Source organism: Chenopodium quinoa, unplaced genomic scaffold, assembly GCF_001683475.1.
Source record: "Chenopodium quinoa cultivar QQ74 unplaced genomic scaffold, ASM168347v1, whole genome shotgun sequence".
Taxonomy (NCBI): domain Eukaryota; kingdom Viridiplantae; phylum Streptophyta; class Magnoliopsida; order Caryophyllales; family Amaranthaceae; genus Chenopodium; species Chenopodium quinoa.
In genome coordinates, this window is record NW_018742914.1 from 2,833,747 (window position 1) to 2,905,835 (window position 72,089).

The 72,089-nt window shown below is 38.7% G+C and overlaps 3 protein-coding genes and 1 long non-coding RNA gene across 8 annotated transcripts; 3 read left to right on the top strand and 1 right to left on the bottom strand.

The window, feature by feature from the left end:
- Positions 1 to 484: 484 nt before the first annotated feature.
- On the bottom strand, positions 485 to 2,126 carry LOC110728294 (protein FAM98A-like). Its single transcript, XM_021907967.1, has 3 exons — positions 1,769 to 2,126; positions 1,587 to 1,649; positions 485 to 1,086 (listed from the first exon to the last, which is right to left on the bottom strand). The coding sequence occupies exons 1-3, from the start codon at positions 2,124 to 2,126 to the stop codon at positions 485 to 487; spliced, it is 1,023 nt and encodes a 340-aa protein (XP_021763659.1).
- Positions 2,127 to 7,306: 5,180 nt separating this feature from the next.
- Positions 7,307 to 31,655, top strand: LOC110728296 (cyanidin 3-O-glucoside 5-O-glucosyltransferase (acyl-glucose)-like). The gene is made up of 4 exons (XM_021907968.1): positions 7,307 to 7,549; positions 9,028 to 9,196; positions 10,293 to 10,383; positions 31,517 to 31,655. The coding sequence occupies exons 1-4, from the start codon at positions 7,307 to 7,309 to the stop codon at positions 31,653 to 31,655; spliced, it is 642 nt and encodes a 213-aa protein (XP_021763660.1).
- LOC110727874 lies at positions 17,026 to 20,114 on the top strand. 5 transcript variants are annotated; one of them, XR_002512588.1, is made up of 5 exons: positions 17,026 to 17,242; positions 17,411 to 17,488; positions 18,794 to 18,860; positions 19,117 to 19,579; positions 19,709 to 20,114. It is a non-coding gene; the product is annotated as an uncharacterized LOC110727874 (long non-coding RNA). The 5 variants fall into 5 exon arrangements; XR_002512591.1 differs by having other exon boundaries at positions 17,029 to 17,242; positions 19,117 to 19,194; positions 19,285 to 20,114; XR_002512589.1 differs by having other exon boundaries at positions 17,030 to 17,242; positions 19,117 to 19,194.
- Positions 31,656 to 33,892: 2,237 nt separating the features above from the next.
- On the top strand, positions 33,893 to 36,025 carry LOC110728297. The gene has a single exon (XM_021907969.1). The coding sequence runs from the start codon at positions 33,893 to 33,895 to the stop codon at positions 36,023 to 36,025; it is 2,133 nt and encodes a 710-aa protein (XP_021763661.1).
- The last annotated feature ends 36,064 nt before the right edge of the window (positions 36,026 to 72,089 follow it).

Genomic DNA, 72,089 nt, shown 5'->3' on the forward strand with positions numbered 1-72,089 from the left:
ATCAAACTCAATTGATACAAAATTATCAGAAGTGAATTTACAAACAAAAATTAGGTTTTTGACAATTTGAGGTGTTAAAAGGACATCCCGAAGACCTAAAGGGGGGTTTCGGTATGGTAAAGTTGTGTGACCATAACCTGTAACTGGAATGTGACTACCATTACCAACTAAAATATGATTATTTGTGCTCAAATTAAACAGGGGCATTAGAGTACCTGAGTTGTTGGTCATGTGAGATGTTACACCGGAATCCACATACCAAGAGTTGTCTTGCGGAAGAGTCATAGTGGCAAAAGAATTTCCCAATTCCGAGACGCCCGTAGTTTTGTGGTTGGAAAATCGGGTAGGCTTGGGGTACAAACTGATATTGTCCTTGTTGTTGTGTTGGTCTATTAGAATTAGGCCCAGAAGCCCGTAGCTGCTGCTGTGACTGAACATTGTGTTGAGGAAAAGGAAAAGGTGCAGGAGCCCAATTCGCAACCCACTAAATTGGGCCTTGTTGTTGTTGTGCCCAGCCACTATTATTTGAAGGTGGAGCTTGTTGTTGTTGCGAAGGTTGGCTGTTGCCACGGCCACGCCCCCTTCCGCCACCGTTCTTGCCACCACCAGACTTTCCGCCGCGGCCGCGCCCTCTTCCGCCTCCCCTGCCGCCACCGCCCGGAGCTGGTGGTCGATTTTGTGACGTATTATTAGGGATTGGCGTGGAGTTTGTTTGCTGTGCAACAAACGACGACCCTTGTGACGGTTTTTCGTTATTACAACGAGTCTCCTCGAGTAGTAATTTGGATCGCGCGGTTTCAAAGGACGGAAGAGGTTCCGTCTGAGCCAAGATTGCGACCACCGTATCGAAATCGGTGCTGTGAAGACCACCAATCAATTTGAGGACGAGTTTTCTTTCCGAGATTGGGTGATCGACATTAGCTAGCTGATCCTTCAAGGACTTGAGTTGCTTGCAATACGCCGAAACATCAAGGAAAGCACTGAGGTGAAGATCGTTGAACTGAGATTCCAAGTAGAGAGCCCGTGTAGCCTTGTTATCCTGGAATATGTTCTTGATCTTATCCCAAACCTGTTGCGCGGTGTCCCCTTTGCACAGGATGGTTTCAAGAAGATCCGGTGAAATAGTCCCATATATCCATGTCTTACGATCGCGTCAAGTCTTTTCCACAAATCTGCAGAGATATCCGTATGTTTTGTGATTTTTGGATTGATGTGATCGATTACGTTAAAAGCCTCAGCATGAGTGCAAAACAATTCCTCCCAATTTGAGTATCAAACAGATTCCCTATCAAGAATTAGTGGAACACAATTCTTAATATTAGTGACGGAGAGTGCAAGGTGAAACTCAGTAGATGGAGGTGGGGTATCCTTTATCATTGAAAGATTATGATCGTTGATCATTTCTATTAGCTGTGCGTTCAATATATACAAATACATAGTAGCAATCATCGGCTACAATCATGCTAACAAACCTATAAACTAGGAAAGGATATACACTCAAATATACGCTTAACTAACTAAGATATATACAAGAGTATATTAACATATATTCTAACACTCCCTCGCAGTCGTAGCGGGAGACTCACAGACGCTAAGATTGGCACGAAAGTCATCAAACAAAACTCGTGGAAGTCCCTTCGTAAAAATATCTGCAATATGATACCGAGAGGGAACATGTAAAACTCGTATCTCGACCTTAGCGACTTTCTCATGAACAAAGTGAATATCCATCTCAATATGTTTCGTGCGTTGATGTTGCACCGGTTACCAGAGAGGTAGATGGCACTCACATTGTCACAATAAACAATAGTTGCTTTACGAATAGGTAAGAAAAGCTCAAGCAACAAATTTCTGATCCAACAAGAATCATAAACCACATTAGCAACCCCGCGATACTCGGCCTCCGCACTAGACTTAGACAATGTGGGCTGCCGTTTAGAAGACCAAGAAATCAAATTATCCCCTAAAAATACACAATAACCAGAAGTAGATCGCCTGGTGTCGGGGCATCCCCCCCAATCCGCATCAGTATAAGAAACCAGCCTGTCACGAGAAGACTTATACAGATGCAAACCATAAGACAATGTACCCTGTAAGTAGCGCAGAATATGCTTCAAGGCACCCATATGCGCATTGCGCGGATCATGCATGTGAAGACAAACCTGCTGAACAACATATGAAATATCAGGTCTAGTAAAAGTCAGATACTAAAGAGCACCTGCAAGACTCCTGTACTTAGTGGGATCCTCATATGGAGCATCATGAGTAGAACTAAGTTTAGATTTTGTGTCAACAAGGGTAGGACAAGGACAACAGTTGGACATACCGGCCCTGTCAATGATAGAAGAGGCATACTGTTGCTGAGACAAAAACATACCATTCTCATCACGAGTTACAGCAATGCCCAAAAAGAAACTCAAAGGACCTAAATCCTTCATTGCAAATGCAGAGCTCAAACGAGCCATAATATGCGTCCTCAGACGATCAAAAGATGTTGTAAGAATGATATCATCAACGTATAACAGTATATAAGCAGTATCAGATCCCTGTCTATAAATAAACAGAGAAGTATCAGATTTACTGTTAACAAATCCAATATATGTGACAAAATCTGCAAACCGCTAATACCAGGCCCGAGGAGCCTGTTTTAGACCATAGAGAGATCCTCGCAATAGACACACATGATTAGGGCGATTTTTGTTGCGAAAACCCATGGGCTGATGCATATAAACTGTTTCATTGAGATTATCATGCAGAAAAGAATTCTTGACATCCAACTGATGGATTGGCCAAGAGTTAGAGATAGCAATGCTAAGAATAGTACGAATAGTAGCCGGTTTGACAACCGGACTGAAAATCGATACCCTGTTGCCGAGTCTTTCCATCAGCTACAAGACGAGCCTTATACCGCTCAAAAGAACCATCAGAATTTCATTTATGACGAAATATCCACATATAGCGAATAACATTCACATTAGGAGGTCGAGGAACCAAATCCCATGTATGATTATCAATAAGAGCATTATATTCGTCTAACATCGCATTTTTTCAATTAGGGTCACGTATAGCACTAACAGGTTCCTTTGGTATAGGAGAAATATAGGTAGTAGTCATCGTGTTAAAGTTGGAAAAATATTTGGGGTTAGGCTTAATAATGCCATCTTTGGCACGGGTTGTCACTTGGTGGGTGGCCGGCTGGTCTATGTGGTGGTGGTGGAGGATCGGTGTGTTGTGGCTGTCATCAGGGTGTGGGGTGGGTGGAGATGATGGAGGTCTGTCGTGGACTGGGGTGATGGGCTGACCAGCACCTCGTGAGGAAGTGAATGGTGGGCTGTTCGTAGGTGTTGGCCCGAGCTTAGGTGTGGTCTGGGTTGAGGGGGTGGGCTGGTCCGTGACAGTACCTGATGAGGAGGGAAGAGAATCAGAAGTTGGGCTGGTGTGAGAAGGCCCAGGTGGGGAAGAAGTGGCTCCAGGCCAAATTGGAGTAACGGGCTGGGCTGGAGGGGGAACAGTGGTATGCAAATGGGGTATGTGATTAATTGGATTTTCATCCAAGAAATCGTAATCACTGTAATTCGGCTTGTGAAGTTTAGAAAATGGAAATTCATTTTCAATAAATTTCACATGCCTACATATAATGATTTTACCATTTGATAGGTCATAACACTTTGAACCTCTATGACTCGGCGCAGGGCCAATATAGACACAAGGGGTGGATCGTTCTTGTAACTTGTTAATAGAATTGGTAGGAAAGAGAGGAAAACATAAGCAACCAAAGACACGTAATTTTGAGTAAATAGGATCACGTTGGTACAAAACTTGAGTAGGGGATTTATAACCTAAGACCTTGGTTGGAATAATGTTTAAGAGATAGGTAGCCATTTCTAGAGCATGATGCCAAAAAGAGAGGGGCAAGGAAGCATGAGCAAGAAGAGTCCGAATTATGTTATTAATTGATTTTATGTGGCGTTCAGCTTTTCCATTTTGAGGATATGTGTGAGGACAAGAGAGATGATAAAGCATGCCATGGTTATTAAAGAAGTCTTTAAGTGTGCCATTAACATACTCAGTGCCATTATCGCATTGAAAGGTCTTAATGTTACGTTCAAATTGAGTTTGGACTATCTTATGAAAAGATTGAAACAAGTGTTTGACTTGGGATTTCTTAGAAATTGGATATGTCCATAAAAATTTACTGTAGTCATCAAGCAACAAAAGATAATAACAATGACCCGAAGAATTAGTAATAGGGGAAGTCCAAAGATCACTATGAATAATATCAAATGGAAAAGTAGTGTGCGACATAAAATCATGAAAAGGAAATTTAGATAGTTTGCCAAGAGGACAAGAAGAACAAAAAGAGCTACAAGCCTTATTACAATCAATTACATTTTGACTACTTAAAGATCTAAGAATGGCATCGCCGGGGTGTCCTAGGCGCCTATGCTAAAGATCGGAGGATATAGCAGTGAAATTTGAATGATTGACCGGGGAATTGGCTTGAGTAGTTGGAAAGAGAGGATATAGGTCACCGGTACTGTCACATCTCATTAGTTTGGCTCCCGTCTGTAAATCATGCACAGAAAAGTCATAAGGATCAAAGGAAATGGAAACCATGTTATCGGTGGTAAACTTACGAACTGATATTAGGTTTTTAATTAATTTAGGAGCATGTAAAACATTGTTTAAGGTAAATGGAGGGTATGGGGAGGGCAAATTAGTGCTACCATGACCAACAATTGGAATTAAATCACCACTACCAACAACAATATGACGATTTTTAATGCTCGAATTAATATAGGAGGAGAGAATACCTTGATCCGCTGTCATATGAGTCGTTGCATGTCCATATAATAGTTACTATCTGACTTACCCAAATTCGCAAGCATATGCATGGCTGCCTCAATGTCAGTGAGAGAGGGTTGCATAGCATTGTAGGCCTGAGGGTGTTGGCCCAAAATCCCCGGCCCACCTGGCCGAGAACTGCCAGTAGAAGAAGAAGAAGCAGCGGGTTTGGCCCAGGAAGAAGCTGGGTACGGACAAGGGGGGTTGGGCCATTGAGCCAACCATGGATTTCAGGCGGCCCAAGGTGCAGCGCCTTGAGGGTAGGGCTGCTGTTGTTGGGCTGGGCCTCCAGAATTGCGAGCCTTGCCATAATTCTTTGAATTCGATTTCTTTGGTTTGCTGTTCTTGGAGTTGGACCTTGAAGAAGATCCACCTTCACGAGAATCAGAGACCTGCTGGCCGCCGGTGCCGGAGATCAGTGCCGTCGGAGGTCGGCTGGACCCACCCTCCTTGGCTTAACGGTTTTTGATGGTCCGTTCGGCTAGCTTCAAGTGAGAACGACAGTTCTCAAAAGAAGGTAAAGGTTCTTGATTGTGAATAAAGTCCACCGTTCCGGCATAAGCCTCGGGAAGACCTGCTGTCATTTTCAGAATAAGACGGTTATCGGGAATCGGAGCATCAACATCCGCAAGACGATCGACAAGAGATTTGATGTGATTACAATGTCCGTCAATGGAGGTGCAATTCTCGAAATCAAGGTCGGCAAGTTCTTGTTCGAGATGGGAGGCTCGAGAAGCTTTATTGTCCTGAAACATGGACTCGAGACGAGTCCAAGCGCCTTGAGCGGTGTGATCCTTGAGAAGGATGGCAGTGAGAAGAGCAGGGGAGATGGAATTATAGATCCAATTGAGGACTGCAACATCTAAAAGTTTCAAAAAAGGAAGGTCAGCAGCCTTGGATGCTTCATACGCTGCTCGTTCTTTCTCCTCCGTGGGAGGAATAATGTGATTGTAAAGGTCATGAACCCTAACAAGCACCTTGAAAAGGGCTGCCCAAGAGTAGTACATCCCATGGTCGGCATCAAGAGTGATGGGAATGAGAGATTTGATGTTGTTAACGTTTAAAGAGGGGTGATACTTGGATTCGGCCATGGTGATTTTGCAGCGGAAGAAGAAGAAAAATAGGGGAGAAGGAGGCAGAGAAGGTTGGCCGATTTGTTAGGGAAGAGGATGAAGGATCGAAACCCTATTTGATACCATGAAAGAATATGATCGTTGATCATTTCTATTAGCTGTGCGTTCAATATATACAAATACATAGTAGCAATCATCGGCTACAATCATGCTAACAAACCTATAAACTAGGAAAGGATATATACTCAAATATACACTTAACTAACTAAGATATATACAAGAATATATTAACATATATTCTAACAGTCATGGTGTAGCTGATTAATCAAATATGAACAATATGCCTAAAAATTAATTGATAAAGTAGAAAGTGCAGTAGCAATATCTGAATTTGTGGGAAAATCGTGATAAAGAAAAAAAAAACGAATAAAAAATATTGAGATTAATCAATTTGGAAAGGGAACTATCTAAGGGATTGATTAAATATTAAAGATTGCGGAAGCTAGATCGAAAACCTAGAGCTGTGATACCATGTTGGATTTCGGACAAACTCCTTGAGTTGGAGTGTGTACCATTGATTAATATTTATAGAGGTTTACAAGAGTCGTAATCCTATTATGATAAGGATACGAGGTATAACATAATATATACAAAATTATCCTAATCTGCAACAAATATTATCGTAAATATAATATCTATCAATATATTATATATATATATATATATATATATATATATATATATATATACCTCCTCCGTTTTTCTTTTATTGCACCATAAGGACTTTTATACTATTCTCTTAATCTTCTTTGACCATCATTTGTGATTTATCCATTAGGAAAAACATAGTCATGTGGGATCTAGTTAGATTCATCTCGAAATTTACTTTTCAAATTTCAAATTTTTTGTAATTTTTACAAAAGTAAATTGAAGATATTAATAGCTAAATTAATGCATTGGGAAGTGTGAAATTTCTCATGGTGCAATAAAAAAAGAACGGAGGAAGTGTGTGTGTGTGTGTGTGTATATATATATATATATTCTTTTGATAATATAAATTAACAGTTACCGTTGTAAAAAAAAAAAAAAAGAAAAAAAACCCACAGTTATTAAGTTTTAAACTTGTTTGCCCATGTTAACTTTGTTTGTAAATTCTATATTAATAACAAAATATATTATCGAGTTGCTCACAAGCTTATCGAGTCAAATTAGAGATTGCTCAACTCGTGCTCGTTAACATCTTGAGTCGAATTTAGACCGAGCATTGACCGAGTCAAGTTCGAGTTGCTTGTGAGCTGCTCAACTTATTAAGCACCCCTAATCCATACATTAATGGTAAAACAATGAGTACATAGTTTTGGTTTTGGAAAGGGCTTTTTAAACAATATATGCAAGTAGCCTTACAGCCAAATTGTCATGGTTTGTCTGTCACCAGGTTCATGGATCCCTTTGTATATGGAGATTATCCAGGAACAATGAAAACTATTGTTGGCACCAGGCTTCCTCGTTTTACCAAAAATCAATCAGAAATGGTTAAGGGATCAATCGACTTTATAGGACTGAATTATTACACTATTAATTTTGCCAAAGACACAAAGCTTATCCAGGAGCCAAGGCATTACGTGGGTGATGTGAGAGCAAAATGGATGTGTATGTGTTTCTTAAACTATAATCTCACTTTATGGACTTTGTACTAGTATTATTACTTTTATCTTATAAATAGTCTTCCCTCTAACCCCTCCCCCCCCCCCCCCCCTTTTTTGTTTTTTTGGTGAAAAAAAAGAGAAAAAAAAAAGCATTAAGTTTGCATATCTATTTGTTTTATATCAATAAATGTGAATTTTTGGTGAAAAATCTAAAAAAAAAAATATTTAAAAAAAAAGCAAAGCTTAAAAAGTTCAAGAATTTTTATGAAATTAGATTTTTAAGGTAAAATTAGAATTATTTATTTTATTTGAGTGCATGATTGCTACTATTATTGTTATTAGTAATTATAGGCTTTTTTTTTTTTTTTTTTTAATAGATAATAGGTTTTTTTTTTTTGTTATACACACTTTGTTTAATTCTTTGGCTAACCAATTTACCATCTTTTCTCTTCAACCCCACAATAATTACATTTTTTATACTCCCTCACATATCTTTTTTCTTGCACAAATCCAAATTAGGGGCGGATCTATTCATGTGCATGGTGACTGACTCACCAGCATAAAAAAATTATATTTTTCTTTTTAAAAAAAAAATATTAAAGAGACCGCCTATTTTCAGTTGCTATTGCTGTTGCCCATCTGAGTTAGCACTGTGTCAAATTTTTTATTTAAATATCAAAAAGACCTGTTATTTCTGTTGCTGACATTGAAATATGTGCTTTTCATTAAAGAGACATGTTATATTAAATAACATGCCTCTTAAGTTATTCATTTTTTTTGGTACTCCGTATAATTTTTTTTAATAATTCTTGTTTCTATTTATACTATATTTATGCAACCAATTTTAATATTTTCCCACAAAGCTTATCAATTAAGTAAAAAATCATAAAGTTAATTTAATGCATGTAATAATTTTATAGTACCATTGTTTGTAACATGTTATTTATTTGGATAACGTACTTTTGACTTGTAAGATTGAATTTTTAAGTACTATTGTAGTATGGATATTTATGGATTGAAATCATTTTGGGGATATATATATATATATATATATATATAATATATATATATATATATATATATATATATATATATATTTGGATTGAAACAAGTGATCAATTATTGGCGGTGACTCATTAGTTCGAAAATCCTAAATTTGCCACTGATCCAAATCCATTTATTTGGTACTTAAATTTTCACATACCTTTTTCTTTGGTACAAATACAAATCCATCTTTTTCTACATTTTCTCTCTAACCATTTTATCCTAGGTACTCACATTTTCAATATTATTTTGAATGATGTTGAGTAACCAAATACAAGTAGAACATAAAAGAACAAGGGAAATTTGTGTTTTAATATGCTGATTTAGCTGATATATTTCTCTTTTAATTTGCTGCAGTTTTTTAACAGTAGCAGTGAGTCTCCTGCTGACGTTGTAATTACTAAGAAATTACATTTTAGCGATTAAAGTTGTTCCATTTGCATTTCTCTCTTCTTTCTAATCTAATTACATGTATTTTCAATTTGATCCCTCAGCAAACATACCCTAACTTACCATGGGGTTTACAAGGATTTTTGGAGTACTTCAAGAATGTTTATGGCAATCCTCCTGTTTATATCCATGAAAATGGTACATTCTTCCCTCCTTTGCTGTTTGCTACATGATTACATGAACTATAATTCAAACTGCAATGGCTTATGACCTTTTCTCCCCTCCCTTTATGTTACACTTTCTCGATCCTCTTAGTAACACTATTTTTCATTCAATGTTTGATTTATGCATCTGGGTGCACCTATTTTAAAACGACAATCTCATCAATATTAAACTAGTGCACCTTACCATTAGATATGTTTAATCTACATTCATAAAGATAATATGTCATATAAAAAGAACAGAGTAAAGCAATAACAATAACTATATACTAAACGACAACCAACAATGATACATGTCGAATTCTGGTGTGTCCTTAGTATTTTTTTAAAATATTTAATTTAATTTAAAAAAATTATTTACGAAATTTATTTAAAAATAAAGTTTCTTTTTATCAAACAAATAAATAAGTAATAATATTTACTTTCTTAAGTTGATGCACAACTAAGTACGGATTAATAAGGAAAATCTTTTTAAAGAAGATGTAATTTTGGTGGAATATAATTTTTCTTATTTTTTTTTTGAAAGATGGTGGAATATAATTTATTATACAAAGATATTACCAGTGATTTTTTATTTTGTATGATATAAATTAATTTATAAAAAGAAAATATGGAGTAATTAAAATAACCGTGCATGTCATTAGAACTAACCTAGTGAATATATAATTCAGACTGCAAAAACATAATTATAGTTTATCTAGGTAAATGAGTGACATTAAGTTATTTTCTTTTAGGGCTTGTTCTGATTTATTGACCTGAGTTGAACTGAGCTAAACTGAAATGATTAAAGATGAACTAAAATGAACTAAATATTTTATGAGAGAAGGAAATTAGGATCTGAACTGAACTGAATTGATTGGAGCTGACCTGAACTAAACTGAAATTAAGCTGAAGAGAACAGACCCTTAGTACACATGGAGTGGGAGGCACTCGCACCATAAGCACTATGCACCTAGGTTTAATTTTTGTTCTTTTTTCTCTCCTTATTCGTTGAAGATTTACATGAACAAGTTAGGGTCGTAATCCAAGTACTATTAACAATTTTTTGGCATTTAATTGTAATTTTATACCAGGCCAAGTGATGGAGTATAATTCATCATTGAATTATCTATCAAGAGTAGAGTATTTGCAAGGTCATATTGGGGGTGTGCTTGATGCAGTGAGGTAAGATCTTTTTTTTTTTTTATCATGTTCAGCAAACCAATATTTGAATCGAAATTCGAAAATAGTTGCATAAATTGTGAACCAGATTATGTAAAGAAATCTCTCTCTCTCTCAATTTATGTCCGGTTAAGCTGTTGATAGAGGTCGGCCAAAAAGTTAATGAATGTAAGTATATGTAAAGGTGAACATATACTACACTACACTATTATATGGTAGTAAATTTTTAGGCGTGGTATCCAAGCTATGAGATTAAAAATTCGTCTGTACTATGGAGTAGTATCTTAGGTTGCTCTATGAAGAGAAAGAAATATGGGTTATTGAATCCCAAGACAATTGACATGAATTAACAAAATTTACAATGGTAGTTTATTTTTCGTTTATTTTCGTGTAACTTAGTTATTTGTGTTTATTTTAAGTTAACGTTGATTTATGTGATGAATTTATCTTATTTAAAGGTTATCATTTTTTATATGTTAACTATATACTAAAAAACACACCAGCAATGACACGTGTTATCTCCTGGTATGTCTTTAGTTTTTATTATTATTATTTTTTTGTGAATAAAAATTATAATATTTGAGAAATAAATCTTTACATATATATAATAATGATTATTTATGGAGTATAATAGAAGATTTGATGCATCCTTCCAAAAAAAAAACATTAAAAAAAATTAACATAATTGTGATATATGGAGTTTTTTTTTTTTTTTTTTTCTCCGGAAAAACATGTTATGTACAACGTTTATTACATATCATATACGGAGTATATATATTTTTTTCTTGAAAATAATTATTTTTTAAAAATATGTAGTAGAAGTTATAAATGTTTATAATGAAATGTAAATATTAAATCAACTAGTGATACTTTTGTTATTTACTTAAATAATTTAGGATTAAAATTTAAATCAATCAGTAATAACATAATACTAAAACAGACATTAGGAATGACACGAGTCAATTCCTTGTGTAATTTTTTACCTTAAAAACCCCTTCCTTTTTTTGCTAAAATCTTGTTTGAGAAGTTTTGTATAATATAACTATCACAATATTATTTCAAATATTTTACACATATCTTTTATAGTAATTATATTCCTTTTAGTTCCCATAAAAAAAAAAATATATATTTTTTAGTTATTACTCTCTGTTTTCCATAATTATTACTTTGTATGACAAATACACCATAATTTTTTTCAATTAAAATGATGAATCTATTAAATAATAGATTTATTATTATTATTAAATTGGAATTGTGTTTTTTTAGCACTTTAATTGGTTTATCGCCTAATTCAAATACGAATAGCCTAATAAAAATATGAAGGGAGTTTAATCATGTAAGATAATTTAGGGAAAAAATTGACTAAATATCAAAACGGGGCTATCATTCCTGCCCATTAAGGACATGTTCACATTTACTGAATTGAGCTAAACTGAACTGAACAGAAATGAATATTTTATGAGAGAAGGAAATTAGGAGCTAATCTGGAATGCTTATTTTATGAGAGAAGGAAATTAGGAGCTAAACTGAATTGAACTGATTGGACCTGAACTAAACTGAAATTAAGCAGAAATAAAAAAGGCCCTAAGTGTAACACACAATTTTAAATACTTATTTGAGTAATAAAAAAAAAAGAATTTTTTTACTAATTTATCATTGAATTTTCAAAACACTCATATGGTCTAACATGTAGATGTAGTTTTAATATACTCATTTGTCTAAGTGACTCTTTCGTTATATTTCATGTTTCATTTCTTTATATACACAAAATAAGAATATAATAAATACGTTATAGATGTAATTTATTTATGCTATTTTTTAATACAATTTTTTTTTCTTCTTTTACTGATTAAATTTAGTGAAATAACCGTGCATGGCACAAGACCTAATCTAGTTGCAATATTATTCCAAATCTTTTGTATATATGTATCTTCTACATACCTTTATAATTATTACCCCATTCCTCATATCTTTTAATAATAATAGAATAATAACAAATCATACAAGTTATAAAGAATACATCATATTTTAATCCTTCAAATGATTAATCTATTTTAATTAATGTAATTTTGCAACAATATTTAAATGATGAATCTATTACTATTTTAATTAGTTGTTGTTGTTGTTGGTTCCTCGACTAATTTTAAACGAAGAACATAACAAAATAAAGGGAGTTTAACAAAATAGCGTAACATTACAAATACATTATCTATGCATGCAATCATTTAAGAAAATTTTGTTAATTAAATTTTCATTCTTTTTTATTTGTATGTCCAATACTTTGATACTATCATATTTAGGAAAAAAAACATTGACTAAATATCATTAAATCGGGATTATTATTTCTACCTATTAAGTGTAATACATAATTTTAAATATTTATTTGGTTAATAAAATGAAAATTGATACTAAATTATTATTACATTTTTAAAATACTCACATGGTCTAATATGTAGTTTTAATATACTCATTTGTCTAATCGACTCTTTCATTATATTTCATGTTTCATTTCAATAGTTACACAAAATAACAAGATAACAAATATGTTTATATAATTGTATTATATCTAACTTTAATGCAATATTTTTTTAATTGATTATATGTAGCAAAATTCCCGTGGATATATATATATATATATATATATATATATATATATATATATATATATATATATATATATATGAAATATGATTCAATTCAATTACTAAGGTTCACCCTAAATCACAAAAGGTAGATCAATCAATATAATCACAAACTATTCTTGGTTTAATATAATCATTAATAAACATTTATTTGTCTACAAATAAATATGTTATCATCAAATTATGTAATTTTTTATGTTATATTTTGATTAAAATATATTAATATATATCAAATGACAATATGAACAACAAATTTAATTATATGAAAAATTGAGTCTTAAATTACCATATATATTAATTAACAACATCAATCTTTAAAACTTCTTTTTACCATTTTTAAAAAAGACATTCATAATTATTTAATGGTATATTTGATTATTTGTAATTATTTCATGTTGTATTTAGCATTTTATAAGATTCAAAATGATTTACATTATCACCAATCAGCAAATATAGTGTAATGTATAACAAATTATGTGAAATTATTTATAAAATAAAAAATTACGTCAAATCAATTACATATTATATTTCACACAATTAACACACATAAATATATGCACGACGAATAAAATCCATTACAGCGGTTAAACGAGTAGGAAAATACAAATTTAGATTCTTTATAACAATTTCAAAAATCAAATAGTATATAATAGTGAGAAAAATAACTTTACCTAACGAATTCACTAAATTTGACAATTTATTATCATTATTTTCTATTTGATTATATGAAACATTATTAGAAATCAAAATTGCAAAAGTGATCCAATAATATTTTTCCAATTATTTCATATTCAATAAATTTTTGTAATTGTAATTATGACAATATGCATTATTATATTAATCACCTTTCCTAATAAATAAAATGCGGTAAATAAATTTCGATTGAATCAGACTCCTTAAATCTAATTATACACCCAGGATGCTTTTCATTTTTTAAAGTGAATGGTTTTTTAACAAATATTTGGTTTATTCGATCTCCTACATATATTTTTTATTGAGTGCATTAAGTTTTTCATTAACTAAATTTATATTAAAATTCGTATATCTAAAATCAATATCAAGAAAAATTTCAACTGAAAGCTTATAACACAAAAAAAAAAAAAAAACCAAATTGGTCACAAAATTAATCATTTTGTCTTTTCTCATTTTAAATTAGCTCTATATTTATAATGACTAAAATAATAATATATTTAATTTAAATAATATTGACAATTTTTACTGTTAATATATTTTTTTGTTGTTACAATAACCATAAGAAATATTTCACCATCAAAGAAATAAACAAAGGAATAGATATACATTAGATTGCTATCAAACGTAAAACCTTTTCACGATTTGATGATAGGTTTAAATGGAAACTTAATATATTTGAGTAAGAGAAAATAGGGGGTCAAGAAAGAGAAAATAGATTAATAAGAGTTAAAACAGTGTAATACAATTATGTGAGTTTCTCCACTATTTTTGAAAATATAGCGTGGATATATATTTTACAGAAAAATATTAAAGAATGTAATAACTACAAATATATTTTAAATATGGAAATTAATTTTGAGATAATTATACAATCAATTTTATAGGGATAACCTATTAAAAAAAATCAAAAATCTAGTGTTTAGGATATATATATATATATATATATATATATATATATATATATATATATATATAATGTGGGCATGTGGTAATCATCTGTTTTGAAATTTTATTTTATAGACCACTGAAATAATTAGTTTTAAATAGTTAATTAGTAAATCAAAATGACAATAAGATATTAGAAGAATAATAAAATAAATAGTTTTCTCAATTAAATGTGAACACACAAATTAATCATTTCAATTTTTATTTCTTAATACATTAATAATATTAGGAAAAAAAACACTCCTACTACCGCCAAATTATTTTTTTTATACCCAAATCTTCCAAATTAATTACACACTTTAGTGTACAAGTTTTAGAATAAAATATTTATGAAAAAAAATCATATCACGAGTGATACTTTATGTTTATTAATCAACAATCAATAGAAATAGCTAAATTAGTTAATAACATTTTTTGTGTATAAATATTATAGCATATTGTATGTATATATTATAAATCATATATAAAAATAGTAAAGGATTATTGAGAAATCGAGTGATAATGATTTCTAATGAGAAATACAGATTAATTTAATGATTAAATTTACACCGTTGATTTAATAATATTTGTTTACATTTTGTTATATGGAGTATGATATATCAAATTTTCCAATTTAATTGATACTGATATTAATTATGCGAATTTGATGGAAATTTGTTAATAATACACTCAACCGTAAATTTTATATAAGGAAATGATTTATAAGCACAATAAGCCTATAATATTTGAATATGAGATACATGTAACATAGTTGTGTACTGATCTAATGACTTTTGTTTACGTGAAATTATTTAAAAATTAACAAATTACGTGATAACCATATAAATATTATATTTTATATATCTTACAAATATAATAACATGTATTGATGGATTGCTAAAAAAAACATGCATGCTTTTATCATTCTCATTGTTTTGGGTGTTTTTGTCCCTCGGGAGAGTTACGTCACGAAGTCTGGTCCGTCTGAGTTGTACTTGCAAAACAACGTAGACTCCGGGTGGTTGGAGCTCCGCCTCCGACGATCAAGTTAGTAACTTGAAAGGGAATAAAGAATGCGGAAATTTAGGTGGGGATCTGCTTGGATTCCAAGCTCAGGTGTTTCTCGGATGAGAGAGAATGTAGGTGTAATAAATGATTGAATGTGTCCCCAAAATGGGGAAATATCTCCCTATTTATAGGGTCATTGGAGAATGTGCCCCCATCTAGGTTACTTGACCTAGATTTTAGTGGGTTGCGCCGTTTTACGACGCTTCTTGGGATTTGGGCCCTTGAAGGCCGCCATTTCACAGATTTATCCAAGGGGCCCATGTGTCAAGAGGATATTAGGCCACATGGGCTATCTTGAACTCGACACGTGGCCTCCTCTCATTGGTCCACGTGTCTAGGGTATTTTTTACCCTAAACATTTCCCCTCACAAGGCTCACGTGCGTATCACGTGGGGCCTGTGACACGTGTCCACCTATCAAAGGTGAACGGTAAGGGGCAGTAAAATTTGAATTTCAAACAAGAATTTCCCCCCGTTTTCACTTTCTATAAATAGAAGTTTACCTCCCCTTTTTCCTCACCTTATTCACATTTGACTTTTTTAGAGAGAGAAAGAGAGAGCTTCTAGAGAGAAATTCTCTGCCTTCGTCTGCATCAAAGCAGTTTCAAGTTTTCGTGTGCTAGAAGTTCAACACCCGGTTTACCGGTTGTAGCGGTTTTCAGATTTTTCAGAGTTAAAATAAGGTAACCGCCTGTACCATTTTAGCTTTTCTCCTTTTCAACTTGTATACAATTTTTTTTTCTCCGCCTGTATACATAATTTTAGAAAATAAAAATGAGTTCTCAATCCACTCACTCGGCACTGCCTAGGATACTCAGCCGGTCCCCCGGAACGGCTGAGTCTAGATCAGGGGGTGCCTTTTCTGGACTGTCAAAACCGATGTGCTCATCTCCGAATTCCTCCCTCTCTGTGTCTGTGTAGGACACAATGGCCAGAACAAAACAGACGGCCAGAAGGTCCAGGAGCCGGCGCACAATAGCAGTGCCAGCCGATGAGGTTGTCCCAGACGGGGAACAGAGGGATTTGGAGGAGAGTGGTTCTGATGAAGAGGCTCCCTCTACTTTCGGGAGCTCAAGTGTACGAGAGGTAGGCGGTGAGGAAGCCGCCTCCTCTAACGGAACCGGCGATGCACTACTACAAATCCCTTGCTTTTTGGACGCTATTGGCTCGACGCTGTGTATGGGGTGTCAGCGGAAAAATAAATTTCCGCTTTTTTTCGACGCTTTTATGTGTCGAATCAATTTCTTGGCGTTAAAAAGCGTCGATAACTTCGTATGGTTTGCACGTGACACAAGTATTAGAAACCGCCTTATATCCACGAGTATACCCATAGTCCCACACGCATAACACTCTCTCTCTCTCTCTCTCTCTCTCTCTCTCTCAGAGATCTCGGCACTTCAACACAAATTAACCCTAATTGTTTTTTTTCCTTCATTTTTATACGATCTCAGTTCATCTGTTGATCAAATCGTTGCGGATTAAGTGGAAGCCATGATATAATTTCCTTCCTCTCCTTGTTAATTTCTTCAATTTAAGGTAATTTCATTCTTCTCCTCATCACTTTCCAGGATTTTGTGCTAAAATACCGTTCTGATTTAATTTGTTATATTTGATTGTTGTGAAATAGCATTGAATTTCTTGATATTCTATTCAATATTTTCATCCACTGAAACAAATTTCTCCTTTTCACATTCCATTTCCCAGAAACTCCAATTTCGCTGGTTTTTGTTCAACTCCATCTATGTCACCTTCGTCATCGCCGGTGCTTTCGTTGGTGAACGGGTACGCTTTCTTCGACATTCTTTGATTTCAAATTTCTTTCCTGGTTTTCTAATCTGATTTGATTTGTTGTTCTTCCATGTTTGTGCTTTGTAATTGTTGCGGTTTTTTTTTTTTTTTTTTTTTTTTTTTTTTTTTTTTTTTGTAATTTGTAATTTAATTTGATGATTTATGAGTTCCTGGATCTGATTTAACTAATTGTATAATGATGTGAGGATCGATTTTGATTTTTGCAAAAATTCCTCAACTCTACCATAGGAGGTATATTAATTAAGGATTGGGGTAAAGCGGATCTACAATATCTAAGGTATTTGTTTGTAATTCCTCAACTCTACCATAGGAGGTATATCAGTTTTAACATAAAATCATTTGTTTAAGGATTAGGGTAAAGCGGATCTACAATATCTAAGGTATTAAGTTAGCCAATTACTTTATCTTATAATTAGGAATTACCCTCTACGATCAGGTGTCCAGAAAAGATGGGATTTGTAAAACTCCTGTACACCGTATTATCTTTCTAGGATTTAAATCTCGATATTTAAAATCCTTTAGTTGGAGGATTTGTTGGAATATTCAAAATTTAGAAAGTACTTAATTAGTCCATGAAGCAATATAAGGTCAAACAGTAAGTTTAATGGTTTAGGCACAAAGCACCAAAGAGCATTTTTCTAGTTCTGTGTGCCAATTTGTCAAACACTCAAACTGCTTTCGTTGAGTTTTTGCCTTTTGGTTGGAAGTTAAGATAATATACAAATGATGTTGATGTTGTTAGTCAGCAACTCAACTAATTATGCCTTTCTGGGTTGGTGTTTGATTGATATGGACTGTCAAAACATAACTTGTTTCTAACGCTAAAGAGTATGCAGTAAATGGATGCAGAAAGTTTTTGTCGAGTGATAAAAATGGAGCTGTTCTTACCCTTGTTTGCATTGTATGTGGTTTCCACCGTGACTTGTGTTTCCATGTTACATTATATGTAGAATGCAATGAGAGGTGACTACAATTTATATGATGCGTATTTGGTGTAAAATGGGGGTTATTTTGTCCATTTTCTAAAATAAGCATTATACTTATGTTGCTAAGACTCGGATATGAGTGTCTAGCCTAACTGAAGTTTCAGGTGTAAAGCTGCAAACTTCCATCACTTATTCCCCTAGTTCCCTATCTCCATTAAAAAGAAATGTATTCTTTGCACATTGTTTAATTCATTGCAGTTTTCATGCATTGTGATTTTTATTTCTCCAAACTTCTTTATATGCTTCTGCATAATCTACTATCAATGACGCTGACTTGATGAGTTTCTTGCAGATTATGAACCAGATGAACACCAGAGCCATACTACTGTCGTCACATCTAGAGATATTTAAGTTCTTCGGTAGGAAACGTTTTGATTTTGAAGCATAACTGTCTTAGTCCTGTTTTAACATTTGATTATGGTGCTAAAATTTTCTACTTTCAGCTTACTCTAGTTTAGTTTTGAGTTATTTTAATGAATACTATGTCACTTTAATTGTCTTGGATGATGATATACTTTGTTAAAATGTTCTTTTTTTTTAGTACCCTGAGTGTTCCAAAATAACTCAAAACCTACATAATGTTCCTAACATCATCACTTTTTGATGCTTCTTCAGTTCAAGGTGGATTTCCAACATAGCATAGCTATTTGCCTAGTGCTTTAAAAGGTGAATCCTTCAGTCCTTCCCGATAAGGTAACTTGTAATCTGCTGGTTAGACCTTTAGTTTTAAATTTTTTTTATTAATGTGCAGCTGGTGAATTGACGGAGGCTTCCTCTTTACAGGAATTATAATAGTGAATTCATTAAACCATTTTTAAGTTTTTTCCTTAGCCTTGATGTTATTCATCTAAGTTTACTTGAACTGAGATATTTTGCTTATAATTTGTAGTAATATTGTGTTGTAATAATTAATATTATGCATTTTGTCTCTCTAGCTGTTTTTTCCCTTGTATTTTATATTTTGAAGTTACTTTTTGTATACTAATGATTCTATGACATAGCTTAAGCTACATCAGAGAGAAATAGAAATGAATTATGTGGATATCTATCTGAATGGAATATCCCATATATTGTCATGGTAATGCATCTCCATTGTTCAACTAGATTTTTTCCATCAATATTTCTCGCCATCCCTTGTTTCTTCTAAACATCAATATCATCAAAATTAGAACAATAAGTTGTATAAATATTGTTGTTGTCGCTGCAGGATTCTGACCACATGGTTGTTGACCACAATATCAGTGCTATTATTAATCCACGATGTTGTTGTTGTATGTCTCCCCAAGATAAACTGAACAACTAGTTCTTGCTTTAGGATTCAGAAACATCAGAGGGTTTGCGATGAATTCAAGGCTAACAATGAGTTATTGGTCGACACTTTGTTTTACGCCCTTTTGCAAGCACATTAAGGAGCAGCTAAATTAGAGATAGGTTGCAATTTTTTTTGTAAAGAAATGAGCATATTTGTTCCACTACCACTAGTCACGAATAAAGTGTAACTTTGAAATATAGTGGTTGTATTTCTCATTACTATGAGATAATTTAATTGTACATATACTATAATATATTTATATATGCAATAAAAAAAAACTGCCATAATTTTGCTTTCTCTATTTTATTGGTAATACTAGATTACTAGTATACTTATAATAATAATATACGTGTGAAATAAGAATTTGGACAAGAAAAAGCGTCTCCAACAAAGAAAATATAGACAGAAAAAAGCATCTTCAAAATATTAAAATCAAATGTATGAAAATCTGGACAAAATAAAGCGTCGCCAATTTAATGATTCTAGGCAAAAAAAGCGTCGCTAAAAAACTACACATATTTGGGATAATGCGCGAAATACGTAATTTTCGATGCTTCGTATATTAGTTAGGACACAAAAAAGCATCGAGAATCTCGACGCTTTTTTGTGTCCCTGAAAATTTTCGACTCACGTATTTTCGACGCTTTTTAGCAGCGTCGAGAATTAATTTTTTGACGCTTTTTAGCGTCGAAAAAGCCTTAAAAAGCGTCCAGAAAACACGCTTTTTGTAGTTGTGATGCTGAAGCCGGCGAAGGGTCGAGGGCCGAATCTTCTGGCTCTGACCAAGATAACTTTGCGGCTGACTATCAGCAGCCGCCTAAGGTCACCGACCTCCCCAATCCCAAACGGACTAGAATGCTGCCGGGTAACATTGCCCTACTCAAGAGCGGCTTTAGGGCCTTTAAAGAAAAGCACCCCTTTGGAAGGGGCTGGGACATCATCGTTCCACCGGCTGATGCAGTAATGGCCTGGAGCGATGACATTGATAACGCAGACCATCACTTTGTCTGCTACGAGGCGGTCATTGAAGTCGGCCACCGGTTCCCCCTCCACCCCGGGATTAGGAAAATCCTAAAGGGGTACGATGTAGGAGTTTGGAAGCTCACCCCCAACTCGTGGGTGAACATTCTTAGCTACATCGCCACCTGCGAGTTCCAAAATATAAATCCAAGCTTCTCCGCCTTCGCTCACATGCATTATTTGAGCAAGGCCCCAGGCGGCCGTGGGGCATGGTATTCTCTGACTACCTTGCCCCAATATTTGATGACTTTGGACAAAGTGTCCAAATGGTCCGGGTGGAAGGACAAGTTTTACTTGATTTCTTCCCCAACTCTAAGGCATAACCGGACACTGCGCCGGTACAACATAGAGCCGGCTCTTCTAGGCAGGAAGTGCCCTCTCCCGGAGCTGTCTACTAAGGCCCGGGAGCAAATAATAGATCCGGGATTTTTTGAAACAACAACCGAGCCCATGGGGGATGGGACTCACATTATAGTTCCCAAGAACTGGATCCCCCATCAGGACTTCTTCAAAGACGAGTGCTTCTTGTCCGCCTGCGGGGCTGAGTACCATGTTTCCCAGGGTAGATTACCTTACATCCGGAGTGTGTTATTTTGTTATTCATACAAGATTTCCATAATTTCTTCTAACTTGAATTCTATTCATGCAGACGACGCCTTGAAAATGGTTGATCCAGCGAAGACTCCGGCTAAGTCGGCGGCGCTGCTGCGTAAAAAGGCTGCAATCGCCAAGAAAGCATCCGTCGATGCAAAAGAATCTAAGAAAGGCGGGGTAAGACCGCCTGACATTATATGTGTATATATATATTTTTTTTACTAAGGCAATTTGCCGGTTGAGTATACTGACCCTTGTTCATTTTTCAGGACTCTGCAAAGCGAGTGCCACGATCCTTCTCCAAGCTTCTCAAAAGGCAAGGAGAAGATCTGGAGAAAACTTCGGCTGCGAAGGCCGCCAGAAAGGACCCCCCCCAGACAAACTCTGCTGCCAAATCCGATCGTCCAACGATCGGAGGCAAATCTCCTGTTGTGATGAAGATTTTGAGCGAAAGCTCAGAACGCTCACAGCAGAAAGCGTCGGATGCCTCTATGGCATCGAAGGGTGGCGAGCCACCTAATGTTTCAGCCGGTGCGGCAACAATTGGGGAGGAGAAGACGCCTAAGCCTCATCCGGACACACAAGGTAAGGGAAGGATTGAAATACCTTGGTCACTTGACTTCATGAGAGTCAAGACTAAGGTTGATCCCTCTAGGGGTTCAGTCAGCAGCCGGCAACGGATGAGTGCCAACTATGCTGCCTCTTTCTCACAGAGTACTACTTTTGATGCAGATCTGACATCCGACGAGCCGGATCTTGGGGGTTTCGCAAAACGGATGGTGAGGACCCTCACCTGGTCAGAGAAGAACTCCATACCTGATCTGCAGGTAGTGGACTTTGACCGGATAATGGGCCAACTGGCTGAGGTAAGGAATCCCACAACCCTGATATCTTTTCCTTTGATTTTACTAAGTAACTCATAATCCGACTGCTCTTCTCTCAGGTAATGCTGAGGGTGGACGGGCTCCGTGGCCCCTTCAGGCGGAAGCAAGAAGAGGTAAATGACGCCAAACGGAGGGCCCTTGAAAACCTCAACTTTGCTGAATATGCTAATTATATGTGTGATTTAAAGACAAAGACGGGCTGATGACCTTGAGCAAAAACTGAAGGATGCCAAATTTGAGCTCAAGGCTTTAGAGGATGCTGATCAAGAAAACACTCAACTCAGAGCAGACGTTTCCCGCCTGGGGGTTGTGCTTGTCACTCTGCGAAACAGGCAGTCGGACGAGCCCGCCCAAGAGCAAAAGCCGCTGATGGAGGAGAATGAGCGTGATAATCTGGCCTGGATGAAGATCACTTGGAGCCTCCTCTACCCAGATATAGACTTTGAGGTCTATAAGCTCAGGTATGATTACGCCACTGAGGTGTATGATGCCCAAGTACTGGGTGAGGCTCCTCCGCCTCTTTTCAAAGATTGGGCTGCAGAGCAGGGATATGAAGTCTTTGATAATGAGGAGCCGGCGGCGGATGATCAAGATGAAGGCCAACCCAGCCAGGATCAGCTGGAGCAGCAGCATCCACCTCACCGTTAGGTGGGCCTCCCCACTTTCCGCGGCAGTATGCCATCCTGTTTCTTTACCGGCTTGTATGCCGTGTAATATTGTATCTTTACCAACCATGGGGTTGGGTTAACAATTTATTTTTTGTTCCTTCACCGGATGTAACTCCGGTTAACACAACTTCTGGCCTTTGAGCCATTTTAAATATTTAATGAAGTATTCCGACTTAGTCGGTTGTTTATACCTGTTTGAGTTTGAATAAATTTTTCAATTTGAATTTTGCGTATGCTTGCAATTCTTTAATATTTTGCCTAACTTAGAAAAGCATGCAATAATTTTCAATCCGGGTGCTCTTGCCCCTGGACGGCTGTGTGGTTGGTTTTGTTTCAAATTGATTGATTGGCTTGAAAACACTCGATACTAGGAGAAGTATGGAGTGTTTTTAGGCCAATCAATCACAATGGTGATTGCCCCAAACCAAGTGCACAGCCGACCATTAGAGCGGGTGCTTTGAGCTTCTTACCCAGGCGGTTATATTCCGTCTGGGTTATTACATAGCCATTACACAAAATCTTTTGCCCCAATTGGGAGAGAAAGTGCAACTTTGGAATAAATAACCTAAGTGAGAACTTCAGCCGGATACCGACTGATGCCTCGGGGCATTCGGTATTCGATAACTTAATCGTTCTTTATAGATTATTCTGGTCAGACGGCTATGAGTTGACCAATTTGGTCGTTCAATTGTCGTCGTCTGCATAGGTTCGTAGAACCGACAAATAGTCTGTTCTCTGCGACGATTGCACCCGGAGGGGTGTCGCCAGACGCCTTTGTCCATGTTGGGACAGGCGATTTTATAAAATAAGCAACCATCCGGCCTCTTTGGGCCTTTGGTCTTGTTTGAGACCGGTTGTATAGCCACTAAGAGTTTTTGTGCTTAACTTTTTTAATCCGACCATCGGCCGAGCGTTATTACAAAATTGAATTTACACTAAGTGTCAAACTTAGTTAGTTAAACAGATAGTCCGTCTGAGTGTTACCCAGACGGACAAGCAATTATTGAATTACACTAAGTATCAAACTTAGTTAGTTAAACAAAGAGTCTGTCTGAGTAATTACCCAGGCGGGCAGGCAATTATTAAATTATACTAAGTTTCAAACTTAGTTAAATAAACAAAGGGTCCGTCTGAGTATTACCCAAGCGGAAAAGCAATTACAACCTTTCTAAGTATCAAACTTAGTTAGTTAAACAAATAATCCGTCTGAGTATTACCCAGGTGGATAAGCAAAAATAACAAAACAATTCTGCAAACAAAGTCTGAATTCTCATTAATTGACTCACTGTTTACAAAAAATTTACGTTTCTCAAAAGTATTACTTTTTTAGGTTATCTACATTCCAAGTTCTAGGCAGGCACCTACTGTCTGGGGTTTCCAGACGGTAGGTGCCGTCCCTGAGTTCTTCATAAATCCGGTAGGGGCCTTCCCAATTAGGGGTTAGCTTTCCAGCCTCATTGGCCCTACCGGTTGCCTCCATTTTTCGTAACACAAAGTCGTCAACTTTCAAAGGACGCCTGTGCACTTTCTTGTTGTAGGCTCTGGTCATTCTGAGACGGTATATCTCATGGCGCAGGGCAGCGTTGCCCCTGCGTTCCGGGAGGGAGTCCAATGCTAGCCGCATGGCCTCCCAATTTGCCTCTTCATCATAAAGCATAACTCGTAGAGTCGGCTTGTAATGTTCAATGGGCAAGAAGGCTTCAGCGCCGTATACCATGAGGAATGGGGTTTCACCGGTTGCCCCTTTGGCAGTAGTCCGGATGGCCCATAGGACATAAATTAGTTCTTCTGCCCATAAGCCACCTTCTCTTTCGATTTCCTTTTTTATGCTGTCTGAGATGAGTTTGTTGAAGGCTTCAACTTGGCCGTTTGATTGGGGTCGGCCGACTGATGCAAAACAATGTCAGATGCCCTGATCTCCCAACCAAGTCTTAAGATGAGGGGTTTCAAACTTAGGGCCATTATAAAAAACCATAGACATAGGTACCCCAAACCGGGTGATGATGTTTTCTTCAAATGAAAGAGATGACATCCTTTGTCTTGATATTCTTGACCGGCTCAGCTTCTACCCATTTGGTGAAATAATCCACAGCCACCAAAATGTAGCGTTTTCCGCCTCGAGCAGGCGTATAAGGACCCAAGATATCCATGCCCCATTTAGTAAACGGGACTGGGCTGTGGATTGCCGTCAGATCAGTAGCCGGGCGGTGAATAAGTTTGCCAAACCTCTGGCATTTCTCACATCTCTTCACCAACTCTTTAGCGTCTGCTTCAAGAGTAGGCCAAAAGTAATGCCGCCTGGCTCTGACGGCTAGGGACCTACCGCCTATATGAGAGGCGCAGTACCCAACTTGCAATTCTTTGAGAACTTCTTTCCCCTTTTCTGGGGTAACACACTTCAATAGAGGTTTAAGGAAACCCGCCTTGAACAGCTCTCCGTTTCTCAACTCAAAGTTTGCTGCTCGCTTCTTCATGACGGCTTCTTCCTGTGGTGAATCAGGAAGTGTGCCGTCTGCTAAATATTCCCGGATGCCATCCATCCAGGTAGAGCTTCGGTCCAGAATTCCAATGGGCTCTTCATATATGCTTCTTTTTTCAAGAACTTCCTAAAAGACCGACCGAGGCGTATCACAGCAGGCGAATTAAGCCAATTTGGACAACGCATTCGCCTGATTATTATCCGACCTGGGCACTTGATTCAGACGGAATTCCTCAAGTGCCCCAACCTCTTCTTTGACAGCCTGAAGGTATTTGATCATAGCCAGATGAGTTGCCTCATATTTTCCCTCATACTGGCTAACGACCAACTGTGAATCAGAGTAGGCGTCAACTTTATTTTCCCCTGCTGCCTTACACATGCGGATTCCGGCTAGCAGGGCTTCATACTCCACCTCGTTATTTGAGGCTTGAAATTTAAACCGCAGTGCATATTCAAATCTGTCCCCCTCAGGTGACTCATATAAAATTCCTGCACCGCAGCCGTTCTTCTTGAGCTCCCATCTACATACACTTTCCAAACCTGGTCAATGTTATCCGGTTGCACCGGTCGTGTCATTTCAACAATGAAGATGGCAAACGCATGACCTTTCATTGCCTTTCTAGGTTTAAAAATGATTTCAAGACTTTGCATTTCAATAGCCCATTTTAACATTCTGCCGGATGATTTCAATGTAGACATTGGCCACTTGAGGGGCTGGTCGGTGTAAATTACCACCGGATGGGCCTAAAAATACGGTTTCAACTTCTTGAAAGCCATATACAAGGCAAGGCCAAATTTTTCTACCATGGGGTACCGGAGCTCAGCATTTTTTAGAACATGGCTAATGAAATAGACCAGGAGCTGAACGCCGTCTCTCTCAGCAAGGAGAACAACTCAGAGGGAATGATCTGAGACGGCTAGGTAAATGTATAACACCTCTTTAGGCAGTGGACTAACAAGCCTTGGCAAAGAGTGCAAGTGTTCTTTCAGCCGTTGAAAGGCCGTCTCAGCATCATCCCCCCATTCAAATCTGATCTTCTTCCCGATTGCTTGGAAGAAGTAAAGGCATTTGTCACCTGACTAGCTGAGGAACCTCCCCAAGGCCGCCAGGCAACCGGTTAATCTCTGTGCTTCCTTGATAGTGCGAGGTGACTTCATATCACTTACCGCCTGTATCTTCTCGGGGTTAGCCTCTATCCCCCTTTGATCAATCAGGAATCCGAGAAACTTCCCAGACTCAACACCAAAGACGCATTTCTTAGGATTTAACATAACCTTATGCCGCCTGAGTGTGGTGAAGGTTTCTCGGAAATCAGCAAGGTGATCCGCCTGCTGCTTGGATTTGACTATCATGTCATCAATGTACGCCTCCACATTCCTCCCAATTTGATTAATAAAGACCGTATTAATTATCCGTTGGAATGTAGCCGGCGCATTTTTCAAGCCAAACGGCATCACAGTGTAACAGAATAACCCCTAATCAGTGACGAAGGCTGTCTTTTCTCGATCTTTTTTCCACAGGGGTATCTGATGGAAGTCGGAGTAGGCATCCATGAAACTTATCAAGGCATGCCCGGCTGTTGAATCGACTAGACTATCGATCTTAGGAAGCGGATAACTGTCTTTAGGACATGCCTTGTTGAGGTCTATGTAATCAACACACATACGCCAGGTACCATTCGACTTCTTTACAAGCACAACATTCGCCACCCAGTCGGGAAAATTACATGGCCGAACGAACCCAGCGTCCAACAGCTTTTTTACTTCGGCAGCTGCCGCCTGACTTCTTTCCTCACCGTGATTTCTTTTCTTTTTCCGGATGGGCTTCTTTTTAGGATCCACGTCGAGTTTGTGGAAAACAAGATCCGGGCTGACGCCTGACATCTCTTCCACTTCAAAGGCAAAAATGTCTTTGAATTCTTTCAGCAGAAGGTGCAAGTCTGCACCTAACTTAGCATAAGCAACCATCCCAACCTTTACAGTACGCTCTGGACGGCTGTCGTCCAGAGATATATCAACATGTTCTCCAGCCGGTTGGGGACGGAGCTCATCTGACCGTTTACCGGTCACTGATTGCTATTTTTTCTCTTTCTTCACCTCCACCAGCAAAGGTGCCTTTCTTTTCTTTCCGTTTGCTGGTGGGGCTGGGTTGACATCCTTGGCGTTGTCAAGGTCTATTGGTTCCTGGCCGTCTGGGGCCACAGTATCTTTGACAGCTGAGAGATAGCACTCCCGAGCCGTCTTCTGATCCCCATTTAAGGAACCAATAGAGCCGTCATCCCTCTCATACTTGATGAGCATGACGGAAGGGATGATTACAGCCTTGGCTTCGTTGAGGGTTGGCCGGCCCAGAATAATGTTGTAGGCGGTCAGCTCCTCAACGACCAAGAACTTGACGACCAGGTGTCGCCCTTTTCCTTTCTCACCCAGCCGGATTGGTAAATCAACCCTTCCGACTGGGTAAACCATTCCACCCCCAAAGCCAACCAAGGGGTGGGTAACCGGATGCATGCTGCTGACATTGTATTTCAGCTTTTGCAAGCACCGGAGGCTGATGATGTTTGATGAGCTGCTGGTGTCAATAAGGATCCGTCCAACCAGCTGGTTGGCAACCTTACATTCAATGACAACCGGGTCATCAGGCGGACGGCGGACGCTGCCCCTGTCCTTCTCAGTGATCAGGACGTCTGGGAAGGAGGAGCTAGCAGACTCCTGTTCATCATCATCTTTGTCCATCTTTCGAAGATGGCTCTTGGTGCCCCGGATGGTTGGGCCACCGCATGAGAACCCGCCTGCTATTGTGTAGACCGGCTCCTTTTTAGTGTCCGAACTACTAGCAGGCTAGGGTGTCTTAGACGACTGCCCCAGATTCTTCTTATTAGTCCCTTTGGACTTAGAAATGTAGGACTTTAACATCCCCTTGTCAGCCAGACGGCCCAACGCCCGTTGAAGGCTGAAGCAGTCGTTGGTGTTATGGCCAACTTCCTCATGGTATTGGCAGAATTTGTTTTTGTTCCTTGATTGAATGGAACTTTTCATTGGATTTGGCTTCTCTAGGGACAGCCGGTCCTTAATTTCCATGAGGATGGAGTTGCAGTCTTTGTTAAACTCGTACTTAGGAACGTACGGTTTAAATTCCTTCTTCTTCTTCTAGGACGGCTGGTCAACCGCCCAGATTTCTTTTCTTTTCTTGCTCTCTTCTTTATATTTGGCCGGCTGAGCAGGCCGGCTGTCTTTCAGCTTGTCGGACTTCTTGGAGTCCGACTGGTTACCAGGCGAGCAGAGGTCGGTTGCTTGAATGTAGCTTTCCGCCTCCCTCAGGGCCGCCTGTAAAGTGAAATCCCCTTTTCCGACTAGGTCGAACCTAAAAGTCGACCCGTCTCTCAGACCCTTGAAAAAGTCTGTAAAAGCTACCTCATCAGACAGTCCTTGAATCTGAATTCCGATCAGATTGAACCGCCTGACATAGGAGCGCAACCCTTCTCTCTCTCCCTGCTTAATGGTGCTCAAGTTAAGACTTGTTTTCTTAGCAGGGATGTTCATTGAGAAGTTGGAAGCAAACAGGAAGGCAAGCTTCCTGAAACTATCAATGGACCCGGCTGGCAAGTTGCCAAACCATTTTTGGGCAATGCCCTTCAATGTAGCTGGGAAGCACCGACACCAAGTGGCATCATCCAACCCTTGTAAGTACATGAGGTTGGTGTATGCCATGAGGTGATCTTCCGGGTTAGTGGTACCATCATAGGTACCTACCAACACATTTTTAACCTTGGCCGGCTGTGCCGCCTTGGTTATCTCCCGGGTGAATGCAGAAGGTTGTTCACCCAGGTGGAGCAGACGAAGTTGCCAGTCCAGTGACTGGACGGTGTTGTATGCCGCCTAACCTCCGAGGAAGGCCGACTGCATGAAATGAGGAGGATACTTACAACTGAAATGGCTAGACGGTACAGTCCTAATCATTTGAGGGCCAGAATGGACGGTATTACCGCCTGTCTGGCTCTCATGCAGGGAAAGTGCATTCCCTGCATAGGTGTTGTTGAAGCTGTCTGGAAAGTTCGACGTAGAAGCCGACTCAGACAACTGCTGATTCCTCTTGCGGGTGATGATCTCCCGGACATTAAGAGTTGATTTTTTTCTTCCCACCGGTTGTTGAGTCCGGTGGGGATTGTTAGTATTCCTCTTAGGCAAAAGAATTTTGGACCAATCAATGGTCCCGGCTGCCTTCTCCTTTAGATGAGGAGTTGGCTGCCGATCTCTGACTGACTTCCCCTTTTCCAGAGGAGTCTTCTTTGCCGACTGACCCCTACTTGGGCCAGCCCGGCTCTTAGTGATCAGTTCTTTAATTTCACCCTTGAAACTTGTCATGAACCTCATGAGTTCGTCTCGGGTGACGGGTGCTGATCCAGCTGCCGTGTGGGTTTCCCCTTCCGGCTGCCTAGGAGGTCGACTGGTACCCGCCTGGGTGGCACCTCGCTCCAGAGTGTCTCTGGGCCGGATGCGCTTGGTTATCAGAGAGCCATCATTGGCTGTATAAGTTTCGACCTGAGGATCTTCATCCTCCTGGTCTGCGAAAACTTCCGGGTCATCGCCCAGACGGTTAGGAGGTGGTACAGACTCTTGAACCATCTTCGAGGTACTCTCCCCACAGACGGCGCCAAATGTTTTGGGTGTTTTTGTCCCTCGGGAGAGTTACGTCACAAAGTCTGGTCCGGATGAGAGGTACCTGCAAAACAACGGAGACTCCGGGTGGTTGGAGCTCCGCCTTCGACGACCAAGTTAGTAACTTGAAAGGGAATAAAGAATGCAAAAATTTAGGTGGGGATTTGCTTGGATTTCAAGCTCAGGTGTTTCTCGGATGAGAGAGAATGTAGGTGTAATAAATGATTGAATGTGTCCCCAAAATGGGGAAATATCTCCCTATTTATAGGGTCATTGGAGAATGTTCCCCCATCTAGGTCACTTGACCTAGATTTTAGTGGGCTGCGCCGTTTTACGGCGCTTCTTGGGATTTGGGCCCTTGAAGGCCGCCATTTCAGAGATTTATCCAAGGGGGCCATGTGTCAAGGGGATATTAGGCCACGTGGGCCATCTTGAACTCGACACGTGACCTCCTATCATTGGTCCACGTGTCTAGGGTATTTTTTACCCTAAACACTCATATTGAATAATGTAATGTTAAATAATTCAAATGATATTTTTTTTTTATTAAAAACAAGTAGGATCAATTGACTCGTTACAAAATAGAAATAAGCTGAAAATGTGATGAATAATATGGCTTTTGTAAAACACGAATTGACTTATTTTGAGAATGTTGAGGAGGTATATATTTAAAATTATGTTAATAGAAAATGAGGGTGAACGTATAATAATATTGTGAATGACAGTATTATTAGATCACGTGCCATGCACAGTGACCTATAGCTATATATAGTTATAGATTATTGATTGAAAACTATTATAATCACAAATTAGTTGAGGAACAATAAATTATTAATTTGATGTTTGCAATTTTTAATTGTAGCTTTTAATAAACAATAAACACAAAAGTAAACAAATAATTTGAGCAATATTCTTTCTTATTGTAATACAGGTCATAAATTATTTTAAATATTGATTTTAGGTTTATACCAAATTTATTTAGAAAGATTTTGTGAAATATTTTTCTATTTGATATTAATATTAATTATACCAAAAATAAAACTAAGAACACACCAAAAATATGACACGTGTCATTGCTGGTGTGTCTTTTAGTATATATTATTGATTATTGTTATTGATGATTGTCTTGTAAATATCACAGCATTTAAAAATTTAAAGTGAATTGAGAACAACAAAATTGGTAATATAAAGTATAAGAATTGTGAAGGAAAATGGTTAATGTGTTAAGGGTTGATATTTTTCCTTCTATTGTACTAGTCATTATAACAAATATTTGAGACCCCTAAAGTGAAAGATTAAATCAGAACCCATAAAGTATTTCAGTTTTGTTTACTGTGTACCACTATTTTTTTCAATCAAGATTACAATTTTAATGTTTTTGCCCTTGAATTGTTTGCAGAAATGGATCGAATACAAAAGGGTATTTTGTGTGGTCGTTCTTGGACTCGTATGAGTTATTGTTTGGATATGACTACACCTATGGTCTATATTATGTTAACTTTAGTGATCCGAGTTTTCCTAGGAATCAGGATTTTTGAAAGGGGAAAGTGTGAGATTTGAAGAAGGCGATAAAGCTGAAGACATTAAGCACCAAAGTTACTGATGCCGTGTTAGACCCTGTTACTTATGATTGTGGAAGTTGATTTTATTATTCAAAAATTTGCAGGTGAATAAAAAAGCAAAGCTCTGGATAGGGCTTTTAGGCAAAAATTGTACTAGTTTTCAATATATATTGTTGCAGGAGAAGTATGTTTTTGTATTAAAAATAAATAAAAATAAAATAAAAATAAAACAAGAGCAACTGATGACAAGTTAATTGCTATATTATGTTTCTTCAACGGTTGGCTATTTCTAATCTCTTGTATCACATATTTCGACACCCATTAATCCCACAAGCTTCCCTTACACTTTCCCTTAAGAGCACCTTAGGCATTGTAGTCTCATGCATTGCATTCATTTAGCGTTCATGCATTTTCTTTTAAGGAGTAAGTCGGGAGGATTTCAAAAAAGGGGGTGCATTGCATTCTTGCATTTCCATTGATAGCACCCCCACTTTGTCACACTATCATTGTATCGCATTGATAAGTCGTGTTTTGTGCGTATTTATTAGCTTATTTTTGGTTGGTTTTATTAGCTTAGTCGAGTGTTTTAGTCCATTTTGGTGTAATTTGGTTTAGTTTCAATGATTCAATGCTTTTATGGGTAGTTTCGTTGTTTTTGATGTATTTCAGGATTAACGGAGCTAATTTGAAGATTTTATGAAGTCACTAAGCTATGTCGAGGCCCACGAATATTAAATCATGTGTTCGAGACGAACTTGACTGAAAATGAAGCAAAACGTTGATGAAATACTTGACAAATATGACACCTGTTCACTGTTATGCTCATAACTTTTGATATACAAATGATAATAGAGTGATTCAAATTGCATTGGAAATTAGACTTGAAGACCTTTCCAACAATATATTACACGCCTCAAACGGAGCTCCGGATATGAAGTTATGACTGATTTAAGATGAGTGATACGCGCAGCAGGAGAGGCACGTCCGTGCCCAGAACTAGGCACGTCCGTGCCTGGAAGAAAGACTCAGCAGCGTTTTTGTTTTTAGAGAGTCACGTCCGTGCCTCACACTAGGCACGTCCGTGCCTCCTGGGATCCTTGTGCGCCAAGCTTTTTGCCGACTTTCTTATCTTTTCTAAGGCTATTTATATACCAAGTGGTGTTTTATTATTTCATGAAGTTTTATTCAAGCCTTATATTATTTTTATTCTCTCATTAAGAACTAGTTCTCCATCTATTTTTCTAAGTTTTGTAATTCAAGATTCAAGATTCAAGATTCAAGCTTTCTACTTTCAATTTTATTCAAGATTTGGTATTTATTTTTCATCCTTTGTTATTTAATTATCTTTTCATTATTTATTATTGTTTTTGTTTCTTTAATCATGTGTGAGTAGCTTCTTTAATTCAAGATCTAGTGTAGCCCTATTATTATTGATGCATGAATTAAATCTTTAAATTCTTTAACAACTTTAACAATTGAATTGCTAAATTGATTGTGATTATGCCAATGCTAGGTTAGACGTAACTATAGTATTGCGATTATTCCATTGCTTTTATCACAACGAGAGTTGGGTTTAAACGGATTTGAATAAATTAATTTAGGGTTTGATTCATAACACGAGAGTAGTTGTGTTTGATAATTGGGAAGTTAGAGTAACGTGTTTAATGTCTTTAATATGCATGACACCATGAGAATAGGATTGATTGTATGTTAGGGAAGCCATTGATACTCGAGAGAGATCCTTGGTAATTATTAGGGTTTACTTTTCCCCGTTCGATTGAAATCGTATGTTAAGGGTAGAATTACAATTGCATCCATAATAGTTGTGGTGAAGCTAGATCTTGGATGTTTTTAATTGCTTGATTTAATCATCTTAATTAGTTTATTTTCGAATTTTTCCTAAATTTTAGATCCTTAGTTATTGCTTATAATTGATTCTTGCTTAGTAGAAATTCGAGTCTATTTAATTATTTTGGCGCCGTTGCCGGGGACTAACGATTTCATTAGATTAATTGTGATTCATTTTTGCTAGGCTTATTTCGTTGCTTCGGCTATTTTCTCTTGTGTTTTTGATACTTTTTCTCTAGTTTTCTTGTTGCATGCCCACACGAAGCTCAGGTTCAGAAGATCTAGCACCTTTTGATTCTGAAATCGAAACAACCGCAAGAAGACGGGCAGGTAGAAGAAGAAGGAGAAATCAAGCCAATAGAAACATGGTAGACCAACCAACGAAATCCCTTTTGGAGTACGGTATTCCTGATACGACTACCAGAGTCCTTTCAAGCATCATAAGACCACCAGTCACGGCTCAGCATTTCGAGCTCAAGCCACAATTCATACAGTTCATCTCCAATGATTCATTTGCAGGGCTACCACACGATTGCCCCGTAAGCCATATAGATAGCTTTTTGGAGAAATGTGACACTATGAAGTTGAATGGTGTTACAGATGATGCAATCAGACTACGCCTTTTTCCCTTCTCACTTCGAGACAGGGCAAAGGAGTGGTTAAGAGATGAAGGTACTGGCTCGTTCGATACATGGGACAAGTTAGTGAAAGCCTTCCTAGTGAAGTTTTTAGGGAATGAGAAGACTGCAAGATTGAGGAATGAGCTACAAACTTTTAAGCAGTCAGATGATGAGTCTCTCTATGAGGCTTGGAGGAGATTTAAAAGATTGCAGAGACAATGCCCTCACCATGGCATTCCAGATTGGATTTTGATGCAAACCTTTTACAATGGCATGACTCATGAGTTCCGTATTTACATAGATGTTGCGTCAGGAGGTTCTCTCTTGACAAAGAACCCCACCGAAGCTAGGGAGCTCATAGAGAAGATGGCGGCTAATGATAACTATCATCCTAGAGGCCGAAACACTGTGAAAAAGGGAGGTAAACTTGATGTTGATGCTTTAACTATGTTAACTAGTTCTGTTCAAGCACTAACAGGCAGGTTTGATAAGTTCCAAGCAGGAACTTCTAACACCCCTCAGGAGTTGTGTCAGTTATGTCATGTGCAGGGTCATGTTGCTCCAGATTGCCCACAGATTTCGCAGAATACAGAAGAGATGTCAATCGAGCAAGCCAATGCTTTCTACTCCTCTAACCCAAAGAGACCTTATGACCCTTATTCCAACACCTTCAATGAAGGATGGAAACACCATCCTAACTTCTCATACAAAAATTCCCAAGCACAACAAAACCCTCCACCACCACCTCCATCCAACACCTACAACCAACCACCACCTGGTTTCCAACAGAAAACAACCAATGCCCAACAACCAATGCAACAACAACCTCAGAAATCAAGCCTAGAGGTGACATTAGAGAGCTTTATAACCGCAACATACAGTGCCATCCAACATCAAAATAGCTTTATCCAACAGTTCCAGGCTCAAGGTAAACTTATGGAGAATCAGATAAGCCAATTGGCCAACCAATTTAGCCAAGCCCTAAAGACTCCAGGAACCTTCCCGGGCCAGACTGAACAATCTCAAAAAGGCCAAATGAATGTTGTTACCCTGAGGAGTGGAAAGCAATCGGAAGATCCTCCTACCATGGAGCCATCAAGGGAGGTTGTTGACGAAGCAGGTGCAAGAGAGAAGGAAGTTGACAACTCTAGGGTCGAAGATGATTCAAAGGGAGCACCACCAAAGCCACTTGCTCCGTATGTGCCTAAGGTTCCTTTTCCTCAAAGGTTAGCACAAGCTAAACTTGAGAAAAAGTTCAGTAAGTTCCTCGATGTACTTAAAAAGCTTCATATTAATATTCCATTTCTAGATGCCATATCTGAAATGCCTTCCTATGCAAAATTTTTGAAAGATATGCTATCTAATAAGAGGAAATTAGAAGAGAATACTACAGCTGCTTTGAATGCAGAGTGCAGTGCTATTTTGCAGAACACTCTCCCTAAGAAAGTAGGAGATCCAGGTAGCTACACAATTCCAGTGAAGCTTGGAGATATTGAGATCAACAGGGCGCTATGTGACCTAGGTGCAAGTGTGAGCCTCATGCCACTGTCAATATGCAAGAAGTTGCAGATGGGTGAACTCAAACCCACACGCATATCTCTGCAACTTGCAGACAGGTCAGTGAAGTTTCCTTTGGGTGTACTTGAGGATGTACCCCTCCGAGTAGGTAAGTTTTTCATTCCCTGTGATTTTGTTGTAATGGAGATGGATGAAGATGTGAATGTTCCAATTATACTTGGTAGACCTTTCTTAGCTACTGCAGGTGCAATTATTGATATGAAGAAAGGTAAGATTACTTTTGAAGTAGGTGATGAGAAATTGGAATACTCACTTTTGAATGTTATGGGTGCCCCTTCTATGGGAGACACTGTTTGTTAGGTTGATGTGCTCGATGAGCTGTAGAACGAGAAACTTCCCTTGAATCAGAATGATGATGCCCTCGAACAAGTGCTTTTAGGGAAGGGAGATGATAATGGATATTGGCAGTCTAAGGAGTATACCAGGTTACTTAATGAAGAAAAGGCCAATCCAAATTAGAACCCGATCAGAGAGACATTGGAAGCAATGAGTATTGGGGAGAGTTCTAAGCCTCCCGAGGTAGAGTTGAAACCCCTCCCCTCTAACTTAAAATATGCATATCTTGGTCCAAATAATTCATATCCCGTTATTGTCAATGCTGAACTCAAGGACACAGAATTGGAGCAATTGCTCAACGTTTTGAAAACATATAAATGTGTCATTGGGTACACCATTGATGATATCAAGGGCATTAATCCTTCTTTTTGTATGCATAAGATCATTCTTGAGAACGATCATGCCTCTTCTGTAGAACCTCAACGAAGACTTAATCCTAACATGATGGAGGTAGTTAAAAAAAAGGTTATGAAATTGCTTACTGCAGGTATAATCTACCCTATCTCTGATAGTAAGTGGGTTAGCCCTGTACAAGTAGTACCAAAGAAGGGAGGTATGACCGTTGTTAAGAATGACAAGGGTGAGCCAGTCGCCACTAGAACTGTCACAGGATGGCGAATGTGTATAGATTATAGGAAGTTGAATAAGGCCACCTTGAAGGATCACTTCCCCTTACCCTTTATCGACCAGATGCTTGAAAGGTTGGCAAAGCATTCCTTTTTCTGTTACTTGGATGGATATTCAGGTTTCTTTCAAATTCCCATCCGTCCTTGTGACCAGGAAAAGACTACTTTCACATGTCCATATGGCACCTTTTCATATCGCAGGATGCCATTTGGATTATGTAATGCTCCTGCCACTTTTCAGCGATGTATGATGGCAATTTTCTTAGGACTCATAGAAAACTCTATGGAAGTATTTATGGACGATTTCTCTGTCTATGGAACAACCTTTGAGTTATGTCTTGAAAATCTAAAAAAGGTACTCCAAAGATGTAAAGAAGTTAATCTAATCTTAAACTGGGAGAAATGCCATTTTATGGTTCAACAGGGAATTGTTTTAGGTCATGTTGTGTCTAATAAAGGGATTGAGGTTGATAAGGCCAAAATAGAGGTTATAGAGCGCTTACCACCCCCTAACTCTATAAAAGGAGTTTGAAGCTTCCTTGGTCACGCAGGTTTTTATTCGGCGTTTTATTAAGGATTTTTCGAAAATTGCTAGACCTTTAACTGAGCTATTGGCCAAGGATGTCCCTTTTGTCTTTTCTGATGCTTGTCTTGAAGCTTTTAACAGGTTGAAGGAAGCTTTAATCACTGCTCCAATCATGCAACCCCCAGATCGGAGTCTGCCGTTTGAGATCATGTGCGATGCTAGTGATTATGCGGTGGGAGCCGTATTGGGGCAAAGGAAGGAGAATAAGCTTTATGCCATATACTATGCTAGCAAGACTTTAAGCTCTGCTCAAATGAATTATGCCACAACTGAAAAAGAGATGTTAGTAGTTATATATGTTATTGACAAGTTTCATTCTTATTTGGTAGGTTCCAAGGTCATCATTCATACAGATCATGCAGCATTGAAGTACTTGATGACCAAGACACATGCCAAACCAAGGCTGATTCGATGGATTCTCCAGCTACAGGATTACAACATTGAAATCAGGGATACCAAAGGAACAGAGAATGTCGTTGCAGACCATCTTTCCCGTCTTCTCCTTGACCCTGAAGATGGAGATGATATCCCTTTTGATGATTCTTTTCCTGCTGAACATTTATTAGCTTTATTACAGACTAAATCCCCTTGGTTTGCTGACCTAGCTAATTTTCTCTCCACAGGTACAATGCCTCATGGCTATTCTTCTTAACAAAAGAAGAAATTCTTTTCTGAAGCAAGGAGATACCACTGGGACGACCCCTTCCTCTACAAGGAATGCGCAGACACCATGATCCGTAGATGCGTTCCAGAAACCGAGATAAGTAATATTATTTCACATTGCCATGACCTACCTTGTGGTGGACATGCAGGCCCCTCGAAAACAGTTGCTAAGGTTTTGCATTGTGGATTTTACTGGCCTACGATGTTCAAAGATATTTATGCTTATGTCAAGGCATGTGATAGATGCCAACGGACAGGCACGATTTCCAAGAAGAACGAGATGCCACTTAATAACATACTCGAGGTCGAGTTGTTTGATGTGTGGGGGATAGATTTCATGGGTCCGTTTCCCTCCTCCCATGGCAACCGTTACATATTGCTAGCTGTCGATTGCGTTTCAAAGTGGGTGGAAGCAATAGCTACTCCAACCAATGATGCTTGTGTGGTAAGCAAGTTTTTCAAGAAAGTTATTTTCCCTCATTTTGGTTTACCACGTGTTTTGATCAGTGACAGGGGAACACACTTTTTGGAGCATCGATTTGAGGCGATGTGAAAAAAATATGGAGTGCACCACAAGCTTGGAATTGGTTATCACCCACAGACAAGTGGCCAGGTAGAAGTGTCTAACCGAGAGATCAAGTCCATCATAGAGAAAACTGTTGCGCGAACAAGAAAGGACTGGTCTGTGAAGCTAGACGATGCACTATGGGCGTACCGAACGGCCTTCAAAACACCAATTGGTACGACCCCATACAGGCTTGTCTATGGTAAAGCATGTCATCTCCCTGTTGAGCTAGAACACAGGGCATTCTGGGCCATAAAAAGCTTGAACTTTGATGCCAAAGCAGCGGGAGAGAATAGGTTGTTGCAACTCAACGAATTGGATGAGCTTCGCCTTGATGCTTACGAGAGTTTGAAGCTGTATAAAGAGAAGACAAAAAGGTGGCATGACAAGAATCTTGTGAGAAGGGAGTTCAAAGAAGGGGATCAAGTCCTTCTTTTCAACTCTAGGTTGAAATTATTCCCTGGAAAGCTTCGGTCTAGATGGTCGGGACCATTTAAGATTAGAAAAGTTTTCCCCTATGGCACGATTGAGTTAGAAAACACAAGAGGGGAACCCTTCAAAGTCAATGGACAACGAGTGAAGCACTACCGAGTCGGTGATCCCATCGATGAGGGGGTGGATATCACACTCTCGTCCCCATCACCAAGCCCATGAGAAGCCATACGGTCGAGCTAAAGACCTCATAAACAAGCGCTAAATGGGAGGCAACCCATTCTCTAGTTTTCATTTTTAGTTCGTTATTTTTATTTTTATTTTTATTTTCTTTGTTTTGTTTTGATTTCTTTGGTTTGATCCTTGTGTTTTAGTTTTTGAATTGTTTGTGGTTTTTATTTAGGTGAAAAGTGAGCAAAAAGAAGAAGAAACAAGGAGGAAAAGCGCCAAAAGGAAGGAAAAAGAGAAAAACAAATTTCTGTAGAGGCACGTCCGTGCCCCTGAAGAGGCACGTCCGTGCCTCTGAGGCAGAAAGTTTGGGGGGATGAAGGTTTAGAGAGGCACGTCCGTGCCTCGGTTTTCCGTACTTATTTTTTTTAACTATTTTTTTGAAAAAAAAAATGCATAAGAGGCACGTCCGTGCCTGCTCAGAGGCACGCCCGTGCCTGCTCAGAGGCACGTCCGTGCCCCTGAGGCAGATTGTTTTTGAAACTCGATCTCTCAGAAGGCACGTCCGTGCCCCCCCCCCCCCCCTTGAAACATAGGCACGAGCCCCATTCTTCATCCACAATTCCCCCACTTTCAAACTCAAGAGCTTCTCTCTCCTCTCCTTTCACTCAAGATTTTCGGCCTTCCCCTCTTCAATCCATCACCCAAACTCACAAATTTTTACATAATCTTCAACTTTCTCATCTTTCTACTTAATTCTCACACTCCATTATCAACAAAAATACCCAAACACAATTTTGCCCAATTTTTCAAGAACCCTAGATTCAAAAAAATCAATTTGGGGCTTTTTGATTTAAAGTTCTTTGGAGCAATTGGAAGGCAAGGAAGGGATTCAAGGGTGCTATATACGTCAATTGTGGATCTTTCGTGGGCATCCAACACCCACCATACCTTGGGTAACCCTTTTTCTCACACTTTCTCTCTCTAGGTTTTCATGAATAAATTGTTATAAATTGTTCATAAAAAATTGTTAGAGATTGTTAATCGTGTTTGGTTGGTTCTATTTGTTTGGATATTTGTGATTATATTTTGGTGTAGTGTGACTGAAAAACCACTATTAATCTTGAAGCATTGTTGGAGTATTGTTGAATTATTGTGAACCTTTGTGAAATTGTGGTTGATTGATTGCTTGTTTGTGTGCTTGAGTTGTTATACATTGATTGTTAATTGAACTCATGGCATCCTCGTCTCACCAAAGAAGAAATAGGCCTAGGAACACCTCTACCAAAGGCCTTAGAACCCCACCCGTTCCACAACCTTCTCCCACACCACTTGCCCATATCCCACCCATCGAGACTTTTGGGATTGATTTTAAGGGTAATGAAGAACACTTAAACAATTTTCTTCGCATTAGATCACGACCCTTAGTGCCTACACGGTTTTTTGACCAAGAGGCCATGGAAATCTTGGGTATGGGAGGTGAGGTTCAACGCATTCTTAACTGACTAGGTTGGGACGGTTTCTTAGCCAAACATGCCAACACCTACTCCAATATCACCTATGAGCTCCTTTCTACCTTAGAGGTCCGCCGTAGACCGTTCGGCCACACTCCTAGGGACGTTTCTTTCAACTTGTTTGGTGAACGTCACACCCTTACGGTGAGGGAGGTTAATGTCTTGTTAGGCTTCCCCACCTTCGGTTAAATAGGTAGGCCAAACTACAGTAGGTTGACTGGCTACAGTGACCTTAACATGTGGCGGGATTTGACTGGGCTAGATGACTACGACCCTAGCCATTCTAAGACCTCATGTATAATCCACCCGGCCATGAGACTTATTTGCCGACTCTTTTCCTGGACCCTTTTTGCTAGATGTAACACAGGAGGAGTTTGCTCGGCCAAGGAACTCTATTTTCTATGGCATTTGCTTTGCCACCCCGACCCCACTGAGGCAGAAGACATGATTAACCCTGGGGCATGGTTTTTAGACCACCTATATAATGTAGCCATGGGATCTGGGGAGATTGCTTTAGGTGGTATGCTTTCTTTGTTGGTTGTTGGCTATGTGTAGGATTGAGCAGGTATCGACCAGTACAGGGTTGGAGGCCCCACCACGATGAGCTTTCAGAGCTTCCAGCAGATGTGCTGGGTGAAGAGGTGCCGAAACGCCCAAGGTTTTGTGTGGTTGGTCGGCCGCCCCACTCTGCCCCGACCGGTCCCTTATGCTTACCTCCCGAAGTTCGGGATCCCTCAGGTGACCGAGAGGGATACATGGATTATCCCTCCTGATTTCATGTGGCCACCACAGACTGGGGAGGGAGTCCCAATGCCTATGGGGGAGGGAGTCCAGTTGCCTGGTGGTGAGGAGCATGCTTATGGAGGACAAGGGCGTGCATATGGTGGTGAGGGACATGCACACATGGAGCAAGGTGCTCCACATCAGGAGACCCACGCCCCACCTACTTTGGAGGAGCAAATAGCCTCCATGAGGGCCGGATCTCAACCATGTCATGCTAGGCATGGGTGACTTGAGGAGGGACGTCAATGAGACCTAGAGAGCGATCACAAATCTGTCGATGTCCCATGATAGCATGGCGACCACCTTCGGCGACCTGCGAGATCAACTTGCCGCCTTCCAGTCTGAGTTCTATGATATAGGGGGCATGATGAGACATCACTTCCAGGGCGGTCCTAGTACCGACCCGAGGTATGGTTTCCCCCCCCCACCCCTCCTGATCAGTAGTTTGTCTTTCCCTTCCCCTTGTTTATTTGCCTTGATTTATGCATACATTGAGGACAATGTATAGTTTAGCTTGGGGGAGGATTTGCTTTTCACCATGTATATATTAGTTTTATTTCAGTTTTTGGGTAGTTTATTTCTTTCTAGTGTCGAATAATATGCCATTGCATGACTATGCTTCTATGATTATAATCACATATGTGTGCTTTTTGAAAAAAAAAAAAAAGAGTTTTCGAAAACCCATTCATTGCTGTGCTTGGAATTGAGCTAGGTAGTGGCCAGGATGGTCTCCCCGCTCTACTTATGTGAATAGTTTGTGTACCCGGTGAGAGTCTTGAGCCTTATTTGACTGATTTCACTCTACCTCAGTCATGTTTCTTCTTGTGTGATTAGATTATCCTTCATATAATCAAATTCTTGGTCTTGCTTTTTGACTATTTGAGACTTTATGATGCATGTCGCGAAAAGATGATTGAAATTCCCTTGTATAATTTAGAGCCTCCACATTCTAGGCCTTCATGTTTTTTCTTTTTGTTTTTATTTATTTTTTTTATTTTACATTCACCCGTAGGTTGAACCAATTTGAGCCATATTAACTCCTTCTTGATACCCTACATTTAAAGCTTTAGAGCTATTTTTCTAGGTTTATTTTGAAGGTATTTTACATTTGTTAAGCCCTATGAGTGTGAATGATGTTGAAAAAACGGAAAAAAAAAAATGAAAAAAACGAAAGAAAAAAAGAGAAAAAAGGAAAGAAAACAAAGAGAAAAGAATGGAGATTATGAAAAAAAAGGGAAGAAAGAAAAAAAAAAAAAAGAAGAAAAGAAATATGGTCTTAAAGGCCTTTGAAAAAATAGAGAAGTCTTCCATTTTATTTTATTTAATCCCTTCCTCTTTGTGTGAAAAAAAAGGAAGGAAAGAATAAAGGGCTATGTTTATAATTGTATGGAGTTGGAGGAAATAAGGTTGGATTGAACCCGACATTTGAATGTGTAGTGGGATTAGGAGTTGTTTTATTTTGAGCACCACATTCCCAAAATACATCGTCTAACCCTTATTTACCGAGCTTACCTAATATGGATTTCATGATTTTCGTGTTTGCATCAATCACTAAAAGTGGAGAAAGTCACATTGCAAGCCTAAAGAGGCCGGTTGTGTGAAGTTGATATGCATGCTATGCTTAGGTTGAGTGGCTTCATATTTCACCCCGAAAACACATGAGCGTTATTGTTTTTATTTTTCACAACTAAAGTGAGAACTATTCATGTTTGTGTGAGTAGGTATGGGGAGATGTGTGGTAAGATTGGTTGTCAAGTCCAAGTATATGAGATGAATGGTGGTTTTTGTGCAAGTTGACTCTTGATTTCGTTTTTATCGTGGTTTTGAACTTGATGGCACATTGTAATTGTTTGAGGAGTTGTCATTCTCCTCCCTTGTGATTCATGGTTAAATGCTTGAGGACAAGCATTAGCCTAGCTTGGGGGAGTTTGATAAGTCGTGTTTTGTGCGTATTTATTAGCTTATTTTTGGTTGGTTTTATTAGCTTAGTCGAGTGTTTTAGTCCATTTTGGTGTAATTTGGTTTAGTTTCAATGATTCAATGCTTTTATGGGTAGTTTCGTTGTTTTTGATGTATTTCAGGATTAACGGAGCTAATTTGAAGATTTTATGAAGTCACTAAGCTATGTCGAGGCCCACGAATATTAAATCATGTGTTCGAGACGAACTTGACTGAAAATGAAGCAAAACGTTGATGAAATACTTGACAAATATGACACCTGTTCACTGTTATGCTCATAACTTTTGATATACAAATGATAATGGAGTGATTCAAATTGCATTGGAAATTAGACTTGAAGACCTTTCCAACAATATATTACACGCCTCAAACGGAGCTCCGGATATGAAGTTATGACTGATTTAAGATGAGTGATACGCGCAGCAGGGGAGGCATGTCCGTACCCAGAACTAGGCATGTCCGTGCCTGGAAGACAGACTCAGCAGCGTTTTTGTTTTTAGAGAGGCACGTCCGTGCCTCACACTAGGCACGTCCGTGCCACACACTAGGCACGTCCGTGCCTCCTGGGATCCTTGTGCGCCAAGCTTTTTGCCGACTTTCTTATCTTTTCTAAGGCTATTTATATACCAAGTGGTGTTTTATTATTTCATGAAGTTTTATTCAAGCCTTATATTATTTTTATTCTCTCATTAAGAACTAGTTCTCCATCTATTTTTCTAAGTTTTGTAATTCAAGATTCAAGATTCAAGATTCAAGCTTTCTACTTTCAATTTTATTCAAGATTTGGTATTTATTTTTCATCCTTTGTTATTTAATTATCTTTTCATTATTTATTATTGTTTTTGTTTCTTTAATCATGTGTGAGTAGCTTCTTTAATTCAAGATCTAGTGTAGCCCTATTATTATTGATGCATGAATTAAATCTTTAAATTCTTTAACAACTTTAACAATTGAATTGCTAAATTGATTGTGATTATGCCAATGCTAGGTTAGACGTAACTATAGTATTGCGATTATTCCATTGTTTTTATCACAACGAGAGTTGGGTTTAAACGGATTTGAATAAATTAATTTAGGGTTTGATTCATAACACGAGAGTAGTTGTGTTTGATAATTGGGAAGTTAGAGTAACGTGTTTAATGTCTTTAATATGCATGATACCATGAGAATAGGATTGATTGTATGTTAGGGAAGCCATTGATACTCGAGAGAGATCCTTGGTGATGTTCTTCGTAAAAAATATTTTGGTCATTCCTAAAATAAAAACAAAAAAAATTCAAAACAATTTAGTTTAACACCATTTAATTAAATAAGCACTTGGCCAAGTTTTAAAACAAAACACTTTAAAATACATTTTTTTGCTTTAGTGGTAATAAAATCTCAACCAAAGCTTCCAGATACTACTTTATAACACCCTAGAAATTCCTTTCTTTTAAAATACCTGTTTTGCCCTGTTTAAAAATTTAAATAGGAATATCTAAGATATTACCGCCACCGTGAAAACGGCTAAGGCAACCATCAAAGACACACAGCAGAAGACTAATTTCAAAACAAGTCAATTTGAAAAGTCAACCAACAAAAGTAAAATGAAACCATCCTACAACTTGGAACCATTGTAGGCCCTTATTAAAACCAAACCAACTTTAAAACTTTTGCGTTATTCATGCATGATAATAATATCATAAATAATTAAAGCATTAAACACATCATATACTTATAGAAACTAGCATGATTCGCTCTTCACTCAAGCCCATTCATGAATATGCTTCATCACCTGAAAACCTCCTCTCTACTTGTCCCCACTACTCGCCATTAGAAAATAGGTCGTCGTAGGGCCAAAGTAAAGACATGGCCAAACACACAAACACACACAATCAGCAAAGCTGAGTACATAAGCGTAATTAAACACACTAACATGCTTTCACCTATCAACACACACTTACCTCATTGCACCTGTTTACAAGCACACACAACAATCAACAATACACATTAACTAGACACTAAATAATTAATTTAGCGTTGATTACGCATCGAACGGGGTTCCAACTATACCTCCCCCAAATAAATTGAGGTTAACTGACACGGGAGCTAACCGTGACAGCGATAAAACCACTCGAAGGTGGCGGAATTCCTGCGCATAATAATAAATAAAAAGGAATGTACAACGTCCTGTACTCCATTAGAAGTTATGGTTAAATATAAAACCCCATAAATCCCCCCATTGTTCATACTCAAGGTATATACGTTCCAAGAGTTTTGGTGCGTAATCTCTTTCACTTTACGTTATTTACAAGTTATTGGATTTGGTTATGACTCTCAAAGCATAATAAATCAATCAACCATAATTATTCAATCAACCAAACATACCAATTTAATTCTTGAATAATTAGTGACCACATATTATTTAATGTTGAACCCTTTTTAATTCTATCTCAGTGTCAAAGACACCTTAAACGCATAAAGCGCCAAAAATCCTATCCCTCGGTGTTAAAAACACCTTAAGTGCACAAAGGCACCAACATACAATTTATCCCTTGTGTACATAGACACTTATATAGCTCATTCCTCATGCTTAAAGTATCAATAAAAATTATTTGAACCATAATAAAATTCCTTTTCAATATTCCAAACATAATTAAACATGTAGTTTAATTAATCATGCATTCTAACATGCCATAAATAAAAGTGTGGTTCAAACACAACATGCCCAAAATATAATTTTCCAATCCATAAACCATCACAAATAATTCATGCTTCACAATTCAATCACCAACACCATTAATTCACAATTCCATACATAAACCTTAGCATGATACTACTTGTAATTGATTGAAATCAAACCTAGCATGATTCTACGTCATTAAAATATGCTAAGTACACGAACGTACCTCAAATAAGCCCTTAAAGTAGCCGATTACACTACAACAATTCTCGAACCAAGTCTCCTACATAAAGGGACAATAATATTATATTAATTACCCTTGTATATACAATTTTCAGCAACTTAAACTCACTTTAAATAACTTATAATAATCTGAAAATTATTTTAAAACCCCTAATTAAACTCTTTTTTAATGGATAGTCACACCCTTTTATTAAAAATCACAATTATACTACTTTAAATAAAATTCCAACATTTTAAACTAATAAAAAATCCTTTAAAATTTCATCAAAATACATCTTTATACTTAAATTATCCATAGAAACATTAAATTATCTATTATCCTTTAAACTTAAGGATAAAATTTATAGCATAAAAAAAATAAAAAATAAAAAAAACTTCGTTAAAAATAAAAGACATCCCGAAAATCATAATCACACCCTTTCTTAAAACGTTGTTTCCACATGGAAAACACTACTTTTTTATCAAAATCGGACGAGTTCAGAACATGATCGGGATTAAAACGGGATTAATATTAACGAACGGAAATCTAATTATTAAAACATGAATTTACGTGTTCAAAATAATCTGGAATTAAGTTAAACTAATCAGTAGTTATAATCACCAAAATTTCAAAACATCATTACTATAAAAGCTCTAAATCAATTGTTCATAAAAACCCTAAAATCATGATTTTCAATAATTAAAAACCCTAGGTTATAAAATTTACAAAATCTGAAAAATATGACATTTATAAAATCTGAAATTATAAAGTTTAAATCTTCAAAATACAATTTGATACTAATTAAATTAATTTCAAACAATAAAATCAAAACCCATAAATCAATAATTATAATTACACAAATTAATAAAACAAAGGAAAGAGAAAATAAGACGAACCTTTTTGTGTGGGAAATTTTTGGGGATTCATGGGGTATTTATAGAGTAGAGAGTGTAGGGTTAAATTTGGGCTTATAAAAATGTGGGCTTGAGTTATGGGATAGGGCTTAAGTTATGGGTTTTGGAATGGGTTATTCCAATAAGAGTATGTAGAAATAATTTACATTGCCCAATAATTAATAAACGTTTGGCCCAAAACATATTTTACTTTTATAAAACTTTATATTTAAAATACTTTAAACCCTTAAAATATTTAACTAAAATACTTGAGCCCTTGACAATACATTTTATTAATACTTAAATACTTTATAAAAATACATAAAAATACGGGGTATTACAACTTCCGTTGTTAGCTCCGGTTCCCGTACCTGCTGAGGATGTGGCGATACGATTTTCAGCTTTTACCTTCCGTTAAGTAGCCCCCAAGTGATGCTTTACTGATTTTGTTTTGCTTTGTCAGGATGATCCTGTTGAGTTGTGCCACCCCGTATGTCTATCCACTATCAAGGGACATATGGGCCGATTGAGGAGATGATTCCTCCGGCTCCTGAGGGCGAGCGCTTTGTAGAGCGGTCGATTCCTCGTCACCAGACTCGGGTAAGCTTGTTTATCTGCAAGTTTTGTCCATATATGTTATGCATGCTTACTTACTTATTTCTTTGACAGTTCTCACGCAAGGTGGTTTCGGCGATGGCACGATGCATCGATGCCTTCCGTAGCCAGCTCGTCCGGATGAGGAACGTGGCTACCTGTCGTTGAGACAACGCCGTTCAGGAGGTAGCTTCCCTTCTTATGTTTTTGTATTACCGCTTCTATTTTGCATGTTTATGATCTTAGTTTCTTTTGCAGGGTCAGCCCATTCCTTCTTATACCCGCACGAGACCTGAAGTGCGGAGGGATCCGGCGAGGTCTAGCTCGAGACGTCGCTGCACTGGTTCAGGTGGTCGGGGCGGTCGTTTTGAGGTTGCTCGTACCGAGGCGGTAGAGGGATCAGGCTCTTCATCTCAGGGTACCTGTGTTGCGCCGGTAGGCCAGGGAGAGGCTACCTCGTCTCTTAGAGGTGGTGGGATGTACGAGGTCGGCTCGTCATCGGAGCAGCCTCTGCATCCCTCAGCCTCAGGTTGATCTTGGGTGGACGGGTCCTGTGCTCAGTTTTCCTCCTCCCGAGGAAACTGGAGCTGGAGCTGGTGGAGAGGTTACTCCTCGTATGGCGCAGTTTTATGAGATGATGGGTGTACGTCCCCCGGTGCCGTAGCTTTTTCCTGTGCTTTTTATTATTTTATTTTGACTTTGTATAGAACTTTGCCTTAGACTCATTATTTAGACATGTTTTGTATATACATACTATTATGAGTTTATTCTTTATTTATCATGTCTTTTAGTTTTTATTATTGTTATTATGTGCATGTTTCTGTGTGTAGGGAAATGTGAAAAATAATTTTGCGCAAAAATTCCGTCATTTTTATTATTAATGGAGGGTATCCGACTTTCTCCCCCAAAAAAGAAAAAAATGAAAAATAAAAGTCAAATTAAATCAGAAAAATAATATAATTAATATAATAGCTATATTAATTAAGAGGGAGGAATAAATGAATTTTTAGAAAAATATAAGGAAACCGTAAAGACATTAGCAGACTCGAATCAAGTCAAAAACGCGGTTTTTTAGAAAGTGTGTACGATGAGACATATTAGCGCCAGCTAGCGCCACGCGTTTTGGTGTAGCGCCAGGCGCTACACTTAGCGTTTGGCGCCAGGCGCCAATAGTTGGCGTCTGGCGCTAATGAGCGCTGACTCCGAATCCTTCCTGGATTGAAACTGCTCCGATTTTGTGCATAAATAGCCCCCTGCCAAGCCGATTTCTGTAGACACCCATTTGTGTCTCCCCAAAACCAAACCTAGTGATGAGTACCTTTCACGGCGAATCATAATCGAATGAAGCGAAAGTCTGGAAAGTCTAGTGTTGCGGAAAGTTTTAATTCTTTTCTCTTCTCTCTGTTTTTGAAAACTTATTTTAAGAAAACAGCCAATCCAGTTTGGTTGGTCCATGATATGGGTCCAATAGTAGTGTAGTTTGATGGGGCTTGCAAATACCTTTCCAACGATATATTATAAGCCCAATTCCGATGAATATTGAGGAAGTTATGGCCAATTTACCAAACTGGGCCCGGTTTGAGCTTTATATACGGCCCAATGATCTAGGGGAGGGCCTAATATGATTTATCATTCCTAATGCAATTAGGAATGGTTTTAGTCTTCTAGAATCTTCTAGAAGGTTCTTTTCATTCCTAATTCAATTAGCATTGATAAATTGACTTTTGACTTTTCAGAGTTTTTAATTAAAATCAAATAGCATTTTCGAGGAAATTATATGATTTTATCCTCCAGTACGGTAAACTTATCTGATTTTCGAAAACGTGTTAAATTTAAGCTTGACGTCTGACCCCAGGCCTTGGCGCCTGGCGCTAGGGTTGGCGCCTGGCGCTAGTGTTGGCGCCTGGCGCCAGTTAGCCAAGGGTGGCGCCAGCTCTGTTTTTTGTGCGTCAGACTCTATTTTGTTTAATTTATCTTTTTGGCTGATTTTCTCTATAAATATCGTATTAAAAACTCCGTTTTCAATCATCATCTACATCTATCATTCACCAATTCTCACGATCATTCATCGACAATCAGTTTTCTAATTCTCTCATCTCTCTTAATTTTCTCTTAATCCAAACCTTGTTTTTCAAATACTAAATTCCGCATTCACAAGATCTAGAAACACCTAGCCATATTCGAAGTTGCCTTCGCCCTAGACGTGAAAGGTTTAATTTCTGAGGGTTTGGTCCCAAATCTCTATTTCAATTATTTAATTTAATTGTTTGATTTATTATTTTCCTTGAAGTTAATAACGTGTGTATTTTGTTATTAGAAAGAGGTACGAGGCATCAAAGTAAGTGCTTTAATGGTTTTTATTGATATTATGATGTAGAAATCATGTTTACATTGTTATTATGATATTCCTAGTATCATGTCTAGAGTAATTTTAATATTAAATATGATTGTTGTGATGCTTCCTATGTTCTTCCTAATATTTATGATTGTTAGTATCATGTTAGGGTTAAAGATTTGATTTTTATTGCTTAGTGACATGCTAGGGTTTGTTATTAATCTTGTTAGTATCATGCCTAGGATCTTGCTATTTTTATTATGCTTTAACATGATTCATGATATTTATTATTATGTTGCTTGATGCTATTTATTTTTTATTGCTTGATCACCTTTTATGCATGTTTAAAGGGAATTCGTACTTGTAATCACGCTTAATAAGATAATTAATAATCTTGTTTAGGGTTAATGTGATTATAAATTCAAGTGATCGCCAATAATAGATTTATTTGTGCATTAAATTCAACCAACATAGATAAACAGGTTTAGGGTTAATCCTATTGATTGCATGTTAATTAAAAAGCGCACATGAATACGATCAGAATAAAGTAGAGGCCTATTATTAGGGCAGGTTCAATCTCTTTTAGGTTGGATTTGTACCTTCATCCCCAAACCCTTATTTGGTTCTAGACCTTATGGAGTTGGCGATCTCTTGGATCGTTAAGGGGTGTAACCTTCACCCTGTGAACGGTTTACAAGTTTCTAAAAACTTGTTGGCGACTCTTTTGCTCTATCTTCTTCCCTTTTGGACGCCACCGTACTTTAGTGTATGATCACAGTGGGGTTCAAGGTAGTGGGATTAAAGCTTGAAATTATTCCCTACAGTTTTTGGTGACTCCACTGGGGAGGATTTCTATTTTAATTCCTGAATTTTTTTCGGCAATGATTTAGAATAAGTGGATGAGACTCGAAAAGTTCTAAGTATTTCATGTGCGTAATTTTGATTAACATTATTGTCATATGCATAAAAAAAATCTCATTGGAAATACCATCCGTAATGAGTTAAAAACATAGGATTTTACACGTAGGAAATTTGAGAAATATCTTTCACAACTAGGACTGAAATAATACCGCGTGAAACTGGAAAATTATATCGAGCACAAAAATCTACTGAGGCATGTGGGAAGTAGCGTTAGGGGCCAGAGCTTAGCGCCAGCATTTTAGTCGTAGCGCCAGACGCCAGTATTGGCGCCAGGCGCTACAGTTAAAAGCTGGCGCCAGTCTCTGTTTGCTGGCGCCAATTTCCCCCAATACCGAGCCAGAAATATGCGTTCTAATTTCGACCGATTTTCGCATTGTTTGCTCGATCCTACTTCCTGATTGAATTTTTTCTCACTTTTCTGAAACCCATATGTGTTCTACATATGGAAATAACCCTCTGGGAATTCATGCTCCATCTACCCGATTGAACGCTCCGTGCAACACAGGGTACATCCGAGATGTTGAATTCACCAAACCATGGAAGCGAGTTTTTCTAAAACTCGCGGTGTCCCATCCACTCGCGCCAACCCTTCACGGTTAGGCTTCCACGCGGTGCATCTGGACAATTAACCATGGACCCTTTATTGACTAAACCATATCCCGAACTTTAGAGAACTAGAGCCATGGTTAGGTTGCAAACGCATTGCATCATGTTGTGTCTACTTGACTAATTGTGCATTATTTGTTGTGCATATATATTCTATGTTTCCCTTAACCGTTTGTTGACTTGTGTTGAGACTAAAAAAAATTAATGTCTTAATGAACTTTGCCTATTTAATTAAATAATTAATTAATTTGAGTCATTAAAGTCTAATTTTTCAATTGGAAGTGACCTAGTACGACTTTAGGCATACCCCGATTGACTAATAACACCGAAAACAGTCCCAGACCGAAGCTCCAATATTGGCGCCAAGGTCTGAGCTGTAGCGCCACATTATGGAGTGTAGCGCCTGACGACAGTTCTGTCGCCTGGCGCCAAGCTCCACATTGCAACGCCAGTCCTGTTGCTTTGCCGACAGTTCGGATTATTGGTCGAGTCATCACCTAGGGTCTAATTAATCAGTCTTCTGTTTAATTCGGTTAATTTTGCTGTCAATAGTATCAATGATCGAGTTTAGGCACTAAGTCCAATGGTCTTACACAAGAGTCCAAGCATGTCACTTACACTCAACGCACACACCAATACACATACTTTGACCATGTTTAAGAGAGTCTTGTGTGCGCGTTTTTTCCGTCATTTTTTTAGGGGAGTAAGTCGGATATTAATCCTCCAATAAAAAATAAAAAAAAAATAAAAAAAACTATGCTCAGTTCCTTAAAAATATGTACATTATTTTTGCAAAAAAATAGGCACCTTTTTCCCTTTTCTTTCTCTTTCCCCTTAAAATAAACCATAAAGTCAAGTTGATTCGAGTCAAGTAATTAAAACGCAAAATGGTTTAATTTACAGCGCGTGGTCAAGAAAGGAAGGACGGTTAATCAAAGATAACCTCTTCGTACAAGTCCAACTTTTTGACAAACCCATAGCTCGCAAGAGAAAAGCTAAGACTATAATGGCAACACAAGAAGAAGTCAATGATCTTAAGAACCAACTGGCTACTGTGACTGAGACACTGAAGCTTCTCGCACTCAATATTGATGATCCCGTGAAGCAACAACAGATGGACCGCATGCAAGAGAGTCTAAGCAAGTTGTCTAGCGACTATAAGTTTCAAGAGCTTACATCACAAGGGGTCTCGGTGGACAAAGAGCTTCTTCCGCAGAAGTTTAGCGCCAACGACATCCCAAAATTCAGAGCAATTGACAACCCTTACTTTCATTTAAGAGCATTTGAAACAATAATGAGTATCAAGGGTATCGATAAGAAGGTCTTCCCTTGTCTGTTCTCACTATCTCTCGAGACCGTTTGCCAACAATGGTTCTTTTCTCTCGAGAAAGAAAAGACCTCTACCTGGGAATCCATATCAAACGCTTTCGTTGATAGGTACAAGTGCAACATTCAAGTCGAGACTGACCATAAAGAACTTGAAATCCTCAAGCAAAAAGAGAATGAAGGCTTCACCTCTATCTTTAACAAGTGGAGAGAAACCTCAGCTAAGATGATTGAGGTGCCAAGTGAAAAAGAGTCTGTGAGACTATTCATCAAAAATCTTCAAGAAAAATATTCCAAGCGTCTCAAGTATCAAAATAATCTCCATACCTTCAAGGTCGTTTATGACATTGGGATCAATATTGAAGATGACTTGGCTAAGTCAAAAGCTGCCAACAATAACTCCAACAGTGGCTGGAAAGGAAAGAAGAACGACAATCCTTCTTCTTCCGAAACCGCCCACTCAAATACTGTTAGCACCTTTAATTTAGGAGAATTTCTTGCCATGAACAACCAAGGACAGAAGAAACCATTTAGGAGGAACTTCACTCCTATTGGCATGAGTTATGACACCGCATTTGATCGATTAAATGCAAAAGGTCTTATAACTCCTATTGGACCATTTGGGGACCCACCAGTTGAGAAGAGGTCGGTTAACTGGAACCCCAATGCACACTGCAAGTATCACCAAGGTAGGGGCCATCTCATTGAAAGCTGTTGGAAGCTTAAGGAAGTTATCCAAGACCTAATCGACAATAACAAACTGTCGTTACCCCCTGCCAGTAAGAAGCCAAGTATTGACAATGCACCTCTCGCTCATACCCTAGCTATCTCCGATGAATAAAACGAGGTTGACCCCTCATCTCTCATTAAACCTGTCAAAGAAATCTGTGTCAAAGAAAAAGAAGAGGAAATCTTTTTCGATGTCAAGGATAGCCTTCCAGAACTGGCAAATAAGGAAGATATACAATTGCTCACACTGTCTATGAGGGAGGTATCACAACTACTACGTGAAGCTCTCAAAGTTATGAACGAACTCCATAAGAAATATGATGAGCTTCCACTTCCGAAAGAAGAACCTAAAAGAGAATTCACACCAGTGAGAACGACTTATGAGGCAAAGCACTTTCGCTTACAAGTCACTGAAAAGCCCAAGAAGAGCAATAAAATCTACACTCCGATTGGGATCCCATATGCGCAAATGTTCGAAATGCTCTCCGAGAGTGGCGAGGTCAAACCTCTCGAACCGAGACCATTCGAGTCCTTAAAAAGGACAGATAGATATTAGTGTCAGTATCATCAATCAGGGGGTCACACTACAGAAAAACTGTTTCAAATTCAAGGATTTGGTACAGAAAATGATTGATGAAAAGAAACTGGTCCAATTTCAACAAGAAGAGGATACAACCATTAATGGAGTCTGGGACAGTGATGAAGAAGATGTCTATCTAAAGGATATAGTAGGACCTTCACCTTCTGTGTCATACACCACAGATGACATTTAGGCTGAAGAAGATTCATCGATAGATGTCCTCACAAGATCTGGGAGAATGCAACCTCCCGTTTCAACACAACCTATGCCAACCATACACCAAGTTCCCATACCTATCATCGAAGACAATGACATTGTTAAACAGCTTGAGAAGACAAAAGTTGAGATGAATGTGTGGAAACTTCTGGCAACATCTCGAGAACATAGGTTGGCTGTAATGAATGCCTTGGATAAAATCGGGATAGATTCTGACACTACTCCTGAGGGACTAGCCAATTTCCTCACAAGTGACCTTCCTAGTCCGATTAATTTGATCACCTTTTCTGATAGAGATTTACCCCCAGAAGGTGACAAACATTACAAGGCATTAAACCTCACGGTAGTTTGCAAAAGGATGAATGTTCCTATGACTCTTGTAGATAATGGATCGGTTATCAATGTCTGTCCACTTAGAACTGCGAGGATGCTCGGCATAAGGGATGAAGACTTAACTCCGTCCACACAAGGAATAAGAGCCTACGATAATACTCATCGTCAAGCTCTTGGCAAAATTATCCTGAATGTAACGGCAGGAGCAATAGAACATGCTACTACTTTCCAAGTAGTGGACATCAAAGCTTCATTCAACTTATTGTTGGGACGCCCTTGGCTTCATGATCTAAAGTTCGTCCCTTCATCTCACCACCAACAAGTAAAAGCTATATTTGGCGGAATTCCAATCACTATAGATGCTTCGCCCATGAGAATCAAATCCATAGAGAATCTAATCATTAATGTAGAGCACGACGAAGATGATGAAGATTTATAGGGCTTTAACGAAGAAGTATCCTTAATCCAGGAGGATGAAAGGACCCCTCTTTGCCATGACCCCCATTCCAACATGATTGTCAACGCCATGCTGAAGAAACAAGGACACTTTCCAGGGATGACTTTAGGAAAGAACAAAGGAATGGCAAAACCGCTGGAGTCACCTGGCCTCCCTAAGTTAGATACTTTCGGACTTGGTTTTGAACCGACTCGGAAAGATCTCAAGCGAGCCCAGGAAAAGTTAAAAGCACGTAGGGACGCTCGCATTCAAAGTAAAGCAATTCTAATGGATCAGTACCCTCTTACACTTAATGGTCAGTTCATAAAAGAAGGAGAGGACTATCCATGCCACGAATTTCCCGAGCCATTTGTTGTAAACGGCATAAGACAACCGGGATTCGAGATTTTCTTGGATTGCTACTTCACTGATGAAATCCCAACTCCCGTCCATAAGGAGAAAGCACCCCCATGCTTTGACTTTAACGTCATGGATTACTGTTTGGGTGAGAAAAGAATGAGCCAACTTATGAAGAAGATAACTCCTCGCTCATTCAAATAGTCCTACAAAGTGAAAGCTTCGACCCCTCGAAGCTAATTACTCCAGCTAAAGGATCACTACAAGGGTGGCGCAAGACTATCAAAGTGACTACTCCAAGCGAAAGGAAGATATCAATCACGACAGGAAAGGGACCGATGTTTGAGGAGTTGTCTGAGTCAAAGTCTAAATCGGAGACTTTCCCTCTAGAGTTTTCTAAGTCTTTAGGAGTAACACCTCCCCCACTTATTGCTTCTCCTAGGATAGTTAGTGATCCAGTCCCTGAGGACATATCACTCTTTGATGTAATGATCTCAGAGTATAATAATATTTCTCATTCTCCTTACTTCTTGTGTTCTTCCCTAACCCAAGATGACGAGCATTGCTTAGCTAACGATGAAAAAGACAAAGAAATTATTAAAGCAATGGAAACACTCGAAAAGAAAACACTGGTAATTGAAGAGACTGAAACAGTTGACATCTCGAATGATTCAACTCATAAAAGAGAAGTTAAAATCGGATTAACATTGAATAAACAAGAAAGAACCGATTTAATTAACTTACTTAAAGAATTTATTGATGTATTTGCTTGGTGATATGAACATATGCCAGGCATTAATAGAGAAATAGCTCAACACACTATACCACTAATTCCAGGAATGAAACCTGTAAAATAAAAGTTACGTCGAATGAAACCCAACTTAGCACTTAAAATAAAAGAAGAAGTTCAAAAACAAATAACTGCAGGTTTCATCAAGGTATCCAAATACCCCGAATGGGTCGCCAATGTCGTCCTAGTTCCAAAGAAAGACGGAAGGGTAAGGATGTGTGTCGACTATCGAGATCTAAATAAGGCAAGTCCAAAGGACGACTTCCCTTTGCCACACATCGATATTCTGGTAGATAACACGGCAAATCACGCGCTTCTCTCGTTCATGGATGGGTACGCAGGCTACAACCAGATTCTCATGGCAGAAGAAGATATGGAGAAAACAACCTTTATAACACCATAGGGCACTTACTGCTACACGGTAATGCCATTCGGGTTGAAAAACACGGGTGCCACTTACCAACGTGCAGCAACTGCCTTACTCCATGGCATGATGCACAAAGAGGTCGAAGTATATGTCGGCGACATGATTGTAAAATCAAAAGACCGTCCAAGACATCAACTAGCCTTAAAGAAATTTTTCAAAAGGCTAAGAAAATATAACATGAGGTTGAATCCATCGAAATGTGCTTTAGGAGTCACCTCAGGCAAGCTCTTGGGATACGTCATAAGCTCTAGAGGAATAGAGGTAGACCCAACCAAGATTAAAGCAATCATGTCAATGCCACCGCCCAAAATTGAGAAACAAATTCGAGGATTTATTGGCCGGTTGCAATACATAAGTAGGTTCATATCAAAACTGACGACAATATGTGAACCAATCTTCAAGAAGCTAAAAAAGAATGTACCAGTAATATGGGATGACGAGTGTCAAAAATCCTTTGAAAAGATCAAAGCCTATCTCGCAAATCCTCCCGTATTAGCACCGGCACTTCCCGGAATACCTCTTAGGTTATACTTGACGGTTACCAAAGAGACAATGGGAGCCATGCTAGCACAAGAAGTAGAAGGCAAAGAGAACGCAATCTATTACCTAAGTAAAAAGATGCTCGAATACGAAACACGCTATACACCGCTTGAGAAATTGTGCCTCGCCTTGGTGTGGGCCACAACTAAGTTAAGACATTACATGTTGGTGCATACTGTTTTCGTAGCCTCCCGATTAGATCCACTCAAGTATCTATTCGAGAAATCTACACTCAATGGACGCATGTCAAGATGGATAGTCAATCTAGCCCAGTTTGATGTAAGATTCATGCCACAAAAAGCTATCAAAGGAACCGTGGTGTCGGACTTTCTAGCAGATTTTCCAATAGAAGACTCGACGCCAATGCAAGATAATGAATTTCTAGATGAAGACCTAATGGTTACCGAAGATGATACTTGGACCTTGTATTTCGACGGATCCTCAAACCAAAAGGGATGTGGCGTCGGAGTACTACTAATATCACCAAAAGAAGAGCACGTTCCAATCTCAATAAAGCTTGATTTCGACGTTACCGACAATGCTGCTGAATATGAAGCATGCGTGGTAGGCCTTGAAACAGCTTTGGCATTGGGAGTAAAGAAGTCAAGGATATTCGGAGACTCTTCTTTGATCATCAATGAGATATCTAAGAGGTGGAAAGTAAGGAGCAAAAGCCTAGCCCCTTACCAAACCTATCTGGAAACTCTTACCGATCAGTTAGAGAAGGTAGAATACGCATATCTACCTAGAGAGGAAAACCAATTAGCCGATGCTTTAACAAGATTAGCCTTTATGGTTAGGATTCCCACGGAAATCGAGCAAATGCCTCTAACTATAGAAAAAAGGCACAAACCAGCATACATCCAGGCTATAGAAGAAGAAGAAGAAGAAGAAGAAGAAGAAGAAGAAGAAGAAGAAGAAGAAGAAGAAGAAGAAGAAGAAGAAGAAGAAGAAGAAGAAGAAGAAGAAGAAAGAAGAAGAAGAAGAAGAAGAAGAAGAAGAAGAAGAAGAAGAAGAAGAAGAAGAAGAAGAAGAAGAAGAAGAAGAAGAAGAAGAAGAAGAAAGAAGAAGAAGAAGAAGAAGAAGAAGAAGAAAGAAGAAGAAGAAGAAGAAGAAGAAGAAGAAGAAGAAGAAGAAGAAGAAGAAGAAGAAGAAGAAGAAGAAGAAGAAGAAGAAGAAGAAGAAGAAGAAGAAAGAAGAAGAAGAAGAAGAAGAAGAAGAAGAAGAAGAAGAAGAAGAAGAAGAAGAAGAAGAAGAAGAAGAAGAACCATGGTACACGGACATACTCAATTATGTCACCAATGGAGAATACCCTCCTCATGCTGACAAAAGAGCAAAGCGAGCATTAAGACTTTTGGCTTCTCAATATGTACTCATAGACAACGAGCTACATAAAAGGGTACCTAAAGGTCGAGCTCTCCTATGCGTAGGAAAGAAGGATGCACAAAGAGCAATGGGAATAGTCCACGAAGGAATCTGTGGGACACATATAAATGGCAAAATGTTAGTCCAGAAAATAATGCGAGAAGGATATTATTGGACTACAATGAATAGGGATTGTCATCAATACGTAAAAAGATGCCTTAAATGCCAAATTTATGCCAATTTACGACATGTCCCTCCATCTTTGCTCTACACCTACACATCGCCATGGCCATTCTCTACATGGGGAATTGACATCATTGGCAAAATCACTCCCTCGGGAACAGGAGGCCACGAATTTATCCTAGTAGCAATCGATTATTTTACAAAGTGGGTTGAAGCGCAATCGTACGCTAAACTCACTGCAAAACATGTAGCACTCTTTATCGAGAGAAATATTATCTGTCGATACAGAGTCCCACATGAAATGATAAGTGACAATGGAACTCATTTTCAAGCCGGATGTAAAGAATCGCTACAAAAATACGGCATTCAACATCATCATTCTTCCCCTTATAGACCTCAAGCAAACGGAGCAGACGAGGCAGCTAATAAAAATTTAAAGACGATCATCGAGAAAATGACGGAGAATTATAAAGATTGGCCTGACAAACTTCACTTCGCATTGTGGGGTTACCGCACATCAATCCGTACATCAACAGTAAATACGCCATTTTCTTTGGTATATGGAATGGATGTCGTACAACCTGTCGAACTAGAAATACCATCTCTATGCATTGCGTTAGAGAGTAAACTCGATGAAGTTGAATGGACTAGGGCAAGATATGAAGAATTGATTCTACTCGATGAAAAACGACTAGAAGCTCTACATCACACTCAGTGTTACCAGACTCGTATGGCTAGGCATTTTAATAAGAAGGTCAAGACAAGAAATATCAAAGTAGGAGACTTAGTGTTAAAAGCAGTAAGGAAAAATAATTTAGATCCAAGGGGTAAATTTAGACCTAATTGGTCTGGACCCTACATTGTCAAAACAATCCTGTCAGGAGGTGCAGCAAAATTAACTGATATGGATGGCAATGAATTCTCAAACATCACAAATCTTGACCAACTTAAGAAATACTACCCATAATTACTTGAGTAGGATACTCAAGAGAGCTACGTTCGGCCTGATTCCTTAAGAAAGGATACGTAGGCAACCCTTTACAAGTGCGGCCACTTTATTTTTCGACATCTCCGCGTTCCAGAATTAATTAAAAATTCAACAGAAAATCGGCGAATTATTGGCGTCGCAGAAAAGAACCTGGTGCCAGCCAGAAATCATTAGCGACAGCCGATGAAAGTGGCGCTTGGCGCCAGAGTTCAATGGCAGACGCCAAATGCCAATAACTGGCGCCAATTCGGAAATAAACTCTGGGCAAATTTCGGTTTTTTTTTTCTTTTTTATTTCGAAAAATTTTCGACTTCCGTACTCGAAGAATTTCTGGAATATTAATTTTTTCGGTTTTTATTGCTTTAATAAAATAAATTTAAAGTAAACAATTTAATTGAAAGCTCAAATTTCATTAATAAAATAAAATTACATTATTGATGGAATTTAAATAAAGCTGAAATAAATTAACTTTAAATAAAAATCTAAGTCTAAAAAATCTAAAGCTAAGCAATGCTCTTAATCTTTCTTTTCCTTTCTAGCTCTTTTCCAATTTTTGTCTGCTTCCTCCTCCTCATCCATAACTTTAGCTAGTAGGCATCCTTTAGAGGACCTACATTCAATTTTGGAGTAGATGGTCTCCCCTTCAGCTAACACTCCATGCTTCTTTTCCACCCAAGTGTTTTTATCTGTGGTGTTAGCTTTCCTTTTCCCTTTATCTTTGGTAGCACCTTTCTTCCTAGGCATTGCAGGTGTTTTAAATTCAATTCTTGCACCTAGGCGTTCCTTGGCAGGAATCACCCTGTCACCTAGACGATTCTTCACATCGGTTCTACCCTGATCAATCGAAGATTTCTTCAGCAACCACTTCTTTACATCATTGGGCAAAGAAGGAGGAACCTTTTGGGTAATCACTTCCCATAAAGGTCTAGCGCTACAGTAAGCATCGAATCGAGGATGAAGATCCCCGGAAGGAATATTCTGAAGCAAGCCATATTGTCTTTTTACCCTGCAGGGATAATAATAAGTTACACGAGACAAGCTTGGAAGACGGCAGAAAGGTTGCTTGTTAACACCAACCATCCTTTCTATTTTCCACCATGGGACGACCCACTTGATAGCGAAATCACGCGATTCAAAGACTTTTCTCCACCCATGGCGCCCAATTTCAGGGATGCGCTTCTTCCTTCTCACGAAGCAATTGGGAGTATACTTTTCAATATCGTCCGGAGGGCTAATTAATCCTAGACTCTCCATTAGCCACATCTGGAAAAAAATTGCAATGCAAATAAATTATTATTACAATACAAAAATAAATTTTTTGATTTCTGTAATTAAAAATATTATTTTTCTACCTGTAATAAAATTGGAGAGCCGCGAAGAGGCGCTTTTGGGTCCCTTTTCAATTCTTCCACTAATCATAGTCTCTCCAACTATCAAGGGCATTGGATTTCTCCCTGATTCAATTTGTTCTAAAACAGTGGTTATAATTGATTGGCCCTCATTATTTTACCACTACTAAGAAAAAATTGATTAAGCATGCAAAACAGGAACGCACTTCTTCTATATATGTGAAAAGATTCAGAAAGAGTTTTATCAAAATAATGGCGTGCAAATTCTTTCAAATTAACTATGTTGCCATCTACTATTTTTGATAAATCCCTTTCTTTCAAATTAAAGAAGTGCTCAAAATCCTTATAATAATATGCATCTGTTCTAGGGATTGCTATAAGGTTTATTGCAGGGAAGCCTAAGATAGCACCAAATTCCTCCGGCAAAGGGCTAATATCATCATACCCTATTCTGAAGCAATGAGTGTCAATATTCCAAAATTTTAGAGCGGTATGTATGAAATCTAAGTCAAGATCTACCTCTTTGATGCCATAAATTCCCCCCAAGTGAAATAAATCTAATTCTTTTCTCTCCCTCGTATTAAGATATCGACACCATTCATGAGTATATTGGGTGAAGGTTTTGGTGACTAAAGACATGATTATTGTTTTTTCTAAAGAAGAGAATTATTTTATTCGCTGGAATTATGAGAAGAATTGGCTGGGCAGGGGGCTATTTATGCACAAATTGCGAGAAGTTTTAATCAGAATGAAATACGAAATCAGCGTCAATTGGCGCCAACCGCCAGCGCTTGGCGCCACGCGCCATAGTGTGGCGCCAGCTGGCGCCAAGTTGCCAGATCAGCCGCGCGTGCTCAACTTGAGTTTTTAATATTAAACTCGAGTCGGTTAATGACTTTATGGCTCCGTTTAATTTTCCTAAACATCCTTTTATCCCTTTTCTTAATTAATTAAAAATAGCTATTACTTTTTATTATACTTTTTTTGGACTTTATTTTAAATTCCAAACACCCTACATTTTATTCGATTTTTTATTTTTTTATTTTTTTTATTTTTTCTTTTTGGGGGAGAGAGTCGGATACCCTCCATCAATAATAAAAATGACGGAATTTTTGCGTAAAATTGTTGTCACACTTCTCTTGCACACAGAAACATACACATAACAATAAATAAACTCTTAATAACATAAATATACAAAATGTGTCGATAAATAATGAGTTTAAGGCAAAGTTCTATAAAAAAGTCAAAATAAAAAATACACAGGAACAAACTACGGCGCTGGAGGACGTAGGCCCATCATAACATAAAATTGCGCCGTACGAGGAGTCACCTCTCCACCAGCCCCAGTTCCAGCTCCATTCTCCGTAGGAGGAGGAAGACTCAATATAGGACCACTCCACCCAGGATCAACCTGAGGCTAAGGCTGCGGAGGCTGCTGCGATGACGAGCCTACCTCGTACATCCCACAACCTCTGAAAGCCGAGGTACCCTCTCCTACCGGTGCAACATGAGCACCGTTAGAAGAAGATCCCGAGCCCTCAGCAACGTCAGCACGGGCAGCCTCGGAGCAACCACCTCTACCCCCTGACGAAGTACGACGACGTCTCGAGCCGGACCTCGCCGGATCCCTCCGCCCCTTAGGTCTCACGCGGGTGTGAGAAGCGATAGGTTGGCCGTGCAAAAAGAACTAAATCAGAAACAGGGAAAAATTGAAACAGTAATGCAAGGAAGTATATAAAGAAAGACTACCTCTCGGGTGACCTCATTCCAACGGCAAGTGGTCGCGTTCCTCATCCGGACGAGCTGGCTCCGGAAGGCATCTATACATCGTGCCATCGCCGAAACCACCTCACGTGAAAACTGTCAGAAAAATTGAGCGCTCTACGAAGCGCTCACCCTCGGGAGCTGGAGAAATCATCTCCTCAATCGGCCCGTACATCCCTTGATAGTGGATGGACATACGGGGTGGCACGAACTCAGCAGCACCGTCCTGATAAGACAAAAAGGTCGGTAAAACATTACTTGGGGGCTACTTCGCGGAAAGTAAAGAACTGAAAATCTTACCCTCGCATCCTCAGCCGGTACGGGGGCTAGAGCTAACAAAGGTAGTAGCTCCTCAGCATATCACCGCCCGAGGATCACATAGGACCGCCAAGGGGTACCAGCTCCCTCAGACATGCTCAACAAACGCGCGTCATTGAACATATAACGTGGTGGAGGAGTGGAAACGACGAAGACATCAGAGGAATGCTGTCTAGCAACCCTCTCTCCTAAGTACGCGACCGCTCCATAAGTCCCCAAGAAATAGCGACGCTTAGCAGAATACTGTGCGGCTAACCCAAGGACTGTCCAACCGCTCCACGGCCGGTACACCACCCCAGGACCCTACAAAGAACATCAATCAGGCAAGAATATATCTAAAGCACCGCGGAAAAGCAAAATAAATAATAAAAGTCGTACCGCGATGATCCGGTTCCGGACGTGTGTAGTAGACATATCTACATGGTGGCCGAGGCGCTCACTGGAAATCCCCGCGGCGATGGTCTCGCCGGTGCAACAGAAGGAAAATACTCGTAGAACCAAATCTACAAAGAGCTAAAAGTGTGAGTAAATGCTTAACTAATATGTAGAGCTAAACTTTATAGGGAATAATGTTTACCTCTACGACCTTCCAAAAAGCAGACAAAGCAACGTTCGTCCCAAAGGACCGGTGTCGACACGAGTCCCTCAGCGCACGAACAAAGTCAGCATAGGCCAAGCTGGCCCAGTCATAAGTCCCAATCTGATGGAGATCACGGACAGCAGGGAGGTAGTAAAGCAATGCCCTACTACCCTTGTCAGGGGAGAATGTCCCTGACAACAACATCAGCACAAAGATGCGCACCCGCTGCTCTCGGGTGGTCGCATCGTAGTCAAAAGCCGCTGCCAGCGTCGAGCGGCGAATTCCTCTAGCACTAAACTGAGTCGTCTCGACCTCAGCTCAGGCCCGAATAGCAATCGGCCCCAACAGCTCCTCGACCTCCGAAGAAAAGACGTCGATTCTGCTGTCAAACGGCAGCGGCACAGAGGTGAACTATAGTCCTGTGATGAGACTGAAGTCCGTAGGGGTGACCATCATCTCAATCCAGGGAAAATGGAAGGTGTTGGTAGTGTCCTAGAAGAACTCCACCAAAGCGCGCACTACATGATGACCCCTGCTGGAGGCGACCATAGCCTCAGAGGTCTCAAATAGAGTAGCTAGCCCGCAAGACTCCCATAGGAGTCTTGTCTCAAGATCCCTGGCGATGTGCATCCTGTACAAATCGCCTAAACCATCACAGCCAGAGCCATGATGCCGTGTCCTCCCGGGCACGATGCCCTGTCTTAATCTCTCACAAATGTGGTAGAAAGGGGCGAAGAACAGGGTCCGCTCATCCCACTCCAGAAGTCGGCCAAGCGAAGTGGAATGCGTGATGTCATCCTCTACGGGCTCATGCTCCCGTCTAGTGTTTCGGGACCGTGAACCCGAGCCTCGCTGTCTAGCCATGCTACATTGTGCAAAATTATCATGAATTAAGGTTCTATAGTATCTAGGGTTCGCCTAGCCGCATGATACTATGTTCACAAAAAAAAACAGAGTACGTAGTACTAAAACAGAACACAAATTCAAATTGAGCATAACAGCATTTTTTCAAGCAAACAAACAATTTTCTTGCAATGCTATAGTGATTATTGTGACAAATTGAACAAGAATTGCTAGCAAAAATATCAAGAACGAGTCACATTGTTCTTCACGACCTTAAGAGGTCTAACAATGGCAAATTGCTCATTTCTTCACCAAATTGAGTCAAACGAGTATCAAATTACTCCCAAGGCAATATATAAACATAATCAATCAATTTCATGGCATAAAACTTGACAAACAAAGCAAATTGAGCATTATAAATTTCGAATTTTCATGAAATTCGTGAATTAACATGCCAAGAATTCATAAAAACCGATGTGAGTTTGAAGAAAACTTACATAGATCAGGAAAATAGATGAAAAGAGCTTTCATTTACAACAAATTTGAGTGAATTCAGTTGAGAAACGAGCAAACACCGAGCAATTGAAGTTTTCGGACTTTCTTTCGAGCAAAATCGCGACAAGTAGCAGCAAAATGAAGGGGAAAGGGGTATTTAAGGAAGTCCCCGTGCTGGCGCCAAGCCCTATGCATTGGCGTCACAAATTAGGCTTGGCGTCTGGCGCCAATATCAGCGCCTGGCGCTAATGCTAATAAGGTGGTGCTGATGGCTTTTCAGCGGCGCCAAAGCACCCAGCCACCTGATGAGGTTGTGCTAGCCTTCTGCAACATATTTTTGGGTTCCTTGGTACGCCAGTTAGCCCCTCTAAGAAATTTGACATGATTGAGTAATCGGCTTGATTACCTAAAGTGATCGACTTGATGAAAGATCGTCTCACTTAGCTTAAAGCGCCTAAGCATTGGCTCATTAGCAAAAAGCACCGATATAATGGTTCAAAAGCAAAAGGGCACCGACATACAGGTTCAAAGCAACAGAAGCGCTGACGTACAGGCATTGCGGGAGCAAAGTTCAAGCGAACTTTTAAAGATCGACAGGCGTGGATCTTCGGTAATTTCCTTTGGAAAATTATCGCATCAAAAGAAGATTACTTCAAGAGAAGATATCTTCAACAGAATTCTCTAGCTTGCGGAGAGTTGTCATAAACAATTGGAGGTAATTTCGGGCGAAGTTGTCTTCGATCATATTCCCTTAGGCATGGAAGATGGTCATAATGCGGATGGGGATTGTTTCAAGAGAAATAATCTTCGATAGTATTCCCTTTGATGTGGAATATTATCAATGCGGAGGAGGATCGTTTCAGGCGAAGCAATCTTCTAATTTGGAAGCAGTTACGGGCGTAGCGGTTTTCAAGCGGGATGACATTCTCTAGCTTGCAGGAGGTCATCAAAACAATCGGTTACTTTCAGAGACGTGTGCTCGACGGTGCAAGATACGCGTTTCTTGACTCTTTTATCTATTTAACTAACTCTAGTTTGCAGGTATTGGCGTTATAAGAATGATTTAGGATCGTAGAACGTTCTGAATCATTCTCCGTCCCTATCGATACTTTGACTTTTGTTTTCGAAACTCGCGTTTCTCCAAACTCAGTCAAAGTGGGGGCTTCTGTAGACACCCATTTGTGTCTCCCCAAAACCAAACCCAGTGATGAGTACCTTTCACGTCGAATCATAATCGAATGAAGCGAAAGTGTGGAAAGTCTAGTGTTGCGGAAAGTTTTAATTCTTTTCTCTTCTCTCTGATTTTGAAAACTTATTTTAAGAAAATGGCCAATCCAGTTTGGTTGGTCCATCATATGGGTCCAATAGTAGTGTAGTTGGATGGGGCTTGCAAAGACCTTTCCAACGATATATTATAAGCCCAATTCCGATGAATATTGAGGAAGTTATGACCAATTTACCAAATTGGGCCCGGTTTGAGCTTTATATACGGCCCAATGATCTAGGGGAGGGCCTAATATGATTTATCATTCCTAATGCAATTAGGAATGGTTTTAGTCATCTAGAATCTTCTAGAAGGTTCCTTTCATTCCTAATTCAATTAGCATTGATAAATTGACTTTTGACTTTTCAGAGTTTTAATTAAAATCAAATAGCATTTTCGAGGAAATTATATGATTTTATCCTCCAATACGGTAAACTTATCTGATTTTCAAAAACGCGTTAAATTTAAGCTTGGCGTCTGACCCCAGGCCTTGGCGCCTGGAACCAGGCCTGGCGCCTGGCGCTAGCCATTGGCGCCTGGCGCTGGTGTTGGCGCCTGGCGCTAGTGTTGGCGCCTGGCACCTGGCGCTAGCCATTAGCGCCTGGCGCTAGTGTTGGCGCCTGGCGCCAGTTAGCCAAGGGTGGCGCCAGCTCTGTTTTTTGTGCGTCAGACTCTATTTTGTTTAATTTATCTTTTTGGCTGATTTTCTCTATAAATATCGTATTAAAAACTCCGTTTTCAATCATCATCTACATCTATCATTCACCAATTCTCATGATCATTCATCGACAATCAGTTTTCTAATTCTCTCATCTCTCTTAATTTTCTCTTAATCTAAACCTTGCTTTTCAAATACAAAATTCCGCATTCACAAGATCTAGAAACACCTAGCCATATTAGAATTTGTCTTCGCCCTAGACGTGAAAGGTTTAATTTCTGAGGGTTTGGTCCCAAATCTCTATTTCAATTACTTAATTTAATTGTTTGATTTATTATTTTCCTTGAAGTTACTAACGTGTGTATTTTGTTATTAGAAAGAGGTACGAGGCATCGAAGTAAGTGCTTTAATGGTTTTTATTGATATTATGATGTAGAAATCATGTTTACATTGTTATTATGATATTCCTAGTATCATGTCTAGAGTAATTTTAATATTAAATATGATTGTTGTGATGCTTCCTATGTTCTTCCTAATATTTATTATTGTTAGTATCATGTTAGGGTTAAAGATTTGATTTTTATTGCTTAGTGACATGCTAGGGTTTGTTATTAATCTTGTTAGTATCATGCCTAGGATCTTGCTATTTTTATTATGCTTTAACATGATTCATGATATTTATTATTATGTTGCTTGATGCTATTTATTTTTTATTGCTTGATCACCTTTTATGCATGTTTCAAGGGAATTTGTACTTGTAATCACGCTTAATAAGATAATTAATAATCTTGTTTAGGGTTAATGTGATTATAAATTCAAGTGATCGCCAATAATAGATTTATTTGTGCCTTAAATTCAACCAACATAGATAAAGAGGTTTAGGGTTAATCCTATTGATTGCATGTTAATTAAAAAGCGCACATGAATACGATCAGAATAAAGTAGAGGCCTATTATTAGGGCAGGTTCAATCTCTTTTAGGTTGGATTTGTACCTTCATCCCCGAACCCTTATTTGGTTCTAGACCTTATGGAGTTGACGATCTCTTGGATCGTTAAGGGGTGTAACCTTCACCCTGTGAACGGTTTACAAGTTCCTAAAAACTTGTTGGTGACTCTTTTGCTGTATCTTCTTCCCTTTTGGACGCCACCGTACTTTAGTGTATGATCACAGTGGGGTTCAAGCTAGTGGGATTAAAGCTTGAAATTATTCCCTACAATTTCCTTCATAATTTCAGCAAATAAAACTTTTCTTAGCTTTTAGAAAAATAACATCATGTCTCTAGTCTCCAAAAGTTTTACCAACTACACTCATGAATGGTTTCGGTCTCTTAATGCCAAGGAGAGAAAAGAATTAGATGTGTTTCACTTGGGGGTATTTATGGTGTCAAAGGGGTAGATCTTGATTCATATTTTATTCATACCGCTCTAGAATATTGGGATGTAGATACTCATTGCTTTAGAATAGGGTATGATGAAATTACCCCTTTGCCGGAAGAGTTTGGTGCTATTTTAGGCTTCCCTGCGCTAGATCTTGTAGTAATCCCTAGAATAAATGAATATTATTATAAGGATTTTGAACGCTTCTTCAATTTAAAAGACTAAGATCTATTAAAAATAGTAGATGGTAGCGTAGTTAATTTGAAAGAATTTGCTCGGCATTATGTTGATAGACCTTATTCTGAATCTTTCCTTGTGTATAGAAGAAGGGCTTTCATGTTTTGCATGCTTAATTAATTTTTTCTTACTAGTGGTAAAAATAATGAGGGTCAATCAATTATATCCACTGTTTTAGAACAAATTGAGTCTGGGAGAAATCCAATGCCTTTAATAGTTGGAGAGACTATGCTTAGTCTTGATGAATTAAAGAAAAATCCAAAAGCACCTTTTCGGGGCTCTCCAATTTTATTACAGGTAGAAAAATAATATTTTTAATTACATAAATCAAAAATATATTTTTGTATAGTAATAATAATTTATTTACATTGCAATTTTTACAGATGTGGCTAATGGAAAGACTGGAATTAATTAGCCCTCCGGACAACATTGAGAAGTATACTCCAAATTGCTTCGTGAGAAGGAATAAACGCTTCTCTAAGATGGGGCTCCATGAATGGAAGAAGGTCTTCGAGTCTTGTAATTTTACCATCAAGTGGGTCAGCCCTTGGTGGAAAATAGAAAAGATGGTTGGTGTCAACAAGCAACCTTTCTGCCGCCTTCCAAGCTTGTTCCGCATGACTTTTTATTATCCCTGCAGGGTAAAAAGACAGTACGGCCTACTTCAGACTATTCCTTCCGGTGATCTTCGTCGTCCCTACGAGTTCCCTATCTCCTAAGAAGTAGACAAATTTGATGCTTATTGGAGCGCTAAATCTTTATGGGAAGTAATTACCCAAAAGGTTCCTCCTTCTTTGCTCAATGATGTGAAAAATTGGCTTCTGAAGAAACTTTCAAAGGATGTGAAGAAAAATCAGAGTAAAACAAATGTGAAGAGTCGTCTACGTGACAAGGTGATTCCTGTTAAGGAACGCTTGGGTGAAAGGATTGAGTACAAAACACCTATAATGCCTAAGAAGAAGAGTAGTGCAACAGATAAAGGAAAAAGGAAAGCTGACACCACAGAAAAGAAAGCTTGGGTAGAAAAGAAGCATGGGGTCCTAGCTGAGGGGGAAACTATTTACTCCAAGATTGAATGTAGATCCTCTAAAGTATGCCTACTAGCTAAGGTTATGGATGAGGAAGAAGATGCAGACAAGAATTTGAAAAGAGCTAAGAAAGAGAAAGAAGATTAAGAGCATTGCTTAATTTACAATTATTAGACTTAGTTTTAAAATTTAAAGTTAATTTATTTAAGCTTTTATTTAAATTCCATCAATAATGTAATTTATTTTATTACTGAAATTCTAGCTTTTTAATTAAATTATTTACTTTAAATTTATTTTATTAAAGCAATGAAAACCGAAGAATTAATTTTTCAAAAAAAATTCGAGTACAGAAGTCGAAAATTTTCCAAAAACACCGAAATATTCCCAGACATTTTACAGTAAATTGGCGCCACAATTCTGCGACTGGCGCCAGCTGCGGCAATCTGGCGTCAGGCGACGGTTGCCATTGTCTGGCGCTAACGTTCATCGGCTGGCGCCATAATCTTTTCCGTGACGCCGATGTTTCGTCGATCTTCTGTCGAATTTTTTATTAATTCTAGGGTGCGAGATTAGAAAAAAAAAATAAAGTGGTCGCACCCGTAAAGGGTTGCCTACATATCCTTTCTTAAGGAATCAGGTCAAACGTAGCTCTCTTGAGTATCCATCTCAAGTAACTATGGGTAGTATTTCTTAAGTTGGTCAAGATTTGTCATGTTCGAGAACTCATTGCCATCCATGTTAGTTAATTTTGCTGCACCTCCTGACAGGATTGTTTTGACAATGTAGAGTCCAGACCAATTAGGTCTAAATTTTCCCCTTGAATCTACAACATTTTTCCCTAATGCTTTCAACACCAAGTCTCCTACTTTGATGTTTCTTGTCTTGACCTTCTTATTAAAATGCCTAGCCATACGAGTTTGATAACATTGAGTGTGATGTAGAGCTTCTAGTCGTTTTTCATCGAGTAGAATTAGCTCTTCGTATCTTGCCCTAGTCCATTCAACTTCATCGAGTTTGCTCTCTAATGCGATGCGTAGAGATGGAATCTCTAGTTCGACAGGTTGTACGGCGTCCATTCCATAAACCAAGGAAAATGGCGTATTTCCTGTTGATGTGCGAATTGACGTGCGATAACCCCACAATGCGAAGTGAAGTTTGTCAGGACAATCCTTATAATTTTCCTTCATTTTCTCGATGATAGTCTTTAGATTTTTATTAGCTGCCTCGACTGCTCCATTTTCTTGAGGCCTATAAGGGGAAGAATGATGATGTTGAATGCCATATTTTTGTAGCAATTCTTCACATTCGGCTTGAAAGTAAGTTCCATTGTCACTTATCATTTCATGTGGGACTTCGTATCGACAAATAATATTTCTCTCGATGAAGAGTGCTACATGTTTTGCAGTGAGTTTAGCGTATGATTGTGCTTCGACCCACTTTGATAAGTAATCAATTGCCACTAGGATATATTCGTGGCCTTCTGTTCCTGGGGGAGTGATTTTGTCGATGATGTCAATTCCCCATGTAGAAAACGGCCATGGCGACGTGTAGGTGTAGAGCAAGGATGGAGGAACATGTTGTAAATTGGCATAGATTTAGCACTTAGGGCATCTTTTTACGTATTGATGGCAATCTCTATTCATTGTAGTCCAATAGTATCCTTCTCACATTATCTTTTGGATTAACATTTTGCCATTTATGTGAGTTCCACAAATTCCTTCGTGGACTATCCTCTTTGCTCTTTGGGCATCCTTTTTTCCTACACATAAGAGAGATCGACCCTTAGGTACCCTTTTATGTAGCTCGTTATCTATGAATACGTATTGGGAAGCCAAGAGTCTTAATGCTCGCTTTGCTCTTTTGTCTGCTTGGGGAGGATATTCTCCTTTGGTGACATAATTGAGTACCACAGTTCTTCTTCTTCTTCGTCTTGGATTATTTCATCATCTTCTATAGCTTGAATATATGCTGGTTTGTGCCTTTTTTCTATATTTAGAGGCATTTGCTCGATATCCGTAGGAATCCTAACCATTGAGGCTAGTCTTACCAAGGCATCAGCAAATTGATTTTCTTCTCTAGGTATATATATGTATTCTACCTTCTCTAACTGATTAGTAAGAGTTTTCAGATAGGTTTGGTAAGGGGCAAGACTTTTGCTCCTTACTTTCCACCTTTTAGAGATTTGATTGATGATTAATGAATAGTCCCCGAATATCCGTAATTTTTTTACTCCCAATGCCAAGCTGTTTCAAGGCCTACCACACATGCTTCGTATTCGGCAGCGTTGTTGTAACGTCGAAATCAAGCTTTATGG

What these genes read in the sequence shown, in the direction of transcription:
- LOC110728294 (XM_021907967.1), bottom strand. Translation starts at nt 2,126, where the DNA reads ATGGGTGCCTTGAAGCATATTCTGCGCTACTTACAGGGTACATTGTCT. An exon ending in GAGTGCCATCTACCTCTCTG is followed by an intron (nt 1,650 to 1,768) that starts GTAACCGGTGCA and finishes ATCATATTGCAG; the next exon opens with ATATTTTTACGAAGGGACTT. An exon ending in TCGTGCCAATCTTAGCGTCT is followed by an intron (nt 1,087 to 1,586) that starts GTGAGTCTCCCG and finishes TCCTGTGCAAAG; the next exon opens with GGGACACCGCGCAACAGGTT.
- LOC110728296 (XM_021907968.1), top strand. Translation starts at nt 7,307, where the DNA reads ATGCAAGTAGCCTTACAGCCAAATTGTCATGGTTTGTCTGTCACCAGG. An exon ending in TGTTTATATCCATGAAAATG is followed by an intron (nt 9,197 to 10,292) that starts GTACATTCTTCC and finishes ATTTTATACCAG; the next exon opens with GCCAAGTGATGGAGTATAAT. An exon ending in GGTGTGCTTGATGCAGTGAG is followed by an intron (nt 10,384 to 31,516) that starts GTAAGATCTTTT and finishes AATTGTTTGCAG; the next exon opens with AAATGGATCGAATACAAAAG.
- LOC110728297 (XM_021907969.1), top strand. Translation starts at nt 33,893, where the DNA reads ATGGTAGACCAACCAACGAAATCCCTTTTGGAGTACGGTATTCCTGAT.